The sequence below is a fragment of the Poecilia mexicana genome, unplaced genomic scaffold, assembly GCF_051168715.1.
Source record: "Poecilia mexicana isolate PSO_F unplaced genomic scaffold, ASM5116871v1 scaffold_9, whole genome shotgun sequence".
NCBI classification, from domain to species: Eukaryota; Metazoa; Chordata; class Actinopteri; order Cyprinodontiformes; family Poeciliidae; genus Poecilia; species Poecilia mexicana.
The window spans coordinates 32,714,519-32,786,607 of NW_028263378.1; the positions used below are offsets into that span (position 1 = coordinate 32,714,519).

Consider the following 72,089-nt stretch of genomic DNA (forward strand, 5'->3'; position numbering starts at 1 on the left):
ACTGGTGGTACCAGTCGGACGCCATCCCTCATGTGCTCACCCTTTCCCCTGACGTCGGTCCGTCTCCAGCGGACTCCCCTTCGGGACGCAAGAGGATCTGCCGGTCCGAGCCCGAACCTAGCTGGAGAAGAGAGGAACGACTGGACCGGGTGGTACCCCGTTCGCTCTGTCTCTACTACCTGTCCGGCCTCCAACGAAGCCTCACTATTCAGTGCTCTGTTCACGACTTCACCAAGTAAGATACCATCCGATTCATTTCTGGAAACCTCTTACCATTCCTCTCTAACCCGTTGTTTCTGGCCGACAGTAAGACGACCTGGTCAGCCGTTCCAGCACGCACTCCCAATGCCTTTTCCCTTGGAATCAATAAACTTATTATTGTACACTTACCGGACTCTTCCTGATTGTGTTCTTGCATGTGGGTTAAAAAGCTAAATGCCAACATATTATTTCCACTCCAATAAATAGCAATATAAACAAACCTCGTTGCATCAATTATCCACCCCAATCATGACTCCATGCCGTACCTACTTCTGATTCTACAAAGTGGTTAACACTGAACCTTGCAGTCAGACCTGCGCATTTAACAAGAGCGTTATATTCGTTTAATCATAAACGGTGGAGTAAAGATATAAACAAACTTAAGTTGGTTTCAGAAATAATTACTTTATCAATTTTATTGTGACTTCTATGATTATTACTATAACAATCATTCAGCTTCATGTTATAACTGCATAAAGGCTCTGTTTGTTGCGACTTAATAGTTTTCTTCATAAACTTAACCTGGTTTTAATTGAGCTCAGTATGCCAGAGACTTTGATATTGTGAGGCTGCTGTTATAACTCATCCATCATTGTTTTTATCTTCAACATATTTTTGCAGTCTAAGCAAATGAAAATGAAAGAGGAAGCCAGGGATCAGGAATTAGAAAACCTAAAGACTTTCCTGTCTCAGAAGAAGCTCTGGCTCCATCAGATCAACAACCAGTTCTGAGGATGAACCTCCACATCATCTTCATGGTGGAAGGCTTTTTTTTTTTCTTTTTTTTTACTGAGCAGGTGGCCACAGTTTTAACAGTTAACTGTGTGTTACCAACACTAAGTGCTTAATAAACATGAGTTGATTTTAAAATAATTCAACAGAATTTATTCCCCTTGTTTAATCTACCATTTCTCTTTCATGCCCGAATGAGCATGTTAGCATACCACGTGGGCAAGGATAGTTAGTGTTTTTCCATGGCCACACTTAAAAAAGAATGAAACAATAAAAAAGAGCAATATTTCATTATTTGTCATATCAAGTGAGCCAAAGAGCAACTTGTGTCTCCAAAGATACAGGTTGGGTCAGGTTGCAGATCCTGATCTAGCAGATGGAAAGTGTGATCCTATCTCAATACAGCAGCTAAAAGTGCATCACTATAATTTTTAATTCATCATTAAAGTAAAATTGTGAAGGTTAAAAAAATCCACCTCTGAATGTTAACAAAAGACATTTATTTAGCATAATTTCTTCTGCACCCCTGTTGGCCCCGTCTAGAACCGCCCCTGGGCAGAAGGTCTGTGTCTGACATTAGTAATACATTAAATGACGACTGAACACTGAATTAATATGTCAACATTTCTTAATGAAACAAACAGAAAGACCTCACAAATCTTTTTAAAGTAGGAAATATTTATGTATTTACTGTTAATCTCTTAGTATGATTTCTTCTTCAAATGGCCATTTATATTATTTTGGCTGATACTACTATACAATATATGAGCAAATAATTGATTATCTAATAATCAAACAATAACAGTCTACTAAAACCACAATAAGAAACTTAATCAATCATAGCAAAATGTTCTGTACCATATCAGCCTCAGGATTTGATTGAGGGATGAAGAGACGCTGATGTCTGGTGCCAGGATGAACACATTTGTTTTAATTGCCTGTATTCATCCACACTAACATGATTCAGCCTGGGATTTTAGTCTTCCCTCTGACGTCTGTATCTTTACGAGAGGTTTTGCTTCTAAGGACGGTGGAGTATCGGGTTAAGCATGTTTTAAAAAAGACGCGGTCGATAGCAGCTCACCGCGGCTACGTAGTGTCCGTCTCTATGCAACCACAACAGCATCGGTCCGTAGCGTTCTGGGGGTCCTTTAGCTCCCGCCACGACAATTTAGCTGACCTTAATATATCCTGTGTTTTATTTTGGTTATTATTGTTATACTTAGTCTTGATATGTGTGTGTGATAAGCGTCTATCGGACATTTATAGAAATACGTGTAACAGCTCTGTCTTTACCCGTCCGCCCTGTTATGCACACTCGGAGGCCGGTTGGTAGGTTTTTAGATGATTTATTGCAATCTGTAATCAGTGGTTGATAAAACACATATGGCGCAGTGAGCCTCTCTACCGGTCAACCTATGGCTCACAACAGAGCGCTGAACCAACTGTGTAATTCACAAACAATTATAGTGAATTCCCACATTATATTTTCAAGGCCATTTGATCGTATAGTTTTAGAATACAAATAAAAATATGAATAATAAATACAACAACAGTCATTAAAAGCTCTCTGGGGATTAGTGGAAAAGAAACATGTCATGTTGCCATAGAACCCAACAAACAGAATGGCAACCACAACTGACAAACTGATAAATATAACAAACTAACAGACAAACTGATACTCATATCTGACAAAATAAATTACTGACATTTAATATAATTACCTGTAATCAGTGGTTGATAAAACACATGGCGCAGTGAACCTCTCTACCGGTCAACCTATGGCTCTGTGCAATGCAACAAAGATTCCAGTCACCCTCCTGAACAAACCTCCAATACCATTTAGAAGAGAACCGGATTTGTTGACTTACCACAACAGAGCGCTGAACCAACTGTGTGGAATTTTTGGTTTCTCATCCAATTTATAGATAACCAGTAGGGGGCGCCAAAAACCACCAATTACAGGATAACTGTGAAACATATTTTAGCAGGAATTTCATCTGTATATCTAATACCCGTTACATACGGAACAAATTGCGTCCCGTTTTTGAACCGATACGGGACGCAACATTTAACAGCCAAATACGGGACGATTCCGTATTTTAAGGGATGGGTGGCAACCCTACCCTCTGTACTTTTAAGACAATATTATGCGAGTAAAAATGGCGAATTTGAACAGCGTCTGTTATCTTCCCTGGTTTCAAGGCTTTTCTTCTCTTTATGGCGTTTTTTTTTTAAATGAAAGTGTGCAATACCGCCACCATCTATCTGGTCTGAAGTATGAACTGGAGCAAATGCCATTGACTTAATGATATTACATCATACATCTGAAAATGGATTGGGTACTTTGTTAAATAACATTAAATCAGGATTATAATTTTTTTATTCTTTGCAATTTTAACAAAAATAGTAAAAGATTATTAAGGCACCTAAAAAGGCATACTTTATTAACCTAAAATATACACTAAGACGTAATTTAAAACTTACTGAAATTAATAATTTAATGTAAGCGTTCAGTGAATTTAAAAAAAATCTATTTTGAGCATATATTTTAAAATATATACAAAATATCTTTGACAGATATTTAAAATATCTTTTAAATATACACTTGAGCAAGGGTATATTTACACTTGGGCAAATAGATATTTTGTTCACTTAAAGTATACTTTTATTTAATAAAGTTCTTAAAAGTGTATTACAATTATATTTATATTTATACTTATATTTTGGTACAATTATATTTAAGTGTGTTTAATGTTATAATTTTGAAATTGGTACAAGCATAATTTTAGTTCACTTCATATATATTTATAGGTAGTACACTTAATACTTAGTATACTTAAAATGTACTTTCACAAATGTAAGTATGTTTGACATACTGTATACTTTTTTTCACTAGGGAAGATTTTTATTTTCCCGGATAAAGCAATGGAGTGCATGGAGAGTTTAGGCTGAAATAACGCCAGCGGGAGATTATGGAAGCAAACGCTCTGGAACGAACGGTGTCAGGGGTTTGATCTATAAGCATGTTCTGATTCTTTTTGATCCCCTCTTCACAAATAAGGACAGTGACGTGAGTAATGATTATGACTCATTTCAATCTGATCTGCTCAGCCATATTTTCTTGTGATCTTTAGTGGTGCACGGCAACGATGGATATGTGATGGACTTTCTTTTTTGGGTCTGTTTACCTGTGTGTGTATTCATCAGAGAGATGAAACACACTTGCTTATAGAATTCAATTTATTCTACATAAGAGCATACTACAAGAAGTTTATTTATAAACCCAACTTGAACCAAGAATCTTAATTAACATCAATTTGGAAAAATATGCTTATCAAACCCATTAAAAAATATCAGACTTATTCCCAAATATCCCATTTAAATCTACCCCAATTTCAATCTGTAGAGCAGGGGTGCCCAAGCTACGGCCCGTGGGCCCGCCTCCTCATTTGGTCCAGCCCCCTGAACAATACCGGATCTGGCCCGCCTCCTCATTTGGTCTGGCCCCCAGAGAGCATTCAGTGTTTTTTTTCATATATATGTGGATTTTTCTTCAACCACCAGGGGGGCTCTTGAGCAGATATAAAACTTAGTTTCCCTCAATGGAATATATACTAGTCAGTACCAGTCACCGTTTCGCTCACGGTTTTTTTCCATTTGCATTCTGGGTAAAAATCTATCTACAAACGCGAATATGTCGTCGGCAGTAATCCAGCCCCCTCCCGGTCCACAGTTTCACACTGTGAAACGGCCCCCGACCAGAAAAGGGAACAGTTATGTGGCCCTCGCAGGAAAAAGTTTGGGGACCCCTGCTGTAGAGACTCACACAGAGAGAGAAACAGCAGTTAAACAATTTTATTGGACCAAGAATTTGGCGCTCGCACACCGGCAGAAGACGTGCGTGCTGAGAATCACAGCGAGCTTGAATGATCGGCTCGAACGAAGCTCAGGTAGGTCTTCCCCCGGGCCCGGTCACTGGTGGTGGAGCGGAGCTCGGAGAGAGGAGTCTTGAGGGGACCTGGAGGCGTCTGGGAGGCTGGTGGCGGAAACGGGGAGGAGGTGGGTTGAAACACAGTTGAAGCGGGTGGATCTGTGGTTGCTTCGTCTTTTCAAGGAGCTCTTGCCAGGTGATTGGATCGAGGTAGAGGTGGTGCGTCCTGATTGGCTGGGGTGAAGGTGATGCCGGAAGAGTCTTACAAGTTGAATTTCCGCCTAGGGCTTAATTTCAAGTATATCCAATCAAAACAAATCACAAACATTTCTGACAATATTTCTATTGTCATCAGAAATATTGTGCAATGACTCTGTTGATTTTTCCAGCTAAAAATTGTACCTTGAAGACGACATGTTTCATCATCATAAACAATTAAAAATCAGAATTTGGATTGCTTTTCTAGAAAAGCTGTATCATCTTTCATTTTAAACCCACAAATTAGAAATGATCAATTTAGACAGAGGAGTTAAAATAAATTTGAAAATTCCTCTGAGACAAAGATTTTGCAGTACTGTAACATGTTATTGCTTTCCAAATCGAATGGTTAGGGGGATCTGGATTTAAGTATTAATTCAACTCACAGACAGATATGCTGTGATCCAATTGTTTTCCAATCTGTTTGTGCTTGAAAGAAACATAAGTGATTAGTTCAGTTAGTTAGTTTGTTAGTAAAAAAAAAAAAATTCCAAGCTGGATGAGACGGTCTCTTAACCCCCCCCCCCCAATAAATTCTATCTGCTTTAAGCTGAATTCTTATTACTCCTGTTCCATTGTATTAATCCCCACATTAAAGTGAAAGTAGCAAATTTATTAGAATCTCAACATAATATTTCAATTTAGATTTGAATCATAAGTTGTCTCTGAGACAGAAATGTTTTGTAACAAATATAATGAACCTTAAATCAATATCTTGCCGTTTCATAATTTCCTATTTAACTCCCCAGATAGCACATGATGTTAAATCAACGTTGAAAAATAGTTAGAATCGTTGATTTTTGGTTGAAGTCGACAAATGACGGTGGATCAACCATCAAACAACCATCCAATCAAATTGTTGAAACTGTGTCATTGAATCAATGTTGTTCTGTGGTTGAAATCTGATGACTGAAATGCCAAAGTCTGATTAATGGTTGATTTTTGGTTGAAGACGACAAATGATGGTGGATCAACCATCAAACAACCATCCACCTCTAGCCAAGTAACCAGTGTTGAAACTGTGTCATTGAATTAGTGTTGTTTTGTCGTTGAAATCTAATGACTGAAATGCTGTTGTCTGATCAACATCTGATCAATATTGAATCAGTGTCAGCTGTATTCCCTCACCCCTTCCCCTCCTCTCCTCCTCATCAGCGCTCTGGGTCAGAGCATTTTATTACTGAGCGGGGGTTATCACATTTAAATTAAGCACTGTAGAGGATAGTGGGTGCTGATTCCTTTCTGTACATTTTCTTACTTGTTCATAACAATTCTCACTGACTGTGTGTGTGTGTGATATAGTGACACAAAAACATCTATAACTTACTACAAGGAGTGGAGCGGTCCACCCCCACCGTTTACATGAGTGGGATAGCCCAACCACACAGCTGCTTTGCTGTTGGCTTGTTGGAAAATATGTTAATTCAATGTTGAATTATCATCACAAAGGTTGCATGTTTGGTTGAGGTCGACAACTGATGGTGGATCAACTATAAAACAACCATTCAATTCTAGCCAATTAACTAATGTTGAAACTGTGTCATTGAATCAATGTTGTTTTGTGGTTGACATCAAATAAATGAAATGCCAACGTCGAATCCAGTGTGTTTCACCACTGGTCCTCCAGCCCCTACAAGTTTTAGGCATTTCCCTAATTCAACACGCATGATATTAATTGACGTCTGATTAACGGGGTTTTGCTGAACTGAAAAAATGCAGGTCAGTTTGATTGAGGTCAAGGTTTGAGGAAGAACTACCCAGATAGCACACAATGTTAATTCAATGTTGAATTATGATCACAAAGGTTGCATGTATGGTTCAGGTGAACGACAGAAGCTGGATCAACCATCAAACAACCATTCAATTCTAGCCAATTAACATTCATTGATTGAAATGCCACATCGAATCCAGTGTTTTTCAGCACCGGCACCAGGCACACTGCCCTGCAAGTTTTAGGCATTTCCCTAATTCAGCACACATGATTTTAATTAACATTTGATTAACAAGGTTTTGCTGAACTGAAAGCATGCAGGTCAGTTTGCCTTGAGGATAAGGTTTGGGGAAAAACTAGTATATCAAAGTGTTCAATCAATGTAAGGTGTTTTTTGCACCCCTCACCACCGCCTGCCATTCAAACGCCCAACCCCCTTCTCTCCACCTGCCAAAAACACACACACACCTCTTTCCCCCCACCTGGGCCCATCTACCCCTCAATCGGGTGAAACAACTTTAATTTTAAGTGGTTTTTCATTTTTTAAAAGATTGTTTTGGCTAGTGGCCTTTATTTGATAGTTGATTGACAGGAAGGTGGGTAATGAGAGAGGGGGGTTTATGCAGCAAAGGTTGCCAAGGTCAGGAATTGAGCCTGTGACAGCTGTGTTGAGGACTGAGGCCTTGATTGTGGTTTGTGCTTAACCCCTGCGCCACCACAGCACAACCCCTTTTAGGTGAGTGTTAATCACGTTTTAACTTAAGCAGTATGTGTTGACAACACTGAGTTGTGATTCCGTTCTGTGCCCCGATTCACTAGCGGAACAAGTCAGCGTTGGGCTGGGGGGCGGGGCTAATTACTGGACCCCTAACGAATCACCAGGCCCCTGACGTTTATCGCCTGCGCTACCAGAAACTGTTGAGCGAGGGGCGGGGAGGTTGGTCTGCGTTTTTTGGTTGATCGTTACCCAGGAAACACATCGGCTAAACCATGAGTGAAACGGTCACTGGGACTGACTAGTATATATTCCATTGAGGGAAAGTAACTTTAACATTAAATAGACCTTTCTCAACAGGCAGTAGACTTTCTCAGTCTATAATCAGACATTTAAGCGACTTGAAACCGCACCCCCAGCACCCCCAGCACCCCCCCCCCCCCCTAGCTCTGCACCTGCCCAGATTGCACATGATGGCAATTCAACATTGAATTAACATCTTTTGCCAACAAGCCAACAGCGAAGTGGCTGTGTGTTTGGGACATCCCACTCATGTAAATGGTGGGGGTGGACCGCTCCACTCCTTGTAGTAAGTTGTAGATGTTTTTGTGTCACTATATCACACACAAATGGTCATTAGGACTTTTTTATGAAAAAGAAAGAAAATGTACAGAAATGAATCTTCACCCACTATCCTTTACAGAGGTTAATTTAGAATGTAATACCCCCCACTCACTAATAAAATGCTCTGACCCAGAGCTCTGATGAGGAGGAGAGGAGGGGAAGGGGTGTGGCAAAAGAGCTGACACTGATTCAACATTGATCAGTCGTTGATCAGACATTAGCATTTCATTCATTAGATTTCAACCACAAAACAACATTGATTCAATGACACAGTTTCAACATTGGTTACTTGGCTGGAGGTGGATGGTTGTTTGATGGTTGATCAACCGTCAGTTGTCGACCTCAACCAAAAATCAACCATTCTGACTGAAAAAACGCAGGTCAGTTTGATTGACGTCAAGGTTTGGGAAAGAACTACCCAGATAGCACACGATGTTAATTCAATGTTGAATTATGATCACAAAGGTTGCATGTATGGTTCAGGTCAAAGACAGAAGCTGGATCAACCATCAAACAACCATTCAATTCTAGCCAATTAACATTCATTGATTGAAATGCCACATCGAATCCAGTGTTTTTCAGCACCGGCACCAGGCACACTGCCCTGCAAGTTTTAGGCATTTCCCTAATTCAGCACACATGATTTTAATTAACATTTGATTAACAAGGTTTTGCTGAACTGAAAGCATGCAGGTCAGTTTGCCTTGAGGATAAAGTTTGGGGAAAAACTAGTAATCAAAGTGTTCAATCAATGTAAGGTGTTTTTTGCACCCCTCACCACCGCCTGCCATTCAAACGCCCAACCCCCTTCCCTCCACCTGCCAAAAACACACACACACCTCTTTTCCCCCCACCTGGGCCCATCTACCCCTCAATCGGGTGAAACTTGACCCAGAGCTCTGATGAGGAGGAGAGGAGGGGAAGGGGTGTGGCAAAACAGCTGACATTGATTCAACATTGATTCAACATTGATCAGTCGTTGATCAGACATTAGCATTTCATTCATGAGATTTCAACCACAAAACAACATTGATTCAATGACACAGTTTCAACATTGGTTACTTGGCTGGAGGTGGATGGTTGTTTGATGGTTGATCAACCGTCACTTGTTGACCTCAACCAAAAATCAACCCTTCTGACTATAATTCAATGTTGATTTACCGTTGTGTGCAATCTGGGCAGTTTGTTGCAGCCCTCATCACCTCCTCATCTCCCCCTACTCCCTCCCAAACCTCCCCCACCCAGCCGCTCCTCCCAACCTTCTCCTCTTTACCCCCTCTCATCCCTTCTTCCCTCCCCCTCCTTGAGCTCTGGGTCAGAACATTTTATTACTAGGTGGGGGTTAATCACGTTTCAAATTAAGCACTACATGTTGAGAACAGTGGGTTGTGATTCCTTTCTGTACATTTTCTTACTTGTCTGTAAATATTATTACTGACTGTGCATAATGTGTTGACACAAAAACATCTACAAGTCTGTACTAGGAGTTGTACAGTCCACCTCCCCAATTTTACACTTGTGGTTTGTCCCAACCAAAAAGCCACTTTGCTGCTGGCTTGTTTGCTACCGGCTTCTGAATTGAATTCTCCGCTGAGCACTTTTATGGTAAGTTTTTCAATATTACTTTGATCTTAAATGTGTTTATTGAAAAATAAGGGCACTGTTTTGTGCCCATAGTAATCCTGGTTATTTTGGGGCAAAACGGATATTTTTAATAATTGAGGTCATGTCTCCTTTTGTATTATTTTCCTCCTACCCACCACTCCAGGCCTAAGTATGAAATCCTGTGAGATTTTGTGGGATTTGAGTTTTTAAAATAGGGCGGGGTCTATTGTTTGGTCTGGGAGAGCATGTGGTGGACAAGGAAGTGTAAGGCTGGCTGCTCCAGGTGGGCTTTAAATTGTTGTGATAGTAATCACTTGTTTTTAACTTTTTATTATGATATGCTTAGGGACGTGCTTAAATGAGCCTCTGTACCAGAACAGCTGAGTTGGATGATTACATGACCGTCTGCAGCCATCAAGAAGTGCAGAAGGTTGTTAATCATCCACAGATTCAATCCAGGTGAGGCAGAAGGGAAACACTTAACATGTAAGGCAGGTGAAACACTGAACTAAACCTGCTAATGACTGATTCAGTCTGTTGATCCTTGGATTGGTAACTGGTTAAATTGAACTGGACTATTGTTACTTGTGTGGGATCTTTAATAGCATATAGACACTTTTTAAGGAATTTAATCAACTTATTTGGAAATATTTGTAGTTGATGGAAGATTGAACCAGCTATTTGATGGAAGTTTATTCTGTATAAATTATAATTTTTCCAACTACACTATAAATCCCCTTTTGTTCTATTTATTTGTCTCTGGTGTGTTAAATAAACCTGATCCTCCCTGAGTTTTATTGTTAGGTTGTCTGATAAACAGCCCTTTATTTTAAATATTGATTTAATATCAATATCATAAATCCTACACTATACTGCAGCTTAATGGGTAAATGTAGTTGTATATGTAAACATTAAGATAAATATTAATGAGAGATTAAGATATTAATTTAACAGTGAGTGTACATGGAGAACTATATGGTTTGTATTTGATCTCAGACCTGTAACCAGTACACTGTTTAATCTTTCATTGTGTTTCAGAACTTTTCAAATGTTTATCATATTTCTAACCGGCACCTTCCTCACTTTTATTTTTTTCAGCTGTTGCTCTGCAGTTTGACCGAAAGCTGACTCTTGAGGACTGCAGCAAAACTGTCAAGAAGTGGCTTCATTATGCGCCAGAATGAGAGGAAGACATCACAAGGAATCAAAGTGACGCCAACCAGAGTCAAACTGGGGTTACCACAACTTGTACCATTTCCCTACTTCATACAGTACAAAGCTTAACCTCATGGACTCTGTTCTTCTGTGGACAACAGACTGTTTTGACAGTCAGAAAGGAATCAAATATGTTTAAAGATCTGTCCCTCTTTTCTTAAATAAAATGTTAAATCAAACCCATGTTGTCATTTTTAAACTTTTGTACACAGTTTACCCATCATCTGCCAATAATAGTGTTTAACACCAGTGAAGAAACTTTTAGTGGCATGTTATGATGTAGACCTATCAGACCTAAAATGTACATAAATCCTTAGCTTTCATTCAATATAAAAACAACCCAAATCTGCATGTACATCCACAGTCAAATGAGTGTTGAATCAACATTGATTCAATGTAGAATCAACACAAATCTGCATGCAGATCCACGTTCAGATGATGGTTGAATGAACGTTGATTCCTAACTGATTCAATGTAGAATCAACACAGATATGCATGCAGATCCACCTTCAGATGAAGGTTGAATCAACATTGATTCAATGTAGAATCAACACAGATATGCATGCAGATCCACGTTCAGTTGATGGTTGAATCAACGTGGATTCCTAACTGATTCAATGTAATATCAACACAAATAGGCATGTAAGTTGACATACAGATGATGGTTGAATCAACATTGATATGTCAGTAATGGTTGAAACCCTAACGTTGATTCAACATACAAGTCACCGACCACTTTCAATGTTGTTTCAATGTCAGCGTTCAACGTTGATTCAATGTTTCTGGCTGACATTGATTCAATGTTGTTTCAATGATTCTGTGCTATCTGGGTCATATACCCAATCATATTTTTTTTGTTTTTACCAGTCCTGCAGCCTTCTTTAAACACTATATAGTGATCACTGTCAATGAAAAAGAATTCCTGTTTTGAGGATAAAATAAGAGAAAAAAATTTAGAATAGGTCTTGATGAAAAATCAAATCTGCTAAATACCATAATTTCTCAGTTCTCATTAATGTTAAATTCCTCCTTTTCATGTAATTCCAAAGTATTTATAATCAGTCAAGACTTCCTGCCATAAGAATTTATAAAATTTGTAGTGTGCTCCAAGTAAATCTGTCCTGTTTTTTTTCATCCCCATTCTAAAAGATAACCTGAAAAATAAAAAGTGTGCCAAAATTTTAATTTCCAATTTTCATTATACCAAACAAATTTGAAACCATTACCAATGAATAAAATTTCTAGTTTCAAAACAGCAGATATCACTGTTTGTTTCCAATGTTACCCCTAAAATCTTAAGTAAAACCCCTCCTATTTTACAAGCAGATGATTCTGCTTTAAAATAAATTTTGATGTCAAAGTATAATTTATGTAATCATTAAAATTTTAGAAATCTCTCTGGAGTATTTTGTCAAAATAAATGTATCCAATGCTAATATTGTCCATGTGTAACAGTCCAAAGAATTATTAAAGCCATGTGACTCTCCAATAATTTTATGACTTTTTCTGCCTTTAAAAAAAGAAAGTTTAATCAAGGATCTGTGCAAATATAAGACCCTTATGTAACTTTCCCTAGATTTATCACTACCGTGGCCATAAACATAAACATTTACTATTTCTACATAGTTTGAAGATTACAAAAGTATCAATACATCTATTCACTAAAGTTAGACAATGTGACATCAATTTCTCCTCACAATAAACTAATTCATTCTCAATCACACAAAGTCATTCACATTCTTTAACCAAGATGATGCAGGTTGTAACCCCCACTTCAAGCTGAACAAAACTGGTTGGGGCTGTTTATTGGCCCCCCATGCCCCTAATAAAACAAAGAACACAACTTCATTCTCAGTGTTTTAAGGTATTTTTCACGTCAGTTGATCTTAATTTTCAAATAGTCCATCCAAATTACATCTTTTTAAGAACATCACCCAAAAACATTAAGTCATTTAATTTTCCTTTTATATTGTCCTGTTTAAAGAAACATTATTTTCCAATATTTCTAATATTGTTTTGTGTTCACCAAAACTGTTTTAAATATTTCAATGTATTTATTCAATCTTGTTTTTTATGACATCCATGAGTTATAGAATGGCCAATTTTAGTCTAGACTCCCTAATGGAATCTTTTATAAAGTGCTTATTTCATCAGGTCTGTAGAGTCTAAAAATGGTCACCTTGGTCATTGTTGTATTCATAAAGCTCATGTCAGTCTTCAGTTTTAGTCTGTAGTCAATCATGGTTTCTGTCTCAGATCCAATTGTCATCCATTCCCACACAAAATGTTTTTTCTGTGCAGGGAGATCCTCCTGTAAGAAACAAATTTATTCATTAGTGTTTAAACTTTCTTGCTTTAGCTGTTGGAAAAGTATAGTTCATTATTCAATTGTTATTTACATCCATCCTCAATACACCCTGTGATTGAAGATGGATGTAAATAGATACAATTTCTTTCTTTTGCTCTAGCTCTGATTTAGTTCTGTAACAGATTATTTTGTTACGTCAGCTGTCAACCTGTTGTTGTGGCACATCATTCTTGTGGCATTTAGCAAATGAAAGTTATTTTTGAAAACTGACACATGAGAGGTTTGGTCTGATTTAACTTCAGACTGTGAGAAAAATGTGTCTTTTGTATATAGACGTATGGTTTCAACCGTTGTTTGATTGATCTGACTCAGGTGCTTTTTCCTTGTTGATCTCAGTTGTAGAACGGCTGTCCAGGCCATCACCCGGAGCAAGTGATGAAGTTACAAGATGGAACCATAACCAGTCTGTGCAGGACACACCTGCTATAACTACATGGAGAAACTCAGGAGAATCCAAGAGTTCAACCCAAACTGGAAGTGAATTTCAACCAGCCATCACAAAAATAATTGATGTCTCATCTGAAGGCAGGATTTCTTTAGATGAATACAAATCCCCTTGTAAAATATTCTCTGACTCATTTACGTCATGCAAACACTCTGCAGCCCAGCTGGAGGATGTCAGCATCTGTGTTCAACATAATGTTTCCAAAAATGTGTGTACAAAAGAAAACATAGGTGCTTCAGTGAGTGAATCTGTCCCTGACAACAATAGACTGGGAAGTGAAGTAGCTGATGAGACTACTTCAGAATGTTTGAGAGATCCAGATCAGGCTTTGTCTAAATTACCATCAGATGAAAAGAGCTCTACTGTTGCATGTCTGCACTCTGAGCTTTATCAAATAACACATCCTACCTCTGCAGAGCCATCATGCCATGTATCCACCAAGACAGGACATGGACCAGATGGAGAGAGCCCCATTAACTGTACCCAAATGAACACTTGTCTCACACAAAGAAGTCTCTCCCAGGCAGATGCTGGCATCACTCAGGTTCTTTCCGGTGTTTCTGGAGATGAATCACAGTCCTCAAACTTTTGTGGGAATCTGAGTACACACACTTCTTCCGCTGAATCCAAGACTTCAGATTCCAGTGGTGGATCACATTCTGGAGGTTCTGACTTTAATAATCACGTCTTGAAAGATAAAGCAGAAGCTATCTTCATTTTTAAGAACATGTCTGATTTAAATCCACTTAATGATTCAGACTGTCCTGCAGAAAGTGAGAAAGTTGAACATCAACTGGCAGCTGGCCCTCCAAAATTAAATGTGTTAAGTATTCAAAGTATCAGTATTGCACAGGAAGAAACTCAACCGAAAGCATATAGAAGTGAAAGCCTCCTACCTTTGGACACATATATTGCCTTGAAAGAGTTTACCAAATTTCAACCAACTGCAATCATGTCCAGCCCCTCTGCATTGTGCATGTCCAGAATGCACAATGCAGTTCAGCATGGACTCTCTGGAAGCACCATTCAAACTGTACAATGTGCCAAAGAAAATAATATAATTTCTTGTTCCAAATCATCAGTCTTATCACTAGAGCAGCCATGCCCCTCTATTACCCAGAAGACATTCATGAAACTTCAGTTTTCTCCCGTGCTTGGTCTCATATCACCACTATTTAAATATAATAAAGAAACAACTTCAAAACCCAATAAAGACTCTAAAATCAAAACATGTGCAAGATTAGCATCTAAACTTTCTCCCACTTCCAGGGGTGAAATAAATAATGGCATGACCAAAAGTGAAGGCTTTGATTACACTGAAAAAGCTCAGCTAACCACAGCGGATGACCCGAAACCAAGTCAAGTTTTGGTGTCAGGAGAGACCCTGAAATTCAGCACCTCTAGACCAAACTGTCAAACCATGGAAAGGTGGGGCTTATACAAGGAAGTCACCCTGTCTGCAGGCTACAAGCCTTTTTCTGTTCGACATAAAATAAAGTCCTATGAAAGCCTTGCCAACTTGGATAAACCTGTGGCTAAAAGCAGTGATGTTCATACTTTTGCAGTACCATATACAGCCTCACTTAACCAGAGGATCTCTGGATATATGGACTCGGTTAACTCTGTTGACTGGCATGGCCACCAAAGAAATAACAGCTCTTACAACTGTTTGACATCAGTAGCATCCCTCTCCCCACCTCTGAGAAAATCTGCAGGGAATGAAAATCAGAACGCCCCAGATGGAACCATATCACACAACCTTGTGGTGCTGCGAAGGAAACATGGCAGACTTTCCACCAGGATGGTGCATCAGTCTAGGGCTCTTTGTATGCCCAATTTAGGAAAACTATGCACTGATGACTTCAGTGGAGGAAATACCACAGCTGGTAATAAAAATTATCCCAGCGTCTGCTTAACTGTTGCTCCAAAAGCCAACATGACCGACTGTTTATCACCAGCTGCAATGCTTAGCAGTGGTGATGATGCAACTTCTGAGGACACTCCTCAGGGATCTACAGACACCAGACGGCCTGGCTGGTCTATCAGGTGAGAACTTAATTCTAAACTATTTAACTTAATTTAACAGACACCATGACCAGAAATAAAGGCCACTGCATAAATGAACAAAGTTATGTCAGTTCTGCTATGAGTTACATATGCAATGATTACTTTCAAAGATTTATAACATATATAACACCAAAATATAACAATAAAGTTATGTAGGAGAAAAATAAAACAAGTTCATGTGCAATTTCTAGTATTTTTTATTGTATTTTTTTATCTTTATTGATTTTCAAGGAAGAAGATTTTACAAAACACATACAATGTCACAATGCCAATTTCAAAATTTAAGAAGAAAAAAAGTAGACAAATATGATAAATAAAACAACCATTAAACATGAAACATGAGGAGGGCAGAGTATCAAATACCAGACATATTAAACGTAACCTGAAATCATTTATAATTACTCCATGTCTCATTATAATCGGAGGGCAAAGCCTGCAGGTTTAGTTCCTACTTACTTCAGAGGACAGACCACCGGGACGCTCCGTCTTGTTTCTGGGTTTGCCTGGCTATTTTTCCGGCCAGCGAACCATTCCGCCACCCAGTGGTTGCTTTTCAGACCACTTAGTCTCCTGTACCGCTCAAAAATGCACAATTTATCTGTAAATTATTTTAGGATATTAAAAGGAAGTGCTGATGTATTCCGTTTTCCACGAACTAAAATATTTGCCACTTCGGCACAAGCACAGTGAGAAACGGCAGAGGATAAAAACACTAGACTCAGAGCAAAACTCAGATGTCCCAGCTTTTACTAGCATGTAAACGCACCATCTACACACAAACCTGGGAGCTCCCGGAAGCGTGAAATGAGTCTCAAAAATAGTTGCGCACTCGTAACCGGATCTGTGTGTAAATGCAGTTTTGTGTGTGCATACCAGGTGATTTGTGTGTACTTATTCAACATGTATAGGTGTAGGAGAAGGTTTATTTTATTTTTAAGGTTTACAAATCCAGTATTACACACGCACAGATATTTTTACACACACACAAATCTTTTTACAAACGCACAAATCTTTTTACACACGCACAAATCCTGTTACGCACGCACAAAATATTTTACACACGCACAAATCTTTTTACACACAAAGTTAGCTAATGAAGACATGGTATGAGTGTGGATGATAATGAGGACCAGCCACCAGAGAAAGAAGTTGATGAAATATTCCCCAAGAAAATTAGGTAAGTCATTTTTGTGTTAATATTTTCACCATGTGAAGTGGGGTGGGAGGGGCCAGGTAAGTGTGGAAGGGGGAGCAGGAATCAACATTCACCAGTTGAGTTAATAAGTTACGTTTTAGACAACTAAAAACTGGTGTTAAATATATTAATAAATAAATATATTAATAAGCTTCTTGCAAATAACCATAAGTCAGAGTATCTGGTTAGAAATAATTTAGAATGCTCATTAAGTAAAAAGATACACTCCTGCCTAAAACTATACATTAAATGATGCAATCTGGATAACAACAGTGGGAGTCTGTCTGAACTTCTGCAAGACAAATATTTGATCAGAATAATTTTGTTCAGCTCCAGTTATTATGCTACTTGTATTAAGAAATAATTGTATTGCACTTTATAACAACCAGTCATGTTAACTAGACATTTGCCTGCCAGTCTACCATTCTGACAGTGTGCAGCAAGGGACATTTTTGGAATGGTAATTAAATAAATGCTGGAATATGATGACATTGTTTTTTGTTTTTGTTCTTTTTTAAAGTGACCACAATGAATTGAGTCATCACAGACTACGAGAATATCCAGAAGAGATTCACCAAGTTTGAATTAATGAAAAGGCTTTCACCATGATTAACTATTGCAAGAACAGCTGTAATTTCTGAGGATTTCTGGACACCTTCGAAGAGCTGCTTCCGGGAAATGAAGACAAGAAGAGCATTTTCAGAGCATTATAGGAAGGCTTTTACGAAGGAGATGGCTGACATAATCAAAGTAAAAAATTTTACTGTTGAAAGAACCTATTTTCTTAAGTTAAAGAATAAGTAATTCTGTTTTAGTTATTCAATCAGTATTTCAATATAATGACCAGACGTTAAACCCTCTGTTATCTTAGAACAAGTTATCTTTTGTTTTATTTCAATGTACAAAGGGTTTGTTCTACAGTTATGATGGTAGTTATAAGTAGTCCAGTGTGTTTCACTTCACTTGAGGTAAGACTTAATATCAATGACTCTATTAGCATAGTATTTGACACTGTAATAACACTAAATTACATCTTTATAATTGTTGTTACTAGTTTCACTTTACTTGAGGTAAAAGTTAATATTAATGACACTTAATGACATCTTCATAACTGTTACTTGTTTCACTTTACTTAATGACACTGTAATAACACTTAATGACTTATTCATAACTGGTGCTATTTGTTCCACTTTACTTGATGTAAAAGAAATTGTTAATGAGTCTGTTATTAAATCATTTGACAGTGTAATAAAGCCTAATGAAATCTTTATTGCTTGTCCTACTTGTTTCACTTTATTTCAGGGAGTGGAAATATTAATCATTGTTTTGTTAAAGGTTTTGCTAGTGTAATAATTAAATCATTATGACTACTATTATGACAAATTTATGTCAGATCATGATTTTTTTGGTTAATGACAAGTTGTCATAACGAAGACATTTTGTCTAGATTAATGTCAAGTTGTCATAACAAAGACATTTTGAATAATGTCAACTTTGTATTAAAAGTTATGATTTACCGAATGACACTTTATAAATATTCTTGAAGACTTACTTATGTTCATGGCAGGTGTTATGTCATGTTTATGACAGTGTCAGTCTTATTCACACCACTTCAAATAAAGTGTTACCAAAACTTGTAAAATACTTGCAGGCACAATACAGCAGCTATTCAGTCAAAAGGACAACTGAAAAACCTGCAGTCAGTAAAATAATATTTAACAGTAAGGTTCTCAGTACCTTAAATTCAAGTCAAATAAATCTCACAACACTGCCTATATCAAATAATGTCAAGTAATAAAATAAATCATTAATTCAATGTCAAATGCAGATTGCATTTGCTGCAACTTTAAGCAGACATTCAATGTGAGAGTCCACTGGAGGTTGAATGTGAAATTTCTGTGAAATAGGAACGTCCCAGTCCAACAGCGAGAGCAGAACACAGCGTCTTCCACTGCTAGCTCAATTATTTCAGTTATTTTTCGGGTTATTTGCTTAGTTTCTGACCATCTTGCTCTTCTAAGTGAGTGTTGGTAGTTGTGCGCTGCTTTACCTGCTGTCTGACTTCTCCGGATGTCTTTTTGTCCTGCTGAAAAATCTGCAGTAGTCTTTTTTTTCCTGCAGTGAGCCTCAATAACCCACCAAACTCTGCAATTTGAAGGAAAGGGGGAAATGTGCTGCACACTGGCCTCTGCAGGCTGTGAAGTAAATACTTGGTGATCGAGTTTTGTGATTGGGAACAAGAGAATGATCGGTGATCACCGATCATACACTTTTTCACGGAAATCGACTGATCATGATTGGTGGCTAATCGATTGGCACACCTCTAATTGTCACCAGTAGTTTTTATTTTGTCACCCTTTATTGTGGTAAAGAATTACTTGAGATTTTAATTTAAAAATTAAAATAGAAGACAGGTCTGTAATTTTTCTTATGTTTATTCATATTTTGATTATATGTAGAATTTTTACTATTTCTACATGATTTGGAAAAAATTCTGGAAAATTTATTATGTCTGTGAGATAAGGTTAAGCAATGACAAGACATCAGACTGGTATAGCACTTTTTAAGAATCTCAAGGATACTCTACAGTGAAATTCCCATTGACAAAACATCCTCCATGTGTTGAAAGGGTTTTTTTTCTCTCCCATTTTAATCTTCATGGTAATGCATACACATATTTTCACCAATTAGCGTATACAAAACAAACATCAGAGCAGACAAGTAAATAGAGGTGGAGTGGAAAGCAGTATGGAGTTGTTTTCAGGTATGCAAAATAACCAAGTAGATTAGCAAGAACAAAACAAAAAAAGAATAACAGAAAAGTGAAAAAGCACAAAAAATCTAACTGAAATATATGCAAGACAAAGGCAAAAAAACTTTGTCTTGCATAACTAAGAAGTGACAACAGAATTGTAGATTTTAAAATATGTGGTTAGAAAGTATTTTTTCCCCTTTTAACAGTTCATTTCTGATTGGGGATTTTTCACCCCATTTTGTGACTGGGCAGCTCTTTGTCATGGAGTCGTCTGTGAATCCTGAACTTTAGTGGACTGAGAGTAATAGAGTCTATTAAGCCTTTTATTTAGATTTATTTAAGCTAAATAAAACATAGCTTTTTATGTTTTCAAGCTGCCATTGTTGTTTATTACAACAATGGCAGCATTGTTGTAATAAAAACAATTCTCCCAGTAATTATAAATGGCAGCAAACAAACAGAATTTGTTGTGGTCTTTCTCAGATTATTGTATGTATGCATCAAGACAAAACATATGAATATCATGTAAAACTTACTGTATACTAAATCTGTTCAATGTGATTCTTGTTTTCTTCAGGTTGAAGGAGTTGGTGGAATATCCTGTAAGTCAGCGTAAGCTGCAAACATTGCTTACCTCCCTGACAGCTCAGTCATATGTGATGAGTCTGCTGGAAGAGACCAAGGCCCACTCAGAGGTAATGTTAAAGAAGAATTTACCTGTTCCCTGTAGATCAGACTTATGTAGACAGAGGCCTGTAAACCTAATAAAGGCTACTCTCAACCTCAGTTCACCTATTTGAAAGTACGGTTGCATGTTCCATGGTTACTGTTCCAATGGCATTTGTATAGTGATATTTCCTACAGCAGTTCTGTAATTAGATGTTCCCAGCAGTTTATGACAATGCAGGACAGAAAAGATAGTGGAGGAAATTTAAATAATAATTTCTGAGTTTGTCTCTGTACGGCATGGCTGTGACCCACAATAACTGCGTAATAAAAAAACATTCATTCTTGCTATAAGTTACAACATATAGACAGAGAAAGCTTTGCAGCTACTCTGTCTATACAGATCTGAAACAGATTTCAAAATCTGTTTACAAGTGCAACCTTACCTTTTACGGTGTGGTAGTCATAGTCTGATGTAATGTTACCATGGATAATCCAGTGCATGTTAGGATTGAAGAGAAAGGACCGAGGACTGTGCAGTGGTTGGGTGGCCATGATGTCAGTGCCAAGGTGAAGACAGAGCCATGCTCCATAGATAACTCAATCCCAAGTGGTGTGGAGGGTCTGACTATCACTCCTTCAGAAGCCTCATGACCCAGCGCCATGGAGGGAAACAAAGATGGTGTTGTCGATGGACTAAGCAGACCATGTGGGATAAAAACACATGGTTTACCTTCATAAATCCCAGTCCGATTTATGAAGGTAAATCGGACTGGGAAGATTTCAGGGCTCAGTTCGAAATACTGCCAGCTGTGACCAGCTGGTTGCTGAGTCAAAGAGCTCTTCAACGATGTTCAGTCCGGTTTACTGCTACTGGATCCTGCTGAGATGGCCAGCTGAGGCATTCTGATGAGCTCACTGAGGAGCGCACTGGCAGTTCGGCCAGTGTTTCTGACCAGAGCTCTTACAAACAATTGAGTGGTCTATGGAGACGTGAAAGAGAATCTCTGGGCGTTGAGGAACGATGCGGAGAGCCTGACTAGGAGAACTCATGTTCACATACTGCTTGATATGCAGACTGAATTTACACAGAATCACTTTGTGTGAGCGCTGTCGCCTTCAGACCTGTGTACCAGGAATTGAAGCTGTGAGGCTGGTCTTGGGCTCAAGAATGTTTTCAACTAATTTTTTCCTGGTCTTGGTCTTGAATGGATATACCTCTCTCAAGGCAAATGTCAGACTTTAAAGATTTTGTCAAAATTACAAAAACTCAACTCCCTTTTATCTTCACCGACAGATGAACAACAAACTGAATGTGAGTTAAAAGCGTCATTAATTATAGGAGCGCAGCAACACACCACCATCTGAGAAAAAATACAATGGAATACCAGGAAAGATTCATAACACCTTTCACTTGTGGACAAATGCCTGGGTTTGGTGGCAGGAACTTCCTGGTTATCTTCTCTAGATTTAAGAAGCAGCCTCTGGCAGTTTTCCCTCGCCTTAGACATGTAATTCTTGACTGCTTTCCCTAAAGGCAAAGGACTGTGGCAATTTAAGGTGACTTGTGTAATGCACTCATCACATTTGAACATCTGATGGAGCGGGTGTTGTCACACACAGACTTTCTGGTGTTCTGTGTGCCTCATGGGGACTCTTTTGATTGAGAGCACTATGCAGAGTGCTGGAGAACATTAGAGGTGCCAGGCTAAGAGAATCTACTCTTATTCTGATAAGAGTAGATTCCTAACTTCTCTAGGCCACAACATAGGCTGCGAAGAGATTGTAACTCCTTAAGAAAATGTGTCAGTTACCATTGAGCAGCCTACACCTTTGGATCAGAGACAGCTTAAACATTTTCTTTGGCTGGCACCCTGGAGGTTTGTGTGGGGGTTTTCATGTATTGCCCCTCCATTCCAGCTACAGAAGTCACAGGACTGTGAAGGGGCTTTTGCTTCCCTGAAGCGAGCCCTCACAAGTGCACCCATTTTGCCACTGCCTGAGCAACAGTTACCCTTCCTCCTGGATGCAAGCGGTGTGGGTTTAGGGATGGTCCTGTCACAGGTGAGACCTGTTTGAGTATTGTGTCACCCACAAAGAGCTGTTAACTGTTGTTTTGGGTACCTACCATTTTAAATATTATATGTGTGGCTGCTCATTCACTGTATGCACCGAACATGCATCACTAATGATGACCTTTAAAGAACCAGAGGGACAAAAGGCTCAGTGGATGGCAGAGCTAGAGCACTATGAGTTTATGGTCACACACAGAGTAGGGGATCACCATGTCCTGTCCCAATGGCTCTGCTGTGAGGACAGCTGCCACTACTGTGACTGGCTGGAATCCAAGGAGCAGGAACTATATAGAGCTGATCACGGCAAAATAGAGGAGGTGAGGCAACCAGTCCTGAGTGCACAGAGCTGAAAGTGATGGCAGCTGCAGATTGGTCTACAGAGCAGAGACAAGTCCCTGACTTATTGACAGTTATATTGTAGATGGAGGCATAACAGCCTCCACCAATGGAGGAGGTGGCTTCATTGTTTCCAAAATCTAAGGGACTGTGAGGTCAAATTTGTGGTGCTGCAGTTGTTAGATGGTGTCCTGGAGGGGCCCTGGACTGAACCAGCCACACAAATGAAGATTTTAGTTCTGAAACCACTGCGGAAAAGCGTTCTCAGGGGGGTTCATGGAGGTTCATGGGTCTGTGGAGAATAGGCAGCAATAAAGAAGAGAGAAATGGTGAAGCTATGGTCAGAGTTCTGTTGGAGCTACAGTTTTGTGCCGACTGTGTAAAACATAGGAACTACATAATATTAGCTTGTGATGTGAATTTTATTTTTCCTTTGGATTTAAAAAAAATATGCATAATAAAGTTAATGCGTGGCTATTGGTTTGCATATTTTGACTGCATTACCTAAATCCAAAAGGTTGTACATTTTAAAAGATAAAGTCAGAATGTAATTATATTTATACGTACAGCGAAATAATCAGCTGATCTGAGTCTTTATTATTATGTTTGGGCCAGTAATTAATTTCAATAAGACATAATAAAATATCTGAGTTTATTTGGGTCCATCAGAACCACAACTTTAAGGTTTTTTTTGCTAAGTGTTGCTGTAAGCATCAGCTGAGAGTTGACCACAGGTGCTGTGCGCTCACAGCCTGCCCATCATAGTGAGGAAAATACCATATAATGGAGAAGCGGCTGGGGATGAACCAAGCCACTCATTAACTGGTTAGTGATGACTTGCCAGTGGAAAAATGCCTAATGGCTCTCCCATACCTCAGCCAAGCCTTTTACTGGGGTTGACTAAAGAAATATGTGGAGGACTTTTGCATATGTTGTGACCTTTGCACCACTTGTAATAGATCACAGGGGCAATCCAGGTCTCAGTTCCAGCAGTTCCCAACAGGTAAATCTATGCAGCAATTGGGGTGGACATAATGGGGCCCTTTTTGGGTGTGGAATGAAGTGTGGGAATCACTTCATTCTCACAGCAGTAGATTATTTTACAAAATAACTAACCGCTGCTGGAAATGCCTATATAAGGCAGCTGGAAGGTCTGTAGTACAATGTGCATGAATATGCCAGAAAGCATATTCAGGATGTTAGAGTATAAAAGAAGAGGAATTATGATGTACATTTCCACAATCAGGAGCGAAGCAGCTGGTTAACAGAGAGAAAAGTGTGAATGTATGTGTATGTGAATTTTACCCAAAATAATAATAACAATAGTATGCATTTATAATTAGATTTTTAATCTATGCATATGTTTAGAACCACCTTGTGGTGTGATGAGTAACTGCATGCAATGGGTCCTTCAGGTGCTCTCATGATTTCCCCTACCAGAATTCTGAGGAATGCTGGTGGACGTATGTGCTAGTGAAGCAGCTCTTCATTACTTTTTTTTACTTAGGGTCATATTTTTCTAGTTCAACAATTAACAAAATACTGTAAAGAACATCTAACCAGCAAAGAGAACCTTAAAGTTTTCTCATGGTTGGGATGGAGAAATATAACCCTATGAGTGGGAGCTGCGCCAGTTGGTGTTCGTGGCTGACCACTAGGTCACGACGCTAACTGTGTCTTCTTCTGTTTTTCAGCTGTGGGGCCACTTGCATGCAGTTAGAAGTCACATTGTGAAGAGTGATTTATTCTGTGTCGTACTAGGTGGGTTCAAATTATAAATTAATGACTATATTTTTAAAAAATTTGTTTTGTGAATATTGTAACTGTTAACTGCTATGGGGGTTGTCTGTTGTTTTGCTGTTTTGTGTTGTTGAATGTTATTTTTGAATGATTTATGGAATAAGAATGTTTTGTTTTGCTTTTGAGGAATTAACTGTTTTACTGTTTTAAATTATATGATCACATCTAAAAAAAATGAAAAAGAATTCTGAGGAATGCTGGTGGAGCTGTGGGGCCACTTGCATGCAGTTAGAAGTCAGATTGTGAAGAGTGATTTAACCTGTGTCATATTAGTGAAGAAGGTGACAAACAACCAAGCCAGGAAGGTTACACTGGTGCCATGACGAGTGAGAAAGTTTACACTGGTCATGACACCACGGCGCCCCAGACGGCAATGGCCACTCCCACCAAGTATCAGAGACTGCCTGCTCTGCTGATTTAGATTATTAATATGTAATATGCACAATGTAATGTTCACTAAATAGACGTTTGTCCACTGCATGTAAGCTCAAGACAAAGATAACTTCATATCAAGCTGTTTCATGTTACACTGATATAGTGACAATATCACTGATATTGAAACACTGATATTATCAGTGTTTCATTGGTGAAACACCATGGTGAGACAGGCTATCTAGCTGATCTTTTCCAAATTTACTGTATTTTCCGGACTATTAGCCGCACCTCCCAAACAAAAAAAACAAAAAAAAAAAACACAGTAAACATACACATATAAGTCGCACCGGACTATAAGCCGCAGATATCTGCCGCTCTAGGTTTTCCACAACGATGCAGCAGCACGCAGCAGAGGGGGGCAGACACCCAAAATTTGAGTCATAACAGGTCAATTGAATATCACATTTATTATGGTTGAAAAAGAAAAAGTTGCCAAGTTTAGATCTAACTGAACTGATTATGACGGCATATGAGTTTGAAGAGAAAAATCTTCTTACTAGCATGTGCTAAATGAAAATGGGTGCCTTCTTCTTCTTCTTCTTCTACTTCTTCTTCTTCTTCTTCTTCTTCTTCTTCTGCTTCTTTAGATTTCAACGGCAGCTTGCATCGTTATTTCCATTATTGTTGCACTACTGCCATCTATTGGATCCTAATATCTATACCTGAAATTCTCATAATGATCTCAGTATTATGTAAAAAACGAAAAATCTTCTTTTTCCCCTCAATGCTATTTAACTGATCAACAACATTCTCAAATTTCAATTCCCTATTAAATTCAATTTTAATGGGCAATTTCTTCTTTTATTTCCAATTTTGACTTCCAATGATTCACTTCCTGCTAAAGAGCCCCCTGGTGGTTGAAGAAAAATCCACATATATGCCGCACCGGACTATAAGCCGCATGGAACCATGCTTCGAACCAGCTGCATGAAAACCAGCTGTTATGAAAATACGGTACATTGATTTTGAAAAAAAAAATATATTTGCAATACACTGATATTTTTACCCGCCTGTCTTCCTGACCAGGAACTTGGCTAAGTAGGCCTAAATAACTTTGTGCTAGTGAGTGCTTTCTACCAACACTGCCTTCTTTTCTTCCACTGAGTCCTCTACATTTGAACCACCATATAGTTATTCTATGGTGCGTTTCATTATTGAAGTATGTTGAAATGAAGCTTCCGGGACGTTGTCAACTTCCAAAGTTATAACTATGCTTTTCAAATGCTGCCATTCTAAGTTTGCACTGTTTGTCTGAACAACCAGGCAAACAGTGCCCTTATGAATATTAATGAGCAAATGTGATGTCATTCTCAATCAGTGCCTTTCCAGCATAAGTGACTGGTCTTTCTATTTTTACTTTACATCTCTTCAATCATACTTTAACCTTTTCTTTATTTCTAATCACATTGTCTCCTCTCTATTGTTGATGTTATATTTGTAGGTAATAAGCAACAATACTCTGCTGGTTGTCCTGAATAAAGAAGAGGGTGCAGGACTTGGCTTTAGTGTTTCTGGTGGTGCCGACATTGATCAGAAGAAAATAACTGTAAGTGCCCAGAAATTATCTATATGAGTTGAACAGCTGAATGACTTGTGCAAATGTCCTTATCATGAGACAAAATAAAACGCTTAAATACTGCACACACACCTATACATACCCACACACAGGTGTTTTCAGATACACTCTATGTTGGACTGCAGTTTCCACTAAATACATCTTGTTTTAAGTTGTACTATGCCCTTTTCAGTGATGATGTAGTTGTTATTGTTATATCCACCTTATTCCCGAGAGGCTTACTGGGGAAATGATTATGGGTCTTAATTCCGGCTCCCACCTGAAGTAGCAGTATTTCACTGTAATTTGTAGGGAAGTTACATCTCTCTTTTCAGTTATAATCAGGGGTGAAAGTAAGCGGGTATGGTCAGGTACTGCGTACCCCTAAAAGATTTAGTGGGGGTACGCAGTACCTGCAAGAGAAGCGAGCGGCTGTCTGCTGTAGAAAATCAGTGGGTTCACTGTGCAGGCGTGAGTGCACCCACTAAACAGCCGTGACTGATTAGTTTTTCAAGAGCAATCTAAAACACGACTTAATCAGTTAATAAATTGCTTTTTTCTCATTTCATATTGTTTCTGAACTGTTCGTGCTTTACTAGAGCCGGGGTGCAACACGCCCTGCGTGGTGGGCCCCATATGGGGGAAAGGAGGACTGACATATGGGTCCCATATGGGTTTGTCCGCGGGTTCCACGGTGGCCCCACATGGGTTTGCCCATGTAGGGCCACAGCCTACGCGGGCCCTACATGGGCAAACCCATGTGGGCCCACCACCATTTGGATTATCTCGTTAGTCTGTGAGTATACATCATTCACAACAAACATCAAACACGGTAAATATGTTTCATTAAGTATTTAACAGACAAATGGCTTCTGCAGTAATTATGTGAAATTAAATTAATTGTCTAATATTTAAGAAAATAGTTTGGGCATTTTGCTTTGAGCTCAGAGTCTGACAGGCTTTTCCTCTCAAACTTTTTTTTTTTTGCCTCTTATTTAGTGGAAATATTGATGTTGATGAGACTTGATAACCATTTTCAACCTTTGTTGTTTCACTGTTGAAAATGAGAATCTAACATTCACAAATGACATTGAAATAAAATCCAGTCCAACATCTGGTTTGAGGTGATTCCTCTGGAACCTGTTGGAGGAAAATATCCCAACTTCAGAAGATGTTCTTTTAAATTAATAGAGCTCTGTGGTTCCTCCTATCAGTATGAGAGGCAGGGTGAGGAGGCGCCATGTCAGGAAGACGAAGTGGAAGCTGCAGGATCTTCAGAACAAACAGGTCATGATGCTGGGCTACTGATTGTCCCTCTGTCTGGACACATGATCAATATAACCTGTTTAAAAACTAAAATGAATGGTTATATGCCAGCCATGAAAAACTAGGATGCACTCCATGGCTGATGTTCAGAATTTAGGTCTCATGGCATCTCAACGTGTCAACATTGCAGCCAGTGGGCTGAGGAAAATACAGCTATATATATATATACACACACACACACACACACGGCACACACACTTTTGTCATAGTACCCCCAAGAATTTAAAACTACTTTCACCCCTGGTTGTAATGCAATATTTAGTAAAGCTTGTTTAGGGACTGCTATCAGAGAGCTGCTCAGTACAGAGGATCAGAATTGTGAGTTTAATCATGGGGAGTGACAGGAACACGATCGTTTAGTTTTTTAACAGAATGACCGTCAATTAGCAGCGCTACTAGCAGCTCGTTTCTCTGAAGAACAGACGGTAATAAAGAAGAGAAAAGCAGAGAAGCTGGTCAGAGTTATGAGCTGCCGTTTTGAGCAGACAGTATAAAACACCAGAACTACATGACATGTTTGAGTTTAATAAACAAATGTGGCGGATACAATGTATACATTTCACACCCGAATGTATGGTTTTATTGTGAAGGGGAGAAGGTGAGGTGTGAAGACACCAACGGTTGTCCTTCATTCCATTTTTGGTTTTGGTTGGAAGACTTTGAGAATAAATCAAGACTCAAATTACCCAGATAGCACATGATGTTAAATCAACGTTGAAAAATAGTTAGAATCGTTGATTTTTGGTTGAAGTCGACAAATGATGGTGGATCAACCATCAAACAACCATCCACCTCTAGCCAAGTAACCAATGTTGAAACTGTGTCATTGAATCAATGTTGTTTTGTGGTTGAAATCTAATGACTGAAATGCTGATGTCTGATCAACATCTGATCAATATTGAATCAATGTCAGCTGTATTGCCGCACCCCTTCCCCTCCTCTCCTCCTCATCAGCGCTCTGGGTCAGAGTATTTTATTACTGAGTGGGGGTTATCACATTTAAATTAAGCACTGCAGAGGATAGTCGGTGGTGATTCCTTTCTGTACATTTTTTTTACTTGTTCATAACAATTCTCACTGACTGTGTGTGTGTGTGATATAGTGACACAAAAACATCTATAACTTACTACAAGGAGTGGAGCGGTCCACCCCCACCGTTTACATGAGTGGGATGTCCCAAACACACAGCCACTTCGCTGTTGGCTTGTTGGAAAATATGTTAATTCAATGTTGAATTATCATCACAAAGGTTGCATGTTTGGTTGAGGTCGACAACTGATGGTGGATCAACTATAAAACAACCATTCAATTCTAGCCAATTAACTAATGTTGAAACTGTGTCATTGAATCAATGTTGTTTTGTGGTTGACATCAAATAAATGAAATGCCAACGTCGAATCCAGTGTGTTTCACCACTGGTCCTCCAGCCCCTACAAGTTTTAGGCATTTCCCTAATTCAACACACATGATATTAATTGACGTCTGATTAACGGGGTTTTGCTGAACTGAAAAAACGCAGGTCAGTTTGATTGACGTCAAGGTTTGGGGAAGAACTACCCAGATAGCACACGATGTTAATTCAATGTTGAATTATGATCACAAAGGTTGCATGTATGGTTCAGGTCAACGACAGAAGCTGGATCAACCATCAAACAACCATTCAATTCTAGCCAATTAACATTCATTGATTGAAATGCCACATCGAATCCAGTGTTTTTCAGCACCGGCACCAGGCACACTGCCCTGCAAGTTTTAGGCATTTCCCTAATTCAGCACACATGATTTTAATTAACATTTGATTAACAAGGTTTTGCTGAACTGAAAGCATGCAGGTCAGTTTGCCTTGAGGATAAGGTTTGGGGAAAAACTAGTAATCAAAGTGTTCAATCAATGTAAGGTGTTTTTTGCACCCCTCACCACCGCCTGCCATTCAAACGCCCAACCCCCTTCCCTCCACCTGCCAAAAACACACACACACCTCTCTTCCCCCCACCTGGGCCCATCTACCCCTCAATCGGGTGAAACTTGACCCAGAGCTATGATGAGGAGGAGAGGAGGGGAAGGGGTGTGGCAAAACAGCTGACATTGATTCAACATTGATTCAACATTGATCAGTCGTTGATCAGACATTAGCATTTCATTCATGAGATTTCAACCACAAAACAACATTGATTCAATGACACAGTTTCAACATTGGTTACTTGGCTGGAGGTGGATGGTTGTTTGATGATTGATCAACCGTCAGTTGTTGACCTCAACCAAAAATCAACCCTTCTGACTATAATTCAATGTTGATTTACCGTTGTGTGCAATCTGGGCAGTTTGTTGCAGCCCTCATCACCTCCTCATCTCCCCCTACTCCCTCCCAAACCTCCCCCACCCAGCCGCTCCTCCCAACCTTCTCCTCTTTACCCCCTCTCATCCCTTCTTCCCTCCCCCTCCTTGAGCTCTGGGTCAGAACATTTTATTACTAGGTGGGGGTTAATCACGTTTCAAATTAAGCACTACATGTTGAGAACAGTGGGTTGTGATTCCTTTCTGTACATTTTCTTACTTGTTTGTAAATATTATTACTGACTGTGCATAATGTGTTGACACAAAAACATCTACAAGTCTGTACTAGGAGTTGTACAGTCCACCTCCCCAATTTTACACTTGTGGTTTGTCCCAACCAAAAAGCCACTTTGCTGCTGGCTTGTTTGCTACCGGCTTCTGAATTGAATTCTCCGCTGAGCACTTTTATGGTAAGTTTTTCAATATTACTTTGATCTTAAATGTGTTTATTGAAAAATAAGGGCACTGTTTTGTGCCCATAGTAATCCTGGTTATTTTGGGGCAAAACGGATATTTTTAATAATTGAGGTCATGTCTCCTTTTGTATTATTTTCCTCCTACCCACCACTCCAGGCCTAAGTATGAAATCCTGTGAGATTTTGTGGGATTTGAGTTTTTAAAATAGGGCGGGGTCTATTGTTTGGTCTGGGAGAGCATGTGGTGGACAAGGAAGTGTAAGGCTGGCTGCTCCAGGTGGGCTTTAAATTGTTGTGATAGTAATCACTTGTTTTTAACTTTTTATTATGATATGCTTAGGGACGTGCTTAAATGAGCCTCTGTACCAGAACAGCTGAGTTGGATGATTACATGACCGTCTGCAGCCATCAAGAAGTGCAGAAGGTTGTTAATCATCCACAGATTCAATCCAGGTGAGGCAGAAGGGAAACACTTAACATGTAAGGCAGGTGAAACACTGAACTAAACCTGCTAATGACTGATTCAGTCTGTTGATCCTTGGATTGGTAAGTGGTTAAATTGAACTGGACTATTGTTACTTGTGTGGGATCTTTATTAGCATATAGACACTTTTTAAGGAATTTAATCAACTTATTTGGAAATATTTGTAGTTGATGGAAGATTGAACCAGCTATTTGATGGAAGTTTATTCTGTAAAAATTATAATTTTTCCAACTACACTATAAATCACCTTTTGTTCTATTTATTTGTCTCTGGTGTGTTAAATAAACCTGATCCTCCCTGAGTTTTATTGTTAGGTTTTCTGATAAACAGCCCTTTATTTTAAATATTGATTTAATATCAATATCGTAAATCCTACACTATACTGCAGCTTGATGGGTAAATGTAGTTGTATATGTAAACATTAAGATAAATATTAATGAGAGATTAAGATATTAGTTTAACAGTGAGTGTACATGGGGAACTATATGGTTTGTATTTGTTCTCAGACCTGTAACCAGTACACTGTTTAATATTTCATTGTGTTTCAGAACTTTTCAAATGTTTATCATATTTCTAACCGGCACCTTCCTCACTTTTATTTTTTTCAGCTGTTGCTCTGCAGTTTGACCGAAAGCTGACTCTTGAGGACTGCAGCAAAACTGTCAAGAAGTGGCTTCATTATGCGCCAGAATGAGAGGAAGACATCGCAAGGAATCAAAGTGACGCCAACCAGAGTCAAACTGGGGTTACCACAACTTGTACTGTTTCCCTACTTCATACCTAGTAGGGAAAGCTTAACCTCATGGACTCTGTTCTTCTGTGGACAACAGACTGTTGTTTTGACAGTCAAAAAGGAACCAAATATGTTTAAAGATCTGTCCCTCTTTTCTTAAATAAAATGTTAAATCAAACCCATGTTGTCATTTTTAAACTTTTGTACACAGTTTACCCATCATCTGCCAATAATATAGTGTTTAACACCAGTGAAGAAACTTTTAGTGGCATGTTATGATGTAGACCTATCAGACCTAAATGTACATAAATCCTTAGCTTTCATTCAATATAAAAACAACCCAAATCTGCATGTATATCCACAGTCAAATGAGTGTTGAATCAACATTGATTCAATGTAGAATCAACACAAATATGCATGCAGATCCACGTTCAGATGATGGTTGAATCACCATTGATTCCTAACTTATTCAATGTAGAATCAACACAAATATGCATGCAGATCCACGTTCAGATGATGGTTGAATGAACGTTGATTCCTAACTTATTCAATGTAGAATCAACACAAATATGCATGCAGATCCACGTTCTGATGATGGTTGAATCAACATTGATTCCTAACTGATTCAATGTAATATCAACACAAATAGGCATACAAGTTGACATACAGATGATGGTTGAATCAACATTGATATAATGTCAGTAATGGTTGAAACCCTAACGTTGATTCAACATACAAGTCACCGACCACTTTCGATGTTGTTTCAATGTCAGCGTTCAACGTTGATTCAATGTTTCTGGCTGACATTGATTCAATGTTGTTTCAATGATTCTGTGCTATCTGGGATACTTTTTTGTCTTTCCCTGCTGACTTCCACACGGAAAATAAAAATAATAATAATAAAGTTCATGATCTGAGTCTTTATCATTATGGCCAGCAACATTTTTCTATAAGACAAAATCAAAAATCTAGGTTTATTTAGTCCATTACAACCAAAAATGCTGAGTGTCGCTGCAAATCAGCGGAGCAAGTGTGTTTTGAATGTGCTCCCAAAACAAAAGTGGTAGTTTTCATCGTCTACCAACAGATAAGCAAACAAAAAGAATTTGGCTAAAAATTCTAAACTTCAATAGAGAACCCAAAATGCTTTATTTGTGCTCATTTCATTGTGTGGACAAAAAGCCAACAGAAGAAAACCAGCATCTGCATCCTAAACAACTGAGACAGTGAAGTAGCTACGTATGCAGGTTATTTGCGGCCATTTCTTCAAGTCGCCATCCCTTCCCTCAATAGCTGTAAGCAGCAGTAAAACAATAGTGCCACATTTAAGGTGTGAGAGTTGGTCTTCCCACATATTTTGTAGCCTTGAACCTCTGTGGAAAGCCGGTTAGCGAGTTGCTAAAATGTAAACAAATGGCGTTTCCGGTTAGCAGTGGAAGTTGCGTCCATAAATCACACAAAGCCTCATGGGGCCTAGGAATAAGGTGGATAAGCACATGTTTTTGCTGTGGTTTCTCAGTTCTGTTTTGTTTTTCGTCCTCTTTATGCAGGTGTAAAAGCAGACTGTTATCTTGTATTCTCTCCATTCTTCTTTCTGTCATTTATTCTTAACTTCTTCTTTCTCTTTAAACCTTTTCCTTTAAGCTGTCTTTTCTGTTGCCATGTCCATTACATTTGAAAAAACCCCAAAGTGATTTCTAATAAATCTATTGGGCACCCATTATCTTGAAGGTAACAAAATTCATGCTAAGTTGTTATTTGTAGACTTTTCATCGATTGATTGCTTTTAACACAATCCAGCCCCATATTTTGGTTGATAAACTTCTTAACAACTTTCATTTAGACTTTAATGTGGTGGGCTGGATTCTTGATTTTTTTTTTAACATCCAGAATGCAGAAAGTCAGAGTGAATGGATGCGTGTCTAGAGAGATGCCAGTTCCCCACAAAGCTTTTCTTTTCCCCTCTTCTTTACATTTTGTACATGAAGGACTGTTGCAACCAGCATGATAATAGGTTAATATAAAAATTTGCAGATGACTCAGTGATAGTTAGCCTTCTACATGATGATGAACATGCCCATGGCCCTGCGGTCGATTAATTTGTTGACTGCTGTGATAAGGCTTTTCTTTTATTAAATGTACAGAAAACAAAGGACATGTGCATTGATTTTTAGACAGAAACCCCATAAAACAAATCAATAAGTAATTACAGTTCAGACAGTGGAAATAGAGTACTATAAATATCTTGGGGCTATTTTGGATATTAAGTTAAAATTTACTTGCCATTCAGAAAACCTACAAAAAAGGGCCAGCAAAGAGTAATTTGTCTAAGGAGGCTCGCAAAATTTCAAGTTAATAAGTCTTTGATTATCCTGTTTTATAGATCATATATTGGATCTTTGTTGACCTTCTCCCTCATCTGTTGGTTTGGAAATCTTAGTATTAGGTTAAAAAAAAATATGCCCTTAGCACAGTAATACATACTAGCTATAAGATCTTAGGAGTTGAACAATGCTCACTTACAGAACTGTGTAAAAAGCAAATCATTAGGAAAACTAAAGCCATTATTGCTGATACTTCTCATCCTTTACATGAGTGATCCCCAAAGTCGTTCCTCAAGGGTCAGCATCCTGCATGTTTTAGTTCTCTCCCTGGTGGTAGTGACAACCTTTTCAGCATGTCAATGTTCTTCTTAGGCCTTCTAATGAGACATCATTTGATCCAGGTGCGTTAAACCAGGGAGAGACCTAAAACATGCAGGATGCCGGCTCTCGAGGACCGACTTTGGGGACCACTGCTTTACATGTTGAGATTCAGTTTCTGCCTTCTTGTATCAGGCTCAGACTTTTTAGTATAAAAAGTAACAGGTACAAGCACTCTTTTATTCATACAGCGGGGGGGACTGTGTAAAGTTCTTTGCCTTTTGCTGGGTGATTGCCATGATTCTAACACACACCTTTGCAGTTCTGCACAGCAGCAACATTTCTCCGTCACTGCCACACAGGTGTTAAAACCGGCGTGAGCGTCTTACCACTCCTGTTGTGGTTAAAGTCCGCTCTGAAATCACATGCTAACAAAGGTTGTAATGGCTGAAAAAAGTGCTGTAAACAGAAGTGTAAGTGTAATAGTAAAAGCTTGGCCACTCAGATGTAAAATAACAATAATAATAATAATAATAATAATAATAACAATGACATGGCTGCACAGTGGCGCAGTTGGTAGAGCTGTCGCCTTGCAGCAAGAAGGTTCTGGGTTCGATTCCCGGCCCCAGTCTTTCTGCATGGAGTTTGCATGTTCTCCCTGTGCATGCGTGGGTTTTCTCCGGGTTCTCCGGTTTCCTCCCACAGTCCAAAAACATGACTGTCAGGTTAATTGGCCTTTCCAAATTGCCCCTAGGTGTGAGTGTGTGTGTGCATGGTTGTTTGTCCTGTGTGTCTCTGTGTTGCCCTGCGACAGACTGGCGACCTGTCCAGGGTGTACCCCGCCTCTCGCCCGGAACGTGAGCTGGAGATAGGCACCAGCACCCCTCCCGACCCCACTGAGGGACAAGGGTGAAGGACAATGGATGGATGGATGGATAATGACACAGCTGGCTGGCAATATGTCCATAATGTCCACCCAAGCCTAAAACTCAAACAACACAGTCTGACCTGACACGGTAGAAAAAAAAAAAATACTGCTAGTTTGTAATGTTAGAAATATTCAAACTTTAGGCTTGAAATTGCTCAGGTAATGAGATTGAAACATGTTGCTTAAAATTGATCAAAACTAAACTGGAATTTTTTTCCAGTTTGACTCCAATCATCAGTAAGAAATAAAGAGCAACAGTCAAGAGATGGATTTTTGTTTAGACCCATATACTTGAATCAGATCGCAGTGGTCCAACTGCTATAATAAATAATAACAGGGTTTCCTGTGATGTTTGTTTTATAGCATCATCTTTAGACACATACACATACTGGATTGCTTTGCTGTGATAAAGTCTATGAAAAGTAAGATTTGTTTATGAAAAATGCATTTACTCTAGAATAAAATACAAATATGGTGTGGTTTTTGTTTCTAATCATTTTTCCCTCTATTGTCAGAATTGCTTTAAAACTGGTTGTTTTGTGCTTAGGTTCACCGGATCTTCACCAAGGGAGCAGCTAGCCTTGAAGGAACAATTCAAATCGGTGACACCATTTTATCCATTAATGGAACAAGTTTGAAGGGTAAATCCCATGTAGCAGTTGTGTCCTGCCTTCATCAGGCCAGATACTCCAAGCAAGCTTTAGTTGTCATTTGGAGAAATGAAGAATGCAAGCGGAGCATCTCTGACAAAGACTGTTGTCTTCAAACGAAAGGAAATAAGCTTGTGGAGGCATGTGCTGATGTTGTTTAGGAACATATCTCTGATAAATTAACCAAACTTATCACTGGTTCTTGAATTTACTGCCATCCTACCAAGCTTTATTGAAATGGTCTGGTCCGGTGTGTAAAATGTAGAAGTATCAGACTAAATTGTGATCACCACAGCTTACTTTAAAGTCTCCCAGTTTATGGGAGCAGAAATGATAAAAGTCTGGGTTTTATTCCGCCTTAGTTACTACAGTTATATGTCAGGTAAAATAACAGAGTAGAAAGGACAGCAGTCTACAGCATATTAAAAATAAACTGCAGGATCTAATTCGATTCAGTTTACATAACCGCAATTGGTAACACTTTATTTGAAGGGGGTAAATAAGACTGTCATGACACCGTCATAAACATGACATAACACCTGTCATGCACATGAAGAAGCCTTCATGAATATTTATGACTGTTGTCATAAAGTGTCATTCGGTAAATCACGACACTTTTAATACAAAGTTGACATTATTCAAAATGTCTTTGTTATGACAACTTGACATTAACCAAGGAATCATTATTGATATAAATTTGTTATAAAAGTATTACTGATTGCACTATAAAAATTAGGTATCTTTATGTTATTAAAGGTAAAGTTTAAACAGTATGATTTCTTGGTTAATGTCAAGTTGTCATAACAAAGACAATTTGAATAATGTCAACTTTGTATTAAAAGTGTCATAATTTACCGAATGACACTTTATGACAACAGACATAAATATTCACGAAAGCTTATTCATGTTCATGACATGTGTTATGTCATGTTTATGACTGTGTCATGACAGTCTTATTCACCCCTCTTCAAATAAAGTGTTACCCACCAATTTACAACATATGTCATCTCAAGGCACTTCACAAGAAAATAATTTCAATTGGTCCTAGTACAGTACAGTATGCTCAATACATTTTTCAAAGTAGATTAAAAAGCTTCTTTCTAAGAAAACCCATCAGATTGTATTGAGTCGTTAACTGGTAGTATTCATTCCTCTTGGATGAACATGTAGAGACAATCGCTTGTATTGTCTCTAAGTCTCATATGTAGCATGCATGTACCGACTGGAGAAGAAAAACCCCTAGCAGAACCACAAATGGGCTAAACACAAGTACCCAACTACCATGACCGACTAGGGGTTTAACAAGACAAAGCAGAAGCACAAAAAACACATGAACGGATGTACGATTGTTTTTGATGCTCATAAAAGTAAAAAGATAATAGCAGGCGAGGGAGAACAATTAGTTAATTTGAGCATTATCTCAGTAGATGCAGTCTTCCAGGAAGGAATTACAGGCAATTGGAATGAAATACCAGGTGAAGCTTCAATGGAATGAAAAATAACTGACAAAAAAAGTTAATAGTTCAAGTAAGAGCAAATAATGCAAATTGTAGATGAGCTGAAGAAGAAATAGAGTAAAAATGTTCCGTTTGTCCTAAGCCACTGGAGGACTAAGACAATGTCAAAAACAGCCCAGTCTTTTTGTTAGTAGTCCATTGGTAATGGCCCTACAAACACCAATAAACACTGTTCCAGTCCCAGTCATTGTTTGCGCTGGCTGTTATCACCTGGAAAAGGCATTACCTGGCTTTTTATCTGTCCTGGCTGTTTTTACAGGAGCAATACTAAGCATTTTTCAGATTCATAGTTTCTTTTTATAGCACAATCAAGTTACCTTCAGTTATGACAATGCTGTATATCAAACATGACTTAAAAGAAAATTGACCATTTGATGCCTTGATATCTATTTGAGAAGCTCCTGCTCTTTTTGACACTCTGCCTTTAGTATATCATCACAACATAGCTCCTCTATTATGCTGTTGACAACCATTCTTAGAAGTGTTGTTCGTATGATGAGCTCAGCAGACACACAGTTCCACCAGGTGTTTGCTAAAAGCCCCTGGTGGAGCATTGTGGGTGAGTCGCAGGGGAGGGGTGCTCTGTGGGGTGCAAGCACTCCTGAATAATTGTCACAGGAGATTCAAGGATTCCTCAAACATGCATGAAATAATCAAAGCAACGTTCCAGGTATGTTTTTGAGTTTAGACATAAAATTATGTAAGACTTCTATTTTCTGTAAGGGGAAGCAGGTTTAACATATATAAACCTTAGTAGAAAGTGTTTCTGTTGCAAAGATTGCTCAGTGGAACCCCTTCACATGGTTTCTACTGTTGCCAACATATATTGGCAACAGTAGAAGTCAGCATAGACACAAGTCAGCATACATTTTCTCAGTGGTTCCACCAAACCTCTTAACTAACATTCTTATTGCTATGTAATGGGGTGGGGGTTACATTTTACAGAGAGCCTTTGTGATTTAGGGAATATCATTTCCAATAAATTCTTCAAATGTTTTTCTTATGTGACATAGTTTTTCTCCCCTTCTTCAGTCTAGAATGAGTTCAGTCCCTGATTTCAGGGCTTTGCTTTTTCAACATTTTGTTTTGTTGTGTTGTTTTTCAATTAGTTTTTGTAAAAGCCTTGAAAAATTGTTTTGACATGTTTTTGTGTGTTTTCATTAAAATTAAAATGTTTAAAATGATTAAAACATGTTATGTTTTATTCTGTATCACATCCTACATATTTCTTTAAGTTCAGTTATAAACTTATTGTCAAAGTTTGATGGGCTGAGTTGATTTTCCTCCATTTGATTCACACAGCAAACAGAAACACTTTACAAAGCATGACTTGGTTATTTTAATCATTAAATAAGAACCTAGACATGACAGCCTTTTAGCCAGGCTGACAGATTTAAACATGTGGAGCTTTACATCTTAGCAGTAGCACCTGACCTTTTCAACTCATTGAGTTGTTGCTATTTGAAAGGAAACTGGTGGTAGTAATATTCTGTCCTGTCCACTTTAACATTTTTATTTCCCAAAGAAACAATGCGAGTTACCCATAATTCTGATGGGATCAGAAAATAGTGCCTTTAGTTGTACTGGTAGTTCTCAGTGCTATTTGGTCATAATATAATTTTCTATTAAATCTGCTATAAACATATCTTAAAGACATTAAAGCTTTCAACTCCCACAGAAAAGAAAAGTGTCTCAATCAATATTGATATTAATTCAAAGTAAAGCATTATAACCAGTGATGGCATAGTTACTTTGAAAAAGTAACTTTAATCGGATTACTGATTACTCCTCGAAAAAGTAACATAGTTAGATTACTGATTACTTGATTTGGAAAGTAACTAAGGTACATTAAAAGTAATTTTTTTAGTTACTTTCAGCAGCTGCTGCTGACAACAACACTATGCTGCCTGTGAAAATTACATTGATCTTTGTCAATACTTAAATTGCAAGTTATTTTTGTTGGGATCTGGAGCTGTTTCATCCACCAGAGGGCGCTGGAGGCTTTGTTCCACCTGAGGGCGTCTGCAGACGTACGCACCTGAAACCATTCTGCCATCAGGAGCTGTATAACTAGAGGAGGCTGCCGACACTTTCGTGCCATTTAGGTTTATGGTTCGATAAAACGCTTACATGGAAAATACATATTAGTAAAATAATAGAGAGAAGTAAAAAAATATTAAATATCATGAAGTGTTTAAGAGGCAAAGAATGGGGAGCAGGTAGGAAAACTTTGAAAATATTATATATTGGACTTATTAGATCGGTAATAGATTATGGATGTGTGGTATATAATTCTGCCTCAAGTAACTTATTAAAAGAGATAGATAAAATACAGTATCAAGTGTTAAGAATTTGCTGTGGGGCAATGAAGACGACACCAGTGTCAGCACTACAGGTAGAAATGGGGGAAATGCCATTGGAGTTAAGAAGGAAACAATTAGGAGTAGGGTTTTGGGCAAACGTAAAAGGGCATAAAAGAAATTATCCTATAAATAATATATTACAACCATGCCAAGAAAGTGTTAAGAATGTAAATGTAAATAGTTTTGGATGGCTAATAAATAAGGAAATAAAGGAAATAGGATTAAATCAATGTTTAATTAGCCCGGTGGTGGATTTTTCATGTAATCCGCCTTGGATACAAAAAGAGATGAAAGTTGATTTAACATTGTTGGAAGAAGGAAAACAAACGGTAGAAGGAGAGGTGGAAAGATACATAAGAAGGGTATATGGAGAATACTTACAAATATACACAGATGCATCAAAAATGATAAATGATAGAGTAGGAATAGCATTTATAATTCCAGATTTAAACATTTTGGAAAATAAAAGGTTAACGGATAGTTTGAATGTATACACAGGAGAGTTACTGGCTATTTCAATGGCGTTAAAATGGAGTGAAAAATTAAGCGAAAAGAAAGTGTTAATTTGTTCTGATTCAAGTAGTGCATTAATAAGTATTATGGAACAAGAGTCGGAAGCAAGACAAGACATTCTGATAGATATAAATAAATCAATACATAAAATGGGAAAAAATGGATCTACTGTTAAATTTATTTGGATTCCGGCTCATACCGGAATAGTTGGAAATGAATTAGCAGATACATTTGCAAAGAGTGCGAGTAAGAGAAATGAAATTGAATTGGAAGTTAAGTATAGTAAAAATGAGATAAGGAGTATAAGTAAAATATATTACAAGAAGAAGTGGCAGGAACAATGGGAGGGTGAAAAGAAAGCAAGGTTTTATTATAATATTAAAAAAAGTGGGGGAGAGTAGAAAAGAAAATGGGAATAAACGAGAGGAAGATATTATATCTAGGTTAAGATTTGGACATGTAGGGTTAAATAGCACTTTGAAAATAATAAATAAACATAATATGGGGTTATGTAATTTTTGTGGAAGCTGGAAACAGTTATACATATTTTTATGGAATGTAATAAATATAATCTAGAAAGAGAGGAATTAGTAGAAGAGTTAAATAGGAATAAAGTTAAATTAAATATTAGAGATCTGCTACAAAAATCATCTGGAGATGTGGTTTTTAATTCCGTGTTTAGGTTTCTTAGAAAAACAGGTCTAATAGGGAGACTATAGGGATTAGACATCTGGTTCATGCTCCAGTCCAGAAGGTGGCGGTAATGCACCTGAAAGTTGTTTGCCAACCGCCATAAAACAAAAAGAAGAAGAAGAAGACTTTCGTGCCAGATTGTTAGCCAGTTATGGTACAGGTTTACCTCAGGTCAATTCTTCCTGGTCTCTTCCAGAATTCTGACCCTCTTGTGTCTCTGACTTTTTACAGCTGGTTGTCCTGTGACGTGCTGGAGAAAGCAGTTTCTGCCAAAGATCGTCTGGACCTACAAATCGGCAGCCTCCCTCCGAGCAGAAACAGTTCAAGCTCCCAGACTTACCTGTCCGTCCTCCAACGCCGCCGCAGCCCGCAATCCTCCGAACCTCAAACAAACTCCGGATTCCACAAGATTTCCCCCCAGTCCTTTTTCCTCCCGATTGGAGGTAAGCTCGCCACCAGCGCCATCTCCAATTTCCCACGACCTCAAACTTACCGTCTGTTTTCTCTCATAGTTGACCTGAGTTCCAGTCCAAACGCACCTGGATCGTTTACCTGTGTTTCTTCGCCATTTTTGTTGTAATAAATCACTTTAATCATTCTCGGTCTCTGGAGTTGATCTGCATGTGGGTTAGAAAGTTAGACCCCAACATGACAATTTTATAATGGTAACATCAACAAAGTGTCTCCACTTATAAGGTTAAACTGAAGGGGAGATTGCTTAATGGCTACAACAGTGCAAAAAAACCCTTTAATTTGTGAATGTTTTTGTGTGTTCCAGTATTGTCTGGAAAACTATAAATAGAATTTTAGACCAGCCTCCAGGTTGTGCGTTATGGCTCTGCATTTGGTGTCACAGCGCAGAGTTCTTCCTGCAGCTCCACAACTCAGATGGCTCCTGCACAGATTTGTGACACTTATCTTAAACATGAAACATTAGATTTAGACCTGGATCCAGTTTCAAACAGCCAAATCTGTTGCTTCTCATCATTTTGGAAATGTCGATTATCTAATAAGACTGAAAATTGAATGTAGAACTGTGGATTTTTGGCTTTCGCTGAGATAAGGCTTTTTTGACTTCTCGCCTGCTCTAATGAAACATAACATTTGGACCTGGTTCAAATTTCAAACTGCCATATCAGTTGCTTCTCAGCATTTCAGAACTGCTCAACCTCCAATAAGGCTGAAAATTGAAGGTATAGCTGTGAATTCACAGATTGTCCATTTTTCACTTCTTCTGTTGAGATAAAACTTTTTTGGCCTCGGGGATTCTGATCTCATGAAACATATGATGTAGACCTGGTTCCAATTTCAAACAGCCATATCTGTTTATCATTTCAGTGCTGGCCAACATCTAACAAGCCTCAAAATTGAATGTAGAGCTGTGAATTCATAGTCCATTTTACACTTCTTTCGCTGAGAAAAAAGCGTTTTTGGCCTCCAGCCTGCTGCTCTCCAATGGAAGATAAGATCAGGACCTGGTGCCAGATTCAAACCGCTGGATCTGTTACTTATCAGTATTTCGTAGCTGTCGAACATCTAGTAAGGCTGAAAATTTAATGTAGACCTGAGTATTCACAGTCCAGTCAGTCTTGTATCACTGAGATGAAGCTTTTTTGGCTTAGTGCCTGCTGATCTCTTGAAACATAAGATTTAACCCTGATTCAAGTTTGAAACAGCCAGATATACTGCTTCTCAGCAGATTAACTTCTAGTCCATTTTTGATTTCTTTCGCTGAGATAAAGCGTTTTTGGCTTCTGGCTTGCTGATCATTTGGAACATAAGCAGATCAACTAATTTCAGTTTCATACAGCCAGATCTAGTGCTGCTCAGCATTTCGGAGCTGTCCAGCAACTAACAAAGCTGAATATTGAATGTAAAGCTGCAAATTCACAGATAGTCCATTTTTCAATTCTTTCACTGAGATAAAGCATGTTTGGCTTCTGGCTTGCTGATCATTTGGAACATAAGCAGATCAACTAATTTCAGTTTAATACAGCCAGATCTAGTGCTGCTCAGCTTTTCGGAGCTGTCCAGCAACTAACAAAGCTGACAATTGAATGTAAAGCTGCAAATTCACAGATAGTCCATTTTTGACTTCTTTCGCTGAGATAAAGCGTTTTTGGCTTCTGACCTGCTGATGAATAGGAACATAAGCAGATCAACTAATTTCAGTTTAATACAGCCAGATCTAGTGCTGCTCAGCATTTCGGAGCTGTCCAGCAACCAACAAAGCTGAAAATTGAATGTAAAGCTGCAAATTCACAGATAGTCCATTTTTGACTTCTTTCGCTGAGATAAAGCGTTTTTGGCTTCTGGCTTGCTGATCATTTGGAACTTAGGCAGATCAACTAATTTCAGTTTCATACAGCCAGATCTAGTGCTGCTCAGCATTTCGGAGCTGTCCAGCAACTAACACTGCTGAGAATTGAATGTAAAGCTGCAAATTCACAGATAGTCCATTTTTGACTTCTTTCTCTGAGATAAAGCGTTTTTGGCTTCTGGCTTGCTGATCATTTGGAAGATAAGCAGATCAACTAATGTCAGTTTAATACAGCCAGATCTAGTGCTGCTCAGCATTTTGGAGCTGCCCAGCAACTGACAAATCTGACAATTGAATGTAAAGCTGCAAATTCACAGATAGTCAATTTTTCAATTCTTTCGCTGAGATAAAGCGTGTTTGGCTTCTGGCTTGCTGATCATGTGGAACTTAGGCAGATCAACTAATTTCAGTTTAATACAGCCAGATCTAGTGCTGCTCAGCATTTCGGAGCTGTCCAGCAACTAACAAAGCTGAGAATTGAATGTAAAGCTGCAAATTAACAGATAGTCCATTTTTGACTTCTTTCCCTGAGATAAAGCGTTTTTGGCTTCTGGCTTGCTGATCATTTGGAACGTAGGCAGATCAACTAATTCCAGTTTAATACAGCCAGATTTAGCGCTGCTAAGCATTTCGGAGCTGTCCAGCAACTAACAAAGCTGAGAATTGAATGTAAAGCTGCAAATTCACAGATAGTCCATTTTTGACTTCTATCGCTGAGATAAAGCGTGTTTGGCTTCTGGCTTGCTGATCATTTGGAACATAATCAGATCAACTAATTTCAGTTTAATACAGCCAGATCTAGCGTTGCTCAGCATTTCGGAGATGTCCAGCAACTAACAACGCTAAGAATTGAATATAAAACTGCAAATTCACAGATAGTCCATTTTTGACTTCTTTCCCTGAGATAAAGCGTTTTTGGCTTCTGGCTTGCTGATCATTTGGAACTTAGGCAGATCAACTAATTTCAGTTTAATACAGCCAGATCTAGTGCTTCTCAGCATTTCGGAGATGTCCAGCAACTAACAACGCTAAGAATTGAATGTAAAACTGCAAATTCACAGATAGTCCATTTTTGACTTCTTTCACTGAGATAAAGCGTTTTTGGCTTCTGGCTTGCTGATCATTTGGAACATAAGCAGATCAACTAATGTCAGTTTAATACAGCCAGATCTATTGCTGCTCAGCATTTCGGAGCTGTCCAGCAAACAACAAAGCTGAAAATTGAATGTAAAGCTGCAAATTAACAGATAGTCCATTTTTGACTTCTTTCGCTGAGATAAAGCGTTTTTGGCTTCTGGCTTGCTGATCATTTGGAACTTAGGCAGATCAATTAATTTCAGTTTAATACAGCCAGATCTAGTGCTGCTCAGCATTTCGGAGCTGTCCAGCAACTAACAAAGCTGAGAATTGAATTTAAAGCTGCAAATTCACAGACAGTCCATTTTTGACTTCTTTCGCTGAGATAAAGCGTTTTTGGCTTCTGGCTTGCTGATCATTTGGAACATAATCAGATCAACTAATTTCAGTTTAATCCAGCCAGATCTAGCGTGGTTCAGCATTTCGGAGATGTCCAGCAACTAACAACGCTAAAAATTGAATGTAAAGCTGCAAATTCACAGATAGTCCATTTTTGACTTCTTTCACTGAGATAAAGCGTTTTTGGCTTCTGGCTTGCTGATCATTTGGAACATAATCAGATCAACTAATTTCAGTTTAATACAGCCAGATCTAGCGTTGCTCAGCATTTCGGAGCTGTCCAGCAACTAACAAAGCTGAGAATTGAATGTAAAGCTGCAAATTAACAGATAGTCCATTTTTGACTTCTTTCCCTGAGATAAAGCGTTTTTGGCTTCTGGCTTGCTGATCATTTGGAACTTAGGCAGATCAACTAATTTCAGTTTAATACAGCCAGATCTAGTGCTGCTCAGCATTTCGGAGCTGTCCAGCAACTAACAAAGCTGAAAATTGAATGCAAAGCTGCAAATTCACAGATAGTCCATTTTTCAATTCTTTCGCTGAGATAAAGCGTGTTTGGCTTCTGGCTTGCTGATCATTTGGAACATAAGCAGATCAACTAATGTCAGTTTAATACAGCCAGATCTATTGCTGCTCAGCATTTCGGAGCTGTCCAGCAACCAACAAAGCTGAAAATTGAATGTAAAGCTGCAAATTCACAGATAGTCCATTTTTGACTTCTTTCACTGAGATAAAGCGTTTTTGGCTTCTGGCTTGCTGGTCATTTGGAACATAAGCAGATCAACTAATTTCAGTTTAATACAGCCAGATCTAGTGCTGCTCAGCATTTCGGAGCTGTCCAACAACTAACAAAGCTGAGAATTGAATGTAAAGCTGCAAATTAACAGATAGTCCATTTTTGTCTTCTTTCCCTGAGATAAAGCGTTTTTGGCTTCTGGCTTGCTGATCATTTGGAACTTAGGCAGATCAACTAATTTCAGTTTAATACAGCCAGATCTAGCGCTGCTCAGCATTTCGGAGCTGTCCAGCAACTAACAAAGCTGAGAATTGAATGTAAAGCTGCAAATTAACAGATAGTCCATTTTTGACTTCTTTCCCTGAGATAAAGCGTTTTTGGCTTCTGGCTTGCTGATCATTTGGAACGTAGGCAGATCAACTAATTTCAGTTTAATACAGCCAGATCCATTGCTGCTCAGCATTTCGGAGCTGTCCAGCAACCAACAAAGCTGAAAATTGAATGTAAAGCTGCAAATTCACAGATAGTCCATTTTTGACTTCTTTCACTGAGATAAAGCGTTTTTGGCTTCTGGCTTGCTGATCATTTGGAACATAAGCAGATCAACTAATGTCAGTTTAATACAGCCAGATCTAGTGCTGCTCAGCATTTCGGAGCTGTCCAGCAACTAACAAAGCTGAAAATTGAATGTAAAGCTGCAAATTCACAGATAGTCCATTTTTGACTTCTTTCGCTGAGATAAAGCGTTTTTGGCTTCTGGCTTGCTGATCATTTGGAACTTAGGCAGATCAACTAATTTCAGTTTAATACAGCCAGATCCATTGCTGCTCAGCATTTCGGAGCTGTCCAGCAACCAACAAAGCTGAAAATTGAATGTAAAGCTGCAAATTCACAGATAGTCCATTTTTGACTTCTTTCACTGAGATAAAGCGTTTTTGGCTTCTGGCTTGCTGATCATTTGGAACATAAGCAGATCAACTAATGTCAGTTTAATACAGCCAGATCTAGTGCTGCTCAGCATTTCGGAGCTGTCCAGCAACTAACAAAGCTGAAAATTGAATGTAAAGCTGCAAATTCACAGATAGTCCATTTTTGACTTCTTTCGCTGAGATAAAGCGTTTTTGGCTTCTGGCTTGCTGATCATTTGGAACATAAGCAGATCAACTAATGTCAGTTTAATACAGCCAGATCTAGTGCTGCTCAGCATTTCGGAGCTGTCCAGCAACTAACAAAGCTGAAAATTGAATGCAAAGCTGCAAATTCACAGATAGTCCATTTTTCAATTCTTTCGCTGAGATAAAGCGTGTTTGGCTTCTGGCTTGCTGATCATTTGGAACATAAGCAGATCAACTAATGTCAGTTTCATACAGCCAGATCTCGTGCTGCTCAGCATTTCGGAGCTGTCCAGCAACTAACACTGCTAAGAATTGAATGTAAAGCTGCAAATTCACAGATAGTCCATTTTTGACTTCTTTCTCTGAGATACAGCATTTTTGGCTTCTGGCTTGCTGATCATTTGGAACATAAGCAGATCAACTAATGTCAGTTTAATACAGCCAGATCTATTGCTGCTCAGCATTTCGGAGCTGTCCAGCAACCAACAAAGCTGAAAATTGAATGTAAAGCTGCAAATTCACAGATAGTCCATTGTTGACTTCTTTCACTGAGATAAAGCGTTTTTGGCTTCTGGCTTGCTGGTCATTTGGAACATAAGCAGATCAACTAATTTCAGTTTAATACAGCCAGATCTAGTGCTGCTCAGCATTTTGGAGCTGCCCAGCAACTGATAAATCTGACAATTGAATGTAAAGCTGCAAATTCACAGATAGTCAATTTTTCAATTCTTTCGCTGAGATAAAGCGTGTTTGGCTTCTGGCTTGCTGATCATGTGGAACTTAGGCAGATCAATTAATTTCAGTTTAATACAGCCAGATCTAGTGCTGCTCAGCATTTCGGAGCTGTCCAGCAACTAACAAAGCTGAGAATTGAATTTAAAGCTGCAAATTCACAGACAGTCCATTTTTGACTTCTTTCGCTGAGATAAAGCGTTTTTGGCTTCTGGCTTGCTGATCATTTGGAACATAAGCAGATCAACTAATGTCAGTTTCATACAGCCAGATCTCGTGCTGCTCAGCATTTCGGAGCTGTCCAGCAACTAACACTGCTAAGAATTGAATGTAAAGGTGCAAATTCACAGATAGTCCATTTTTGACTTCTTTCTCTGAGATACAGCATTTTTGGCTTCTGGCTTGCTGGTCATTTGGAACATAAGCAGATCAACTAATTTCAGTTTAATACAGCCAGATCTAGTGCTGCTCAGCATTTCGGAGCTGTCCAGCAACTAACAAAGCTGAAAATTGAATGTAAAGCTGCAAATTCACAGATAGTCCATTTTTGACTTCTTTCGCTGAGATAAAGCGTTTTTGGCTTCTGGCTTGCTGATCATTTGGAACTTAGGCAGATCAACTAATTTCAGTTTAATACAGCCAGATCCATTGCTGCTCAGCATTTCGGAGCTGTCCAGCAACCAACAAAGCTGAAAATTGAATGTAAAGCTGCAAATTCACAGATAGTCCATTTTTGACTTCTTTCACTGAGATAAAGCGTTTTTGGCTTCTGGCTTGCTGATCATTTGGAACATAAGCAGATCAACTAATGTCAGTTTAATACAGCCAGATCTAGTGCTGCTCAGCATTTCGGAGCTGTCCAGCAACTAACAAAGCTGAAAATTGAATGTAAAGCTGCAAATTCACAGATAGTCCATTTTTGACTTCTTTCGCTGAGATAAAGCGTTTTTGGCTTCTGGCTTGCTGATCATTTGGAACATAAGCAGATCAACTAATGTCAGTTTAATACAGCCAGATCTAGTGCTGCTCAGCATTTCGGAGCTGTCCAGCAACTAACAAAGCTGAAAATTGAATGTAAAGCTGCAAATTCACAGATAGTCCATTTTTGACTTCTTTCGCTGAGATAAAGCGTTTTTGGCTTCTGGCTTGCTGATCATTTGGAACATAAGCAGATCAACTAATGTCAGTTTAATACAGTCAGATCTAGTGCTGCTCAGCATTTCGGAGCTGTCCAGCAACTAACAAAGCTGAAAATTGAATGCAAAGCTGCAAATTCACAGATAGTCCATTTTTCAATTCTTTCGCTGAGATAAAGCGTGTTTGGCTTCTGGCTTGCTGATCATTTGGAACATAAGCAGATCAACTAATGTCAGTTTCATACAGCCAGATCTCGTGCTGCTCAGCATTTCGGAGCTATCCAGCAACTAACACTGCTAAGAATTGAATGTAAAGCTGCAAATTCACAGATAGTCCATTTTTGACTTCTTTCTCTGAGATACAGCATTTTTGGCTTCTGGCTTGCTGATCATTTGGAACATAAGCAGATCAACTAATGTCAGTTTAATACAGCCAGATCTATTGCTGCTCAGCATTTCGGAGCTGTCCAGCAACCAACAAAGCTGAAAATTGAATGTAAAGCTGCAAATTCACAGATAGTCCATTGTTGACTTCTTTCACTGAGATAAAGCGTTTTTGGCTTCTGGCTTGCTGGTCATTTGGAACATAAGCAGATCAACTAATTTCAGTTTAATACAGCCAGATCTAGTGCTGCTCAGCATTTTGGAGCTGCCCAGCAACTGATAAATCTGACAATTGAATGTAAAGCTGCAAATTCACAGATAGTCAATTTTTCAATTCTTTCGCTGAGATAAAGCGTGTTTGGCTTCTGGCTTGCTGATCATGTGGAACTTAGGCAGATCAATTAATTTCAGTTTAATACAGCCAGATCTAGTGCTGCTCAGCATTTCGGAGCTGTCCAGCAACTAACAAAGCTGAGAATTGAATTTAAAGCTGCAAATTCACAGACAGTCCATTTTTGACTTCTTTCGCTGAGATAAAGCGTTTTTGGCTTCTGGCTTGCTGATCATTTGGAACATAAGCAGATCAACTAATGTCAGTTTCATACAGCCAGATCTCGTGCTGCTCAGCATTTCGGAGCTGTCCAGCAACTAACAAAGCTGAGAATTGAATGTAAAGCTGCAAATTAACAGATAGTCCATTTTTGACTTCTTTCCCTGAGATAAAGCGTTTTTGGCTTCTGGCTTGCTGATCATTTGGAACTTAGGCAGATCAACTAATTTCAGTTTAATACAGCCAGATCTAGTGCTGCTCAGCATTTCGGAGCTGTCCAGCAACTAACAAAGCTGAGAATTGAATGTAAAGCTGCAAATTAACAGATAGTCCATTTTTGACTTCTTTCCCTGAGATAAAGCGTTTTTGGCTTCTGGCTTGCTGATCATTTGGAACGTAGGCAGATCAACTAATTCCAGTTTAATACAGCCAGATTTAGCGCTGCTAAGCATTTCGGAGCTGTCCAGCAACTAACAAAGCTGAGAATTGAATGTAAAGCTGCAAATTCACAGATAGTCCATTTTTGACTTCTATCGCTGAGATAAAGCGTGTTTGGCTTCTGGCTTGCTGATCATTTGGAACATAATCAGATCAACTAATTTCAGTTTAATACAGCCAGATCTAGCGTTGCTCAGCATTTCGGAGATGTCCAGCAACTAACAACGCTAAGAATTGAATATAAAACTGCAAATTCACAGATAGTCCATTTTTGACTTCTTTCCCTGAGATAAAGCGTTTTTGGCTTCTGGCTTGCTGATCATTTGGAACTTAGGCAGATCAACTAATTTCAGTTTAATACAGCCAGATCTAGTGCTTCTCAGCATTTCGGAGATGTCCAGCAACTAACAACGCTAAGAATTGAATGTAAAACTGCAAATTCACAGATAGTCCATTTTTGACTTCTTTCACTGAGATAAAGCGTTTTTGGCTTCTGGCTTGCTGATCATTTGGAACATAAGCAGATCAACTAATGTCAGTTTAATACAGCCAGATCTATTGCTGCTCAGCATTTCGGAGCTGTCCAGCAAACAACAAAGCTGAAAATTGAATGTAAAGCTGCAAATTAACAGATAGTCCATTTTTGACTTCTTTCTCTGAGATACAGCATTTTTGGCTTCTGGCTTGCTGGTCATTTGGAACATAAGCAGATCAACTAATTTCAGTTTAATACAGCCAGATCTAGTGCTGCTCAGCATTTTGGAGCTGCCCAGCAACTGACAAATCTGACAATTGAATGTAAAGCTGCAAATTCACAGATAGTCAATTTTTCAATTCTTTCGCTGAGATAAAGCATGTTTGGCTTCTGGCTTGCTGATCATGTGGAACTTAGGCAGATCAACTAATTTCAGTTTAATACAGCCAGATCTAGTGCTGCTCAGCATTTCGGAGCTGTCCAGCAACTAACAAAGCTGAGAATTGAATGTAAAGCTGCAAATTAACAGATAGTCCATTTTTGACTTCTTTCCCTGAGATAAAGCGTTTTTGGCTTCTGGCTTGCTGATCATTTGGAACTTAGGCAGATCAACTAATTTCAGTTTAATACAGCCAGATCTAGTGCTGCTCAGCATTTCGGAGCTGTCCAGCAACTAACAAAGCTGAGAATTGAATGTAAAGCTGCAAATTCACAGATAGTCCATTTTTGACTTCTTTCACTGAGATAAAGCGTTTTTGGCTTCTGGCTTGCTGATCATTTGGAACATAAGATGATCAACTAATGTCAGTTTAATACAGCCAGATCTAGTGCTGCTCAGCATTTCGGAGCTGTCCAGCAACTAACAAAGCTGAAAATTGAATGTAAAGCTGCAAATTCACAGATAGTCCATTTTTGACTTCTTTCGCTGAGATAAAGCGTTTTTGGCTTCTGGCTTGCTGATCATTTGGAACATAAGCAGATCAACTAATGTCAGTTTAATACAGTCAGATCTAGTGCTGCTCAGCATTTCGGAGCTGTCCAGCAACTAACAAAGCTGAAAATTGAATGCAAAGCTGCAAATTCACAGATAGTCCATTTTTCAATTCTTTCGCTGAGATAAAGCGTGTTTGGCTTCTGGCTTGCTGATCATTTGGAACATAAGCAGATCAACTAATGTCAGTTTCATACAGCCAGATCTCGTGCTGCTCAGCATTTCGGAGCTATCCAGCAACTAACACTGCTAAGAATTGAATGTAAAGCTGCAAATTCACAGATAGTCCATTTTTGACTTCTTTCTCTGAGATACAGCATTTTTGGCTTCTGGCTTGCTGATCATTTGGAACATAAGCAGATCAACTAATGTCAGTTTAATACAGCCAGATCTATTGCTGCTCAGCATTTCGGAGCTGTCCAGCAACCAACAAAGCTGAAAATTGAATGTAAAGCTGCAAATTCACAGATAGTCCATTGTTGACTTCTTTCACTGAGATAAAGCGTTTTTGGCTTCTGGCTTGCTGGTCATTTGGAACATAAGCAGATCAACTAATTTCAGTTTAATACAGCCAGATCTAGTGCTGCTCAGCATTTTGGAGCTGCCCAGCAACTGATAAATCTGACAATTGAATGTAAAGCTGCAAATTCACAGATAGTCAATTTTTCAATTCTTTCGCTGAGATAAAGCGTGTTTGGCTTCTGGCTTGCTGATCATGTGGAACTTAGGCAGATCAATTAATTTCAGTTTAATACAGCCAGATCTAGTGCTGCTCAGCATTTCGGAGCTGTCCAGCAACTAACAAAGCTGAGAATTGAATTTAAAGCTGCAAATTCACAGACAGTCCATTTTTGACTTCTTTCGCTGAGATAAAGCGTTTTTGGCTTCTGGCTTGCTGATCATTTGGAACATAAGCAGATCAACTAATGTCAGTTTCATACAGCCAGATCTCGTGCTGCTCAGCATTTCGGAGCTGTCCAGCAACTAACACTGCTAAGAATTGAATGTAAAGGTGCAAATTCACAGATAGTCCATTTTTGACTTCTTTCTCTGAGATACAGCATTTTTGGCTTCTGGCTTGCTGGTCATTTGGAACATAAGCAGATCAACTAATTTCAGTTTAATACAGCCAGATCTAGTGCTGCTCAGCATTTTGGAGCTGCCCAGCAACTGACAAATCTGACAATTGAATGTAAAGCTGCAAATTCACAGATAGTCAATTTTTCAATTCTTTCGCTGAGATAAAGCGTGTTTGGCTTCTGGCTTGCTGATCATGTGGAACTTAGGCAGATCAACTAATTTCAGTTTAATACAGCCAGATCTAGTGCTGCTCAGCATTTCGGAGCTGTCCAGCAACTAACAAAGCTGAGAATTGAATGTAAAGCTGCAAATTAACAGATAGTCCATTTTTGACTTCTTTCCCTGAGATAAAGCGTTTTTGGCTTCTGGCTTGCTGATCATTTGGAACTTAGGCAGATCAACTAATTTCAGTTTAATACAGCCAGATCTAGTGCTGCTCAGCATTTCGGAGCTGTCCAGCAACTAACAAAGCTGAGAATTGAATGTAAAGCTGCAAATTAACAGATAGTCCATTTTTGACTTCTTTCCCTGAGATAAAGCGTTTTTGGCTTCTGGCTTGCTGATCATTTGGAACGTAGGCAGATCAACTAATTCCAGTTTAATACAGCCAGATTTAGCGCTGCTAAGCATTTCGGAGCTGTCCAGCAACTAACAAAGCTGAGAATTGAATGTAAAGCTGCAAATTCACAGATAGTCCATTTTTGACTTCTATCGCTGAGATAAAGCGTGTTTGGCTTCTGGCTTGCTGATCATTTGGAACATAATCAGATCAACTAATTTCAGTTTAATACAGCCAGATCTAGCGTTGCTCAGCATTTCGGAGATGTCCAGCAACTAACAACGCTAAGAATTGAATATAAAACTGCAAATTCACAGATAGTCCATTTTTGACTTCTTTCCCTGAGATAAAGCGTTTTTGGCTTCTGGCTTGCTGATCATTTGGAACTTAGGCAGATCAACTAATTTCAGTTTAATACAGCCAGATCTAGTGCTTCTCAGCATTTCGGAGATGTCCAGCAACTAACAACGCTAAGAATTGAATGTAAAACTGCAAATTCACAGATAGTCCATTTTTGACTTCTTTCACTGAGATAAAGCGTTTTTGGCTTCTGGCTTGCTGATCATTTGGAACATAAGCAGATCAACTAATGTCAGTTTAATACAGCCAGATCTATTGCTGCTCAGCATTTCGGAGCTGTCCAGCAAACAACAAAGCTGAAAATTGAATGTAAAGCTGCAAATTAACAGATAGTCCATTTTTGACTTCTTTCTCTGAGATACAGCATTTTTGGCTTCTGGCTTGCTGGTCATTTGGAACATAAGCAGATCAACTAATTTCAGTTTAATACAGCCAGATCTAGTGCTGCTCAGCATTTTGGAGCTGCCCAGCAACTGACAAATCTGACAATTGAATGTAAAGCTGCAAATTCACAGATAGTCAATTTTTCAATTCTTTCGCTGAGATAAAGCATGTTTGGCTTCTGGCTTGCTGATCATGTGGAACTTAGGCAGATCAACTAATTTCAGTTTAATACAGCCAGATCTAGTGCTGCTCAGCATTTCGGAGCTGTCCAGCAACTAACAAAGCTGAGAATTGAATGTAAAGCTGCAAATTAACAGATAGTCCATTTTTGACTTCTTTCCCTGAGATAAAGCGTTTTTGGCTTCTGGCTTGCTGATCATTTGGAACTTAGGCAGATCAACTAATTTCAGTTTAATACAGCCAGATCTAGTGCTGCTCAGCATTTCGGAGCTGTCCAGCAACTAACAAAGCTGAGAATTGAATGTAAAGCTGCAAATTAACAGATAGTCCATTTTTGACTTCTTTCCCTGAGATAAAGCGTTTTTGGCTTCTGGCTTGCTGATCATTTGGAACGTAGGCAGATCAACTAATTCCAGTTTAATACAGCCAGATTTAGCGCTGCTAAGCATTTCGGAGCTGTCCAGCAACTAACAAAGCTGAGAATTGAATGTAAAGCTGCAAATTCACAGATAGTCCATTTTTGACTTCTATCGCTGAGATAAAGCGTGTTTGGCTTCTGGCTTGCTGATCATTTGGAACATAATCAGATCAACTAATTTCAGTTTAATACAGCCAGATCTAGCGTTGCTCAGCATTTCGGAGATGTCCAGCAACTAACAACGCTAAGAATTGAATATAAAACTGCAAATTCACAGATAGTCCATTTTTGACTTCTTTCCCTGAGATAAAGCGTTTTTGGCTTCTGGCTTGCTGATCATTTGGAACTTAGGCAGATCAACTAATTTCAGTTTAATACAGCCAGATCTAGTGCTTCTCAGCATTTCGGAGATGTCCAGCAACTAACAACGCTAAGAATTGAATGTAAAACTGCAAATTCACAGATAGTCCATTTTTGACTTCTTTCACTGAGATAAAGCGTTTTTGGCTTCTGGCTTGCTGATCATTTGGAACATAAGCAGATCAACTAATGTCAGTTTAATACAGCCAGATCTATTGCTGCTCAGCATTTCGGAGCTGTCCAGCAAACAACAAAGCTGAAAATTGAATGTAAAGCTGCAACTTAACAGATAGTCCATTTTTGACTTCTTTCTCTGAGATACAGCATTTTTGGCTTCTGGCTTGCTGGTCATTTGGAACATAAGCAGATCAACTAATTTCAGTTTAATACAGCCAGATCTAGTGCTGCTCAGCATTTTGGAGCTGCCCAGCAACTGACAAATCTGACAATTGAATGTAAAGCTGCAAATTCACAGATAGTCAATTTTTCAATTCTTTCGCTGAGATAAAGCATGTTTGGCTTCTGGCTTGCTGATCATGTGGAACTTAGGCAGATCAACTAATTTCAGTTTAATACAGCCAGATCTAGTGCTGCTCAGCATTTCGGAGCTGTCCAGCAACTAACAAAGCTGAGAATTGAATGTAAAGCTGCAAATTAACAGATAGTCCATTTTTGACTTCTTTCCCTGAGATAAAGCGTTTTTGGCTTCTGGCTTGCTGATCATTTGGAACTTAGGCAGATCAACTAATTTCAGTTTAATACAGCCAGATCTAGTGCTGCTCAGCATTTCGGAGCTGTCCAGCAACTAACAAAGCTGAGAATTGAATGTAAAGCTGCAAATTAACAGATAGTCCATTTTTGACTTCTTTCCCTGAGATAAAGCGTTTTTGGCTTCTGGCTTGCTGATCATTTGGAACGTAGGCAGATCAACTAATTCCAGTTTAATACAGCCAGATTTAGCGCTGCTAAGCATTTCGGAGCTGTCCAGCAACTAACAAAGCTGAGAATTGAATGTAAAGCTGCAAATTCACAGATAGTCCATTTTTGACTTCTATCGCTGAGATAAAGCGTGTTTGGCTTCTGGCTTGCTGATCATTTGGAACATAATCAGATCAACTAATTTCAGTTTAATACAGCCAGATCTAGCGTTGCTCAGCATTTCGGAGATGTCCAGCAACTAACAACGCTAAGAATTGAATATAAAACTGCAAATTCACAGATAGTCCATTTTTGACTTCTTTCCCTGAGATAAAGCGTTTTTGGCTTCTGGCTTGCTGATCATTTGGAACTTAGGCAGATCAACTAATTTCAGTTTAATACAGCCAGATCTAGTGCTTCTCAGCATTTCGGAGATGTCCAGCAACTAACAACGCTAAGAATTGAATGTAAAACTGCAAATTCACAGATAGTCCATTTTTGACTTCTTTCACTGAGATAAAGCGTTTTTGGCTTCTGGCTTGCTGATCATTTGGAACATAAGCAGATCAACTAATGTCAGTTTAATACAGCCAGATCTATTGCTGCTCAGCATTTCGGAGCTGTCCAGCAAACAACAAAGCTGAAAATTGAATGTAAAGCTGCAAATTAACAGATAGTCCATTTTTGACTTCTTTCTCTGAGATACAGCATTTTTGGCTTCTGGCTTGCTGGTCATTTGGAACATAAGCAGATCAACTAATTTCAGTTTAATACAGCCAGATCTAGTGCTGCTCAGCATTTTGGAGCTGCCCAGCAACTGACAAATCTGACAATTGAATGTAAAGCTGCAAATTCACAGATAGTCAATTTTTCAATTCTTTCGCTGAGATAAAGCATGTTTGGCTTCTGGCTTGCTGATCATGTGGAACTTAGGCAGATCAACTAATTTCAGTTTAATACAGCCAGATCTAGTGCTGCTCAGCATTTCGGAGCTGTCCAGCAACTAACAAAGCTGAGAATTGAATGTAAAGCTGCAAATTAACAGATAGTCCATTTTTGACTTCTTTCCCTGAGATAAAGCGTTTTTGGCTTCTGGCTTGCTGATCATTTGGAACTTAGGCAGATCAACTAATTTCAGTTTAATACAGCCAGATCTAGTGCTGCTCAGCATTTCGGAGCTGTCCAGCAACTAACAAAGCTGAGAATTGAATGTAAAGCTGCAAATTAACAGATAGTCCATTTTTGACTTCTTTCCCTGAGATAAAGCGTTTTTGGCTTCTGGCTTGCTGATCATTTGGAACGTAGGCAGATCAACTAATTCCAGTTTAATACAGCCAGATTTAGCGCTGCTAAGCATTTCGGAGCTGTCCAGCAACTAACAAAGCTGAGAATTGAATGTAAAGCTGCAAATTCACAGATAGTCCATTTTTGACTTCTATCGCTGAGATAAAGCGTGTTTGGCTTCTGGCTTGCTGATCATTTGGAACATAATCAGATCAACTAATTTCAGTTTAATACAGCCAGATCTAGCGTTGCTCAGCATTTCGGAGATGTCCAGCAACTAACAACGCTAAGAATTGAATATAAAACTGCAAATTCACAGATAGTCCATTTTTGACTTCTTTCCCTGAGATAAAGCGTTTTTGGCTTCTGGCTTGCTGATCATTTGGAACTTAGGCAGATCAACTAATTTCAGTTTAATACAGCCAGATCTAGTGCTTCTCAGCATTTCGGAGATGTCCAGCAACTAACAACGCTAAGAATTGAATGTAAAACTGCAAATTCACAGATAGTCCATTTTTGACTTCTTTCACTGAGATAAAGCGTTTTTGGCTTCTGGCTTGCTGATCATTTGGAACATAAGCAGATCAACTAATGTCAGTTTAATACAGCCAGATCTATTGCTGCTCAGCATTTCGGAGCTGTCCAGCAAACAACAAAGCTGAAAATTGAATGTAAAGCTGCAAATTAACAGATAGTCCATTTTTGACTTCTTTCTCTGAGATACAGCATTTTTGGCTTCTGGCTTGCTGGTCATTTGGAACATAAGCAGATCAACTAATTTCAGTTTAATACAGCCAGATCTAGTGCTGCTCAGCATTTTGGAGCTGCCCAGCAACTGACAAATCTGACAATTGAATGTAAAGCTGCAAATTCACAGATAGTCAATTTTTCAATTCTTTCGCTGAGATAAAGCGTTTTTGGCTTCTGGCTTGCTGATCATTTGGAACTTAGGCAGATCAACTAATTTCAGTTTAATACAGCCAGATCTAGTGCTGCTCAGCATTTCGGAGCTGTCCAGCAACTAACAAAGCTGAGAATTGAATGTAAAGCTGCAAATTAACAGATAGTCCATTTTTGACTTCTTTCCCTGAGATAAAGCGTTTTTGGCTTCTGGCTTGCTGATCATTTGGAACGTAGGCAGATCAACTAATTCCAGTTTAATACAGCCAGATTTAGCGCTGCTAAGCATTTCGGAGCTGTCCAGCAACTAACAAAGCTGAGAATTGAATGTAAAGCTGCAAATTCACAGATAGTCCATTTTTGACTTCTATCGCTGAGATAAAGCGTGTTTGGCTTCTGGCTTGCTGATCATTTGGAACATAATCAGATCAACTAATTTCAGTTTAATACAGCCAGATCTAGCGTTGCTCAGCATTTCGGAGATGTCCAGCAACTAACAACGCTAAGAATTGAATATAAAACTGCAAATTCACAGATAGTCCATTTTTGACTTCTTTCCCTGAGATAAAGCGTTTTTGGCTTCTGGCTTGCTGATCATTTGGAACTTAGGCAGATCAACTAATTTCAGTTTAATACAGCCAGATCTATTGCTTCTCAGCATTTCGGAGATGTCCAGCAACTAACAACGCTAAGAATTGAATGTAAAACTGCAAATTCACAGATAGTCCATTTTTGACTTCTTTCACTGAGATAAAGCGTTTTTGGCTTCTGGCTTGCTGATCATTTGGAACATAAGCAGATCAACTAATGTCAGTTTAATACAGCCAGATCTATTGCTGCTCAGCATTTCGGAGCTGTCCAGCAAACAACAAAGCTGAAAATTGAATGTAAAGCTGCAAATTAACAGATAGTCCATTTTTGACTTCTTTCACTGAGATAAAGCGTTTTTGGCTTCTGGCTTGCTGATCATTTGGAACATAAGCAGATCAACTAATGTCAGTTTAATACAGCCAGATCTAGTGCTGCTCAGCATTTCGGAGCTGTCCAGCATCTAACAAAGCTGACAATTGAATGTAAATCTGCAAATTCACAGATAGTCCATTTTTGACTTCTTTCGCTGAGATAAAGCGTTTTTGGCTTCTGGCTTGCTGATCATTTGGAACTTAGGCAGATCAATTAATTTCAGTTTAATACAGCCAGATCTAGTGCTGCTCAGCATTTCGGAGCTGTCCAGCAACTAACAACGCTAAGAATTGAATGTAAAGCTGCAAATTCACAGATAGTCCATTTTTGACTTCTTTCACTGAGATAAAGCGTTTTTGGCTTCTGGCTTGCTGATCATTTGGAACATAATCAGATCAACTAATTTCAGTTTAATACAGCCAGATCTAGCGCTGTTCAGCATTTCGGAGATGTCCAGCAACTAACAACGCTAAGAATTGAATGTAAAGCTGCAAATTCACAGATAGTCCATTTTTGACTTCTTTCACTGAGATAAAGCGTTTTTGGCTTCTGGCTTGCTGATCATTTGGAACATAATCAGATCAACTAATTTCAGTTTAATACAGCCAGATCTAGCGTGGCTCAGCATTTCGGAGCTGTCCAGCAACTAACAAAGCTGAGAATTGAATGTAAAGCTGCAAATTAACAGATAGTCCATTTTTGACTTCTTTCGCTGAGATAAAGCGTTTTTGGCTTCTGGCTTGCTGATCATTTGGAACTTAGGCAGATCAATTAATTTCAGTTTAATACAGCCAGATCTAGTGCTGCTCAGCATTTCGGAGCTGTCCAGCAACTAACAAAGCTGAGAATTGAATGTAAAGCTGCAAATTAACAGATAGTCCATTTTTGACTTCTTTCCCTGAGATAAAGCGTTTTTGGCTTCTGGCTTGCTGATCATTTGGAACATAATCAGATCAACTAATTTCAGTTTAATACAGCCAGATCTAGCGCTGTTCAGCATTTCGGAGATGTCCAGCAACTAACAACGCTAAGAATTGAATGTAAAGCTGCAAATTCACAGATAGTCCATTTTTGACTTCTTTCACTGAGATAAAGCGTTTTTGGCTTCTGGCTTGCTGATCATTTGGAACATAATCAGATCAACTAATTTCAGTTTAATACAGCCAGATCTAGCGTGGCTCAGCATTTCGGAGCTGTCCAGCAACTAACAAAGCTGAGAATTGAATGTAAAGCTGCAAATTAACAGATAGTCCATTTTTGACTTCTTTCCCTGAGATAAAGCGTTTTTGGCTTCTGGCTTGCTGATCATTTGGAACGTAGGCAGATCAACTAATTTCAGTTTAATACAGCCAGATTTAGCGCTGGTAAGCATTTCGGAGCTGTCCAGCAACTAACAAAGCTGAGAATTGAATGTAAAGCTGCAAATTCACAGATAGTCCATTTTTGACTTCTTTCGCTGAGATAAAGCGTGTTTGGCTTCTGGCTTGCTGATCATTTGGAACATAATCAGATCAACTAATTTCAGTTTAATACAGCCAGATCTAGCGTTGCTCAGCATTTCGGAGCTGTCCAGCAACTAACAAAGCTGAGAATTGAATGTAAAGCTGCAAATTAACAGATAGTCCATTTTTGACTTCTTTCCCTGAGATAAAGCGTTTTTGGCTTCTGGCTTGCTGATCATTTGGAACTTAGGCAGATCAACTAATTTCAGTTTAATACAGCCAGATCTAGCGCTGCTCAGCATTTCGGAGCTTTCCAGCAACTAACAAAGCTGAGAATTGAATGTAAAGCTGCAAATTAACAGATAGTCCATTTTTGACTTCTTTCCCTGAGATAAAGCGTTTTTGGCTTCTGGCTTGCTGATCATTTGGAACGTAGGCAGATCAACTAATTTCAGTTTAATACAGCCAGATTTAGCGCTGCTAAGCATTTCGGAGCTGTCCAGCAACTAACAAAGCTGAGAATTGAATGTAAAGCTGCAAATTCACAGATAGTCCATTTTTGACTTCTTTCGCTGAGATAAAGCGTGTTTGGCTTCTGGCTTGCTGATCATTTGGAACATAGGCAGATCAACTAATTTCAGTTTAATACAGCCAGATCTACTGCTGCTCAGCATTTCGGAGCTGTCCAGCAACCAACAAAGCTGAAAATTGAATGTAAAGCTGCAAATTCACAGATAGTCCATTTTTGACTTCTTTCACTGAGATAAAGCGTTTTTGGCTTCTGGCTTGCTGGTCATTTGGAACATAAGCAGATCAACTAATTTCAGTTCAATACAGCCAGATCTAGTGCTGCTCAGCATTTTGGAGCTGCCCAGCAACTGACAAATCTGACAATTGAATGTAAAGCTGCAAATTCACAGATAGTCAATTTTTCAATTCTTTCGCTGAGATAAAGCGTGTTTGGCTTCTGGCTTGCTGATCATTTGGAACTTAGGCAGATCAATTAATTTCAGTTTAATACAGCCAGATCTAGTGCTGCTCAGCATTTCGGAGCTGTCCAGCAACTAACAAAGCTGAGAATTGAATGTAAAGCTGCAAATTCACAGATAGTCCATTTTTGACTTCTTTCGCTGAGATAAAGCGTTTTTGGCTTCTGGCTTGCTGATCATTTGGAACTTAGGCAGATCAATTAATTTCAGTTTAATACAGCCAGATCTAGTGCTGCTCAGCATTTCGGAGCTGTCCAGCAACTAACAACGCTAAGAATTGAATGTAAAGCTGCAAATTCACAGATAGTCCATTTTTGACTTCTTTCACTGAGATAAAGCGTTTTTGGCTTCTGGCTTGCTGATCATTTGGAACATAATCAGATCAACTAATTTCAGTTTAATACAGCCAGATCTAGCGCTGTTCAGCATTTCGGAGATGTCCAGCAACTAACAACGCTAAGAATTGAATGTAAAGCTGCAAATTCACAGATAGTCCATTTTTGACTTCTTTCACTGAGATAAAGCGTTTTTGGCTTCTGGCTTGCTGATCATTTGGAACATAATCAGATCAACTAATTTCAGTTTAATACAGCCAGATCTAGCGTGGCTCAGCATTTCGGAGCTGTCCAGCAACTAACAAAGCTGAGAATTGAATGTAAAGCTGCAAATTAACAGATAGTCCATTTTTGACTTCTTTCCCTGAGATAAAGCGTTTTTGGCTTCTGGCTTGCTGATCATTTGGAACGTAGGCAGAACAACTAATTTCAGTTTAATACAGCCAGATTTAGCGCTGCTAAGCATTTCGGAGCTGTCCAACAACTAACAAGGCTGAAAATTGAATGTAAAGCTGCAAATTCACAGATAGTCCATTTTTGACTTCTTTCGCTGAGATAAAGCGTTTTTGGCTTCTGGCTTTCTGATCATTTATAACTTAAGCAGATCAACTAATTTCAGCTTATTACAGCCAGATCTAGTGCTGCTCAGCATTTCGGAGCTGTCCAACAACTAACAAGGCTGAAAATTGAATGTAAAGCTGCAAATTCACAGATAGTCCATTTTTGACTTCTTTCGCTGAGATAAAGCGTTTTTGGCTTCTGGCTTTCTGATCATTTGTAACTTAAGCAGATCAACTAATTTCAGCTTATTACAGCCAGATCTAGCGTGGCTCAGCATTTCGGAGCTGTCCAGCAACTAACAAAGCTGAGAATTGAATGTAAAGCTGCAAATTAACAGATAGTCCATTTTTGACTTCTTTCCCTGAGATAAAGCGTTTTTGGCTTCTGGCTTGCTGATCATTTGGAACGTAGGCAGAACAACTAATTTCAGTTTAATACAGCCAGATTTAGCGCTGCTAAGCATTTCGGAGCTGTCCAACAACTAACAAGGCTGAAAATTGAATGTAAAGCTGCAAATTCACAGATAGTCCATTTTTGACTTCTTTCGCTGAGATAAAGCGTTTTTGGCTTCTGGCTTTCTGATCATTTATAACTTAAGCAGATCAACTAATTTCAGCTTATTACAGCCAGATCTAGTGCTGCTCAGCATTTCGGAGCTGTCCAACAACTAACAAGGCTGAAAATTGAATGTAAAGCTGCAAATTCACAGATAGTCCATTTTTGACTTCTTTCGCTGAGATAAAGCGTTTTTGGCTTCTGGCTTTCTGATCATTTGTAACTTAAGCAGATCAACTAATTTCAGCTTATTACAGCCAGATCTAGTGCTGCTCAGCATTTCGGAGCTGTCCAACAACTAACAAGGCTGAAAATTGAATGTAAAGCTGCAAATTCACAGATAGTCCATATTTGACTTCTTTCGCTGAGATAAAGCGTTTTTGGCTTCTGGCTTTCTGATCATTTGTAACTTAAGCAGATCAACTAATTTCAGCTTATTACAGCTAGATCTAGTGCTGCTCAGCATTTCGGAGCTGTCCAACAACTAACAAGGCTGAAAATTGAATGTAAAGCTGCAAATTCACAGATAGTCCATTTTTGACTTCTTTCGCTGAGATAAAGCGTTTTTGGCTTCTGGCTTGCTGATCATTTGGAACATAATCAGATCAACTAATTTCAGTTTAATACAGCCAGATCTAGCGTGGCTCAGCATTTCGGAGCTGTCCAGCAACTAACAAAGCTGAGAATTGAATGTAAAGCTGCAAATTAACAGATAGTCCATTTTTGACTTCTTTCCCTGAGATAAAGCGTTTTTGGCTTCTGGCTTGCTGATCATTTGGAACGTAGGCAGATCAACTAATTTCAGTTTAATACAGCCAGATTTAGCGCTGGTAAGCATTTCGGAGCTGTCCAGCAACTAACAAAGCTGAGAATTGAATGTAAAGCTGCAAATTCACAGATAGTCCATTTTTGACTTCTTTCGCTGAGATAAAGCGTGTTTGGCTTCTGGCTTGCTGATCATTTGGAACATAATCAGATCAACTAATTTCAGTTTAATACAGCCAGATCTAGCGTTGCTCAGCATTTCGGAGCTGTCCAGCAACTAACAAAGCTGAGAATTGAATGTAAAGCTGCAAATTCACAGATAGTCCATTTTTGACTTCTTTCACTGAGATAAAGCGTTTTTGGCTTCTGGCTTGCTGATCATTTGGAACATAATCAGATCAACTAATTTCAGTTTAATACAGCCAGATCTAGCGTGGCTCAGCATTTCGGAGCTGTCCAGCAACTAACAAAGCTGAGAATTGAATGTAAAGCTGCAAATTAACAGATAGTCCATTTTTGACTTCTTTCCCTGAGATAAAGCGTTTTTGGCTTCTGGCTTTCTGATCATTTGTAACTTAAGCAGATCAACTAATTTCAGCTTATTACAGCCAGATCTAGTGCTGCTCAGCATTTCGGAGCTGTCCAACAACTAACAAGGCTGAAAATTGAATGTAAAGCTGCAAATTCACAGATAGTCCATTTTTGACTTCTTTCGCTGAGATAAAGCGTTTTTGGCTTCTGGCTTTCTGATCATTTGTAACTTAAGCAGATCAACTAATTTCAGCTTATTACAGCCAGATCTAGTGCTGCTCAGCATTTCGGAGCTGTCCAGCAACCAACAAAGCTGAAAATTGAATGTAAAGCTGCAAATTCACAGATAGTCCATTTTTGACTTCTTTCACTGAGATAAAGCGTTTTTGGCTTCTGGCTTGCTGGTCATTTGGAACATAAGCAGATCAACTAATTTCAGTTCAATACAGCCAGATCTAGTGCTGCTCAGCATTTTGGAGCTGCCCAGCAACTGACAAATCTGACAATTGAATGTAAAGCTGCAAATTCACAGATAGTCCATTTTTGACTTCTTTCGCTGAGATAAAGCGTTTTTGGCTTCTGGCTTTCTGATCATTTGTAACTTAAGCAGATCAACTAATTTCAGCTTATTACAGCCAGATCTAGTGCTGCTCAGCATTTCGGAGCTGTCCAACAACTAACAAGGCTGAAAATTGAATGTAAAGCTGCAAATTCACAGATAGTCCATTTTTGACTTCTTTCGCTGAGATAAAGCGTTTTTGGCTTCTGGCTTTCTGATCATTTGTAACTTAAGCAGATCAACTAATTTCAGCTTATTACAGCCAGATCTAGTGCTGCTCAGCATTTCGGAGCTGTCCAACAACTAACAAGGCTGAAAATTGAATGTAAAGCTGCAAATTCACAGATAGTCCATTTTTGACTTCTTTCGCTGAGATAAAGCGTTTTTGGCTTCTGGCTTTCTGATCATTTGTAACTTAAGCAGATCAACTAATTTCAGCTTATTACAGCTAGATCTAGTGCTGCTCAGCATTTCGGAGCTGTCCAACAACTAACAAGGCTGAAAATTGAATGTAAAGCTGCAAATTCACAGATAGTCCATTTTTGACTTCTTTCGCTGAGATAAAGCGTTTTTGGCTTCTGGCTTTCTGATCATTTGTAACTTAAGCAGATCAACTAATTTCAGCTTATTACAGCTAGATCTAGTGCTGCTCAGCATTTCGGAGCTGTCCAACAACTAACAAGGCTGAAAATTGAATGTAAAGCTGCAAATTCACAGATAGTCCATTTTTGACTTCTTTCGCTGAGATAAAGCGTTTTTGGCTTCTGGCTTTCTGATCATTTGTAACTTAAGCAGATCAACTAATTTCAGCTTATTACAGCTAGATCTAGTGCTGCTCAGCATTTCGGAGCTGTCCAACAACTAACAAGGCTGAAAATTGAATGTAAAGCTGCAAATTCACAGATAGTCCATTTTTGACTTCTTTCGCTGAGATAAAGCGTTTTTGGCTTCTGGCTTGCTGATCATTTGGAACATAATCAGATCAACTAATTTCAGTTTAATACAGCCAGATCTAGCGTGGCTCAGCATTTCGGAGCTGTCCAGCAACTAACAAAGCTGAGAATTGAATGTAAAGCTGCAAATTAACAGATAGTCCATTTTTGACTTCTTTCCCTGAGATAAAGCGTTTTTGGCTTCTGGCTTGCTGATCATTTGGAACGTAGGCAGATCAACTAATTTCAGTTTAATACAGCCAGATTTAGCGCTGGTAAGCATTTCGGAGCTGTCCAGCAACTAACAAAGCTGAGAATTGAATGTAAAGCTGCAAATTCACAGATAGTCCATTTTTGACTTCTTTCGCTGAGATAAAGCGTGTTTGGCTTCTGGCTTGCTGATCATTTGGAACATAATCAGATCAACTAATTTCAGTTTAATACAGCCAGATCTAGCGTTGCTCAGCATTTCGGAGCTGTCCAGCAACTAACAAAGCTGAGAATTGAATGTAAAGCTGCAAATTAACAGATAGTCCATTTTTGACTTCTTTCCCTGAGATAAAGCGTTTTTGGCTTCTGGCTTGCTGATCATTTGGAACTTAGGCAGATCAACTAATTTCAGTTTAATACAGCCAGATCTAGCGCTGCTCAGCATTTCGGAGCTTTCCAGCAACTAACAAAGCTGAGAATTGAATGTAAAGCTGCAAATTAACAGATAGTCCATTTTTGACTTCTTTCCCTGAGATAAAGCGTTTTTGGCTTCTGGCTTGCTGATCATTTGGAACGTAGGCAGATCAACTAATTTCAGTTTAATACAGCCAGATTTAGCGCTGCTAAGCATTTCGGAGCTGTCCAGCAACTAACAAAGCTGAGAATTGAATGTAAAGCTGCAAATTCACAGATAGTCCATTTTTGACTTCTTTCGCTGAGATAAAGCGTGTTTGGCTTCTGGCTTGCTGATCATTTGGAACATAGGCAGATCAACTAATTTCAGTTTAATACAGCCAGATCTACTGCTGCTCAGCATTTCGGAGCTGTCCAGCAACCAACAAAGCTGAAAATTGAATGTAAAGCTGCAAATTCACAGATAGTCCATTTTTGACTTCTTTCACTGAGATAAAGCGTTTTTGGCTTCTGGCTTGCTGGTCATTTGGAACATAAGCAGATCAACTAATTTCAGTTCAATACAGCCAGATCTAGTGCTGCTCAGCATTTTGGAGCTGCCCAGCAACTGACAAATCTGACAATTGAATGTAAAGCTGCAAATTCACAGATAGTCAATTTTTCAATTCTTTCGCTGAGATAAAGCGTGTTTGGCTTCTGGCTTGCTGATCATTTGGAACTTAGGCAGATCAATTAATTTCAGTTTAATACAGCCAGATCTAGTGCTGCTCAGCATTTCGGAGCTGTCCAGCAACTAACAAAGCTGAGAATTGAATGTAAAGCTGCAAATTCACAGATAGTCCATTTTTGACTTCTTTCGCTGAGATAAAGCGTTTTTGGCTTCTGGCTTGCTGATCATTTGGAACTTAGGCAGATCAATTAATTTCAGTTTAATACAGCCAGATCTAGTGCTGCTCAGCATTTCGGAGCTGTCCAGCAACTAACAACGCTAAGAATTGAATGTAAAGCTGCAAATTCACAGATAGTCCATTTTTGACTTCTTTCACTGAGATAAAGCGTTTTTGGCTTCTGGCTTGCTGATCATTTGGAACATAATCAGATCAACTAATTTCAGTTTAATACAGCCAGATCTAGCGCTGTTCAGCATTTCGGAGATGTCCAGCAACTAACAACGCTAAGAATTGAATGTAAAGCTGCAAATTCACAGATAGTCCATTTTTGACTTCTTTCACTGAGATAAAGCGTTTTTGGCTTCTGGCTTGCTGATCATTTGGAACATAATCAGATCAACTAATTTCAGTTTAATACAGCCAGATCTAGCGTGGCTCAGCATTTCGGAGCTGTCCAGCAACTAACAAAGCTGAGAATTGAATGTAAAGCTGCAAATTAACAGATAGTCCATTTTTGACTTCTTTCCCTGAGATAAAGCGTTTTTGGCTTCTGGCTTGCTGATCATTTGGAACGTAGGCAGAACAACTAATTTCAGTTTAATACAGCCAGATTTAGCGCTGCTAAGCATTTCGGAGCTGTCCAACAACTAACAAGGCTGAAAATTGAATGTAAAGCTGCAAATTCACAGATAGTCAATTTTTGACTTCTTTCGCTGAGATAAAGCGTTTTTGGCTTCTGGCTTTCTGATCATTTGTAACTTAAGCAGATCAACTAATTTCAGCCTATTACAGCTAGCTCTAGTGCTGCTCAGCATTTCGGAGCTGTCCAACAACTAACAAGGCTGAAAATTGAATGTAAAGCTGCAAATTCACAGATAGTCCATTTTTGACTTCTTTCGCTGAGATAAAGCGTTTTTGGCTTCTGGCTTTCTGATCATTTGTAACTTAAGCAGATCAACTATTTTCAGCTTATTACAGCTAGATCTAGTGCTGCTCAGCATTTCGGAGCTGTCCAACAACTAACAAGGCTGAAAATTGAATGTAAAGCTGCAAATCCACAGATAGTCCATTTTTGACTTCTTTCGCTGAGATAAAGCGTTTTTGGCTTCTGGCTTTCTGATCATTTGTAACTTAAGCAGATCAACTAATTTCAGGTTATTACAGCCAGATCTAGTGCTGCTCAGCATTTCGGAGCTGTCCAACAACTAACAAGGCTGAAAATTGAATGTAAAGCTGCAAATTCACAGATAGTCCATTTTTGACTTCTTTCGCTGAGATAAAGCGTTTTTGGCTTCTGGCTTTCTGATCATTTGTAACTTAAGCAGATCAACTAATTTCAGCTTATTACAGCCAGAACTAGTGCTGCTCAGCATTTCGGAGCTGTCCAACAACTAAAAAGGCTGAAAATTGAATGTAAAGCTGCAAATTCACAGATAGTCCATTTTTGACTTCTTTCGCTGAGATAAAGCGTTTTTGGCTTCTGGCTTTCTGATCATTTGTAACTTAAGCAGATCAACTAATTTCAGCTTATTACAGCTAGATCTAGTGCTGCTCAGCATTTCGGAGCTGTCCAACAACTAACAAGGCTGAAAATTGAATGTAAAGCTGCAAATTCACAGATAGTCCATTTTTGACTTCTTTCGCTGAGATAAAGCGTTTTTGGCTTCTGGCTTTCTGATCATTTGTAACTTAAGCAGATCAACTAATTTCAGCTTATTACAGCTAGATCTAGTGCTGCTCAGCATTTCGGAACTGTCCAACAACTAACAAGGCTGAAAATTGAATGTAAAGCTGCAAATTCACAGATAGTCCATTTTTGACTTCTTTCGCTGAGATAAAGCGTTTTTGGCTTCTGGCTTTCTGATCATTTGTAACTTAAGCAGATCAACTAATTTCAGCTTATTACAGCTAGATCTAGTGCTGCTCAGCATTTCGGAGCTGTCCAACAACTAACAAGGCTGAAAATTGAATGTAAAGCTGCAAATTCACAGATAGTCCATTTTTGACTTCTTTCGCTGAGATAAAGCGTTTTTGGCTTCTGGCTTTCTGATCATTTGTAACTTAAGCAGATCAACTATTTTCAGCTTATTACAGCTAGATCTAGTGCTGCTCAGCATTTCGGAGCTGTCCAACAACTAACAAGGCTGAAAATTGAATGTAAAGCTGCAAATCCACAGATAGTCCATTTTTGACTTCTTTCGCTGAGATAAAGCGTTTTTGGCTTCTGGCTTTCTGATCATTTGTAACTTAAGCAGATCAACTAATTTCAGGTTATTACAGCCAGATCTAGTGCTGCTCAGCATTTCGGAGCTGTCCAACAACTAACAAGGCTGAAAATTGAATGTAAAGCTGCAAATTCACAGATAGTCCATTTTTGACTTCTTTCGCTGAGATAAAGCGTCTTTGGCTTCTGGCTTTCTGATCATTTGTAACTTAAGCAGATCAACTAATTTCAGCTTATTACAGCCAGAACTAGTGCTGCTCAGCATTTCGGAGCTGTCCAACAACTAAAAAGGTTGAAAATTGAATGTAAAGCTGCAAATTCACAGATAGTCCATTTTTGACTTCTTTCGCTGAGATAAAGCGTTTTTGGCTTCTGGCTTTCTGATCATTTGTAACTTAAGCAGATCAACTAATTTCAGCTTATTACTGTCATGAGCGGTGTAGTTGGTGGTGGTGAGGAGAGACGCTGAGACCCAGGTATGGTGAAGATGATGTATTTAATGGTGAAAATAGCACACAAACAGTCCAAGGCAGGCAGCACGGCAGGAACAAGCACGCAGCTAAATACCGGTAGCAACTGTCAAAACGGACTAGACGGAACAAACACAAACCAGGACTTTACAGTTCTACTGGCGAGTGACGGAAACAAACACAAACCAGGACTTTACAGTTCTACTGGTGGGTGACGAACGACGACAGACAACCTTAGACAAGGACCCGACGAGGAACACAGACAACAGGTGGGTAAAAATACACACGGGGTAATTAAGGGAATGAGACACACCTGGGGAGCAATCAACGGGGAGGACAGGACAGAGACTCACAGGGAAACGGGACTGAACACAGAAAACTCAAATATAAACACACAAAAACACGGATCTTGACAGTACCCCCCCCTCAAGGGCGGATACCAGACGCCCACAAAAACAGAAAAGTCCAAAAACACAAAACAACCCAACAGGGTGGGTGGAGGGGCGACGGAAGGAGGGCAAGAGTCCATAGAAAAAACAGTCCAACAAAAAACAACCCAACGGGGTGGGCGGAGGGGCGACGGAAGGGGCCAGAGTCCAGAAACTGTCCAAAACAAAAAACAACCCAACAGGTGGGCGGAGGAGCGAATCCGGCGGGCGTCGCCGGCGCAGAAACCGGAATCCCGGAGGCGGGTCCGGCGGGCGTCGCCGGCGCAGGAACCAGAGACGTGGAGGCGGGTCCGGCGGTCTCTTCCGCCGGCGCAGAAAGCAGAGACGTGGAGGCGGATCCGGCGGGCGGCGTCTCCGGCGCAGAAGGCCGAGACGTGGAGGCGGATCCGGCGGGCGGCGTCTCCGGCGCAGAAAGCCGAGACGTGGAGGCGGGTCCGCCGGGCCGGCAGGAAGGCCGGCTGGAAACTCGGGCGGAGCAGACTCAGGAAACTCGGGCGGAGCAGACTCAGGAAACTCGGGCGGAGCAGACTCAGGAAACTCGGGCGGAGCAGACTCAGGAAACTCGGGCGGAGCAGACTCAGGAAACTCGGGCGGAGCAGACTCAGGAAACTCGGGCGGAGCAGACTCAGGAAACTCGGGCGGAGCAGACTCAGGAAACTCGGGCGGAGCAGACTCAGGAAACTCGGGCGGAGCAGACTCAGGAAACTCGGGCGGAGCAGACTCAGGAAACTCGGGCGGAGCAGACTCAGGAAACTCGGGCGGAGCAGACTCAGGAAACTCGGGGAGCTCTGGCTCGGGGGAAGGCTGCGCTCCGGCAGCAGGCTCGGGGAGCTCGGGCGGCTGCGCTCCGGCAGCAGACTCGGGGAGCTCGGGCGGCTGCGCTCCGGCAGCAGACTCGGGGAGCTCGGGCGGCTGCGCTCCGGCAGCAGACTCGGGGAGCTCGGGCGGCTGCGCTCCGGCAGCAGACTCGGGGAGCTCGGGCGGCTGCGCTCCGGCAGCAGACTCGGGGAGCTCGGGCGGCTGCGCTCCGGCAGCAGACTCGGGGAGCTCAGGCGGCTGCGCTCCGGCAGCAGACTCGGGGAGCTCGGGCGGCTGCGCTCCGGCAGCAGACTCGGGGAGCTCGGGCGGCTGCGCTCCGGCAGCAGACTCGGGGAGCTCGGGCGGCTGCGCTCCGGCAGCAGACTCGGGGAGCTCGGGCGGCTGCGCTCCGGCAGCAGACTCGGGGAGCTCGGGTGCGGGCCACGCCACTAGCCGTGCCGCCTGACGTCCCGGGGACAGCCTGGCTCCTTGAAACCCCAGCACCACGGGGACTGTAGCGACTGGAGACGGGCAGACGGAGGTGGCGGCTGGAGACGGGCAGACGGAGGTGGCTGGAGCGGATGCTGGAACTGGCGGAGGAGGCTTGAACGGTGGGGGTGACAGAACTCTGACGGGTGTGGTGAATACCTGCTTGTGCAGAAATTCTTCATAAAGTTCTTGAACAAGGTCCAGCATGAACGGGTCGGCGTGAAACATGTTAGACAGGGTACTGAAGTCCTCCTCGAACTGGATGTTGTAGATGTCCGGAGATCTGAGGAACGGGTAAACGGGTGGAGCTGTGGCGGTGGTTGCTGGGTCCATGTTGGCGTTCCTCACCGATCTGGTCGGGTCCTT

The 72,089-nt window shown here is 39.5% G+C and overlaps 1 protein-coding gene and 5 long non-coding RNA genes across 6 annotated transcripts in view; all 6 read left to right on the forward strand.

Moving 5' to 3' along the window:
* Nucleotides 1–389, forward strand: part of LOC148157779 (uncharacterized) — a 2,500-nt gene extending 2,111 nt beyond the window's left edge. Inside the window, exons 1-2 of the long non-coding RNA XR_015764329.1 lie at nt 1–235; nt 308–389. The exon at nt 1–235 is cut by the window's left edge and continues 2,111 nt beyond it. This is a non-coding gene — a long non-coding RNA (uncharacterized LOC148157779). The remainder of the gene's footprint in view (nt 236–307) is intronic.
* A 9,192-nt stretch (nt 390–9,581) lies between these two features.
* Nucleotides 9,582–11,234, forward strand: LOC148157780 (uncharacterized). Its single transcript, XR_015764328.1, has 3 exons — nt 9,582–9,840; nt 10,187–10,299; nt 10,939–11,234. It is a non-coding gene; the product is annotated as an uncharacterized LOC148157780 (long non-coding RNA).
* Nucleotides 11,235–13,731: 2,497 nt separating this feature from the next.
* On the forward strand, nt 13,732–36,728 carry LOC106911842 (uncharacterized; the record flags this gene model as incomplete). The annotated part of the gene is made up of 4 exons (XM_088008488.1): nt 13,732–15,914; nt 20,463–20,580; nt 26,639–26,743; nt 36,163–36,728. Coding segments are annotated over 4 exons (2,670 nt in total), but the record flags the coding sequence as incomplete, so codon positions are not given.
* Nucleotides 16,645–18,400, forward strand: LOC148157781 (uncharacterized). The gene is made up of 2 exons (XR_015764202.1): nt 16,645–17,112; nt 17,651–18,400. It is a non-coding gene; the product is annotated as an uncharacterized LOC148157781 (long non-coding RNA).
* Nucleotides 30,559–32,223, forward strand: LOC148157782 (uncharacterized). Its single transcript, XR_015764327.1, has 3 exons — nt 30,559–30,822; nt 31,169–31,281; nt 31,921–32,223. It is a non-coding gene; the product is annotated as an uncharacterized LOC148157782 (long non-coding RNA).
* A 4,353-nt stretch (nt 36,729–41,081) lies between the features above and the next one.
* On the forward strand, nt 41,082–41,949 carry LOC148157783 (uncharacterized). The gene is made up of 3 exons (XR_015764330.1): nt 41,082–41,505; nt 41,583–41,794; nt 41,864–41,949. It is a non-coding gene; the product is annotated as an uncharacterized LOC148157783 (long non-coding RNA).
* Nucleotides 41,950–72,089: the final 30,140 nt, after the last annotated feature.